This window comes from Indicator indicator, chromosome 7 (assembly GCF_027791375.1).
Source record: "Indicator indicator isolate 239-I01 chromosome 7, UM_Iind_1.1, whole genome shotgun sequence".
NCBI classification, from domain to species: Eukaryota; Metazoa; Chordata; class Aves; order Piciformes; family Indicatoridae; genus Indicator; species Indicator indicator.
The window spans coordinates 22,710,531-22,782,619 of record NC_072016.1 but is presented as its reverse complement, the minus strand read 5'-3'; positions in this window follow the sequence as shown (position 1 = coordinate 22,782,619).

The following is a 72,089-nucleotide window of genomic DNA, read 5'->3' as shown; positions in this document are numbered from 1 at the left end:
TAAAATCACACCATACCAAAAAGCTTTGACAGCATCATTTTAAGAAACTCAAATACAGAGATGGCATCAGAAGTAATAAACATATACACATGAACATCTACATATGTGTCCAATTTTCCTACACTAAGGAAAAAGATAGTTATCACAGAATAGAAAAGGGGAGTCATCTACATTTAAAGCAGCAATGGTGTCTAAAAACCAAGTAGCAAATCAGCCACATGCATGCATTTGCAAGAGAAGTTTGGTCTTGCATTGCAGTTTTCTTTCTAAACACAGCTTCCTGGTTTAGGGCTTCGAGGAAAGCAAGAACAGATGAGAGGTGAACAGATGGGTTTAAGACCACAGGAGTTAAAGACACACTGGAATTAAAATCTTCCCAGGAAATTTGCTCAGATTCTTGTGTACTTGGCCTGTAATCAAGGAAACAAACAACTTTATTTGCCAAATATCACTGCTTTCGTAAAGTAGTTAGAGAAAAAATAAGTTTAAAAAATCTTGTGCATGAGAGTGGAGAGGTTTTTTGTGGTCCATGACCACAGTCCATTTTGTACTATTGTGGAATGCTTAGCAGTGCAAATTCTCAGGACAAATTACGAGATCATTTGAGTCATTCAACCCACAACTCAGAGATGCACCAACTCCTGTCATTGCTCAGAATCTAATTCTCTGTTCACTCTGCCCAAATCTGCTGGCATGCCCAAACATTATTAAGTAGTCACTACCTACATGAACACAACTAAGCTACACTGGGCATCAGTGCATCAGCAGACATGTTATGTTGCCTTCTCTGCAGGTGTTCAGAACCAAAAACTCCTTTTGTACAATTGCAAGCAATCCCAAGGAGGCACAATGGGCCAAAGATTTTTTTCCCAAAATTTTCCCAGTTGACCACAGCTCAAAAAATCATCATAGCTAAAATGGCAGCAAATCCAGGAATGCGGATAAACCATTAGGCAACTCTGAACTACTCAAAAAGAGACGGGCTACACTGAACAAAAATTCCTCTTTAGGTCTAATACCCACCCATACAGAATCAGCCTATCCATTTTTTAAAGGGCATTTCTTTTAACTAAACTCCTGTAATATATTTCATGCAGGATTACATTACTAATAATTTCCGTGGGATTTCAGGCACGAGAAGTACTAGTTACATTCTCCCTGGAAGACCCTGTGGAGGTAGGACAAATGAGAAATAATTAGGATTTATAGGTTTATGTATAAAACATCTGCATGCTCACGTTTCTTTTCACATCAAAAATGCAAACAAAAAAAACCATTTTCTCCCGAAGTTTGCTGAGATAAAAATCCAACGTCTCTCTGCAAGAGGGCATGCACTCCCCTGCAACAGCACAGCTCAAAGTGCATACACTTGTCCTGCACTGCTAGCAAGGTGTTAAAACTGGGAAACTACTCCAGTCAACTCTGGCCGAGAGCCACGCAAAGCTATTGCTAATGTGACAAAAATCACAAACTTATCCCTATAATGGGCAAGGGCTTCCTTTGTGTTTCTGGAGACCTCATTTTGTTGGAAGAGTGTAAAGAGAAAAAAACTCACATTCCAGCTTATTGACCAGGCACATCAGTGTGGACCATCACAAAAGCTTATGTTCCTCGCAGCACAGAAGTGGATGGTGTTCAAATTCAAGTGTCCTTATCAGTATTTACTGTTATCAAACTAGTTTGTTTATTTTTCCTTCCTGTTGCAGGTATTTGTGCCACTTTCCAGCTGTTTATGTAATTCTGACCTAAATCAACATTGACAGGGATTTGCAACATACCCATTTGATATTTGAGTAACCACCCTAGGTCTACGAAGTCTTTCAAATGGGTTAATATAAAGATATGGAGAATTCCTGATTTACTATGCAGTTTAAAATGCAAACATAAAAAGCAGCATCAGGAGCACTGCAAAATCCAATGCCTTCCCAGTACAGGTTTTTAATTAGGATATTCAGCAACGGCCTTGCTGCTGTATTTGTGTGAGTTCCTTGATGTCTAATTCTGCTTCCAGTTTCCATCATAATTATTATAACGGATAATAAATCACAAGCTGTGTAACAGTCAATCACTGCATTACATTTCTGACGTGAAGCTACCAAACACAGAACAATGTATTTAAGAGTGAAATTAGCTCTTCTTTTAACCTCCGTGTCTATTAACTAAACATAAAAAGGTGCAGTTCTCATTTTAGCCACCACCAAAGACTGCAAGGAAGACCACATATGTAGTGAGCATAAGAGACAGCAGTGACAGAAATTGATAAAAACTTCATCACATGGCTGACACCCCATATATCAAAGCCCTAAATCTCATTCTCTGCTTGCCTCCAATTTCCATCAAAGCCTGCCAGCTGCACATTTATTGAGAAGTTTGTGATCTGACAGCCACTGTATTACCAACATTAATGATGCATCAGTCTCTAGAATTACCGGGGAAACAGTCCAATTGATTTTATTATTATACAGAGTTCCTCACATTTCATTTCAGGCAGCTTCCTATCACAAATTTTAGCAATAACTAAAACCAGTACACAGCTGACGCACAAAATTCTAGGGCAAAATATGGTTTACCACAGCTTCATGCCATTCTATTCTGCCTCCAGGAGAGCTCAAATTAATCAGACACCACTGTGTAACCCATGAGTTATCGGTCCATAACTAAAAAAGGCTTACATATTACGGTGCAATGAACACTGCACCACTAATACGCACTGATTTGTCCAAGAAAACTACAGACAGACATGCGATGTCTTCAGTTCCCCCCAAAAAGCAGTTTTCCCAAGGTCTTAAAAATCTCTGCTATTGACATCAGATAAGAATTGCCTGAGAATAAGGGACAAGGCAACTTTAAAATACATTTCCATACAGACTGAAATTTATTTCCACAAGTACCATAGAGTACATATTTTCTTTGCAGCAAATAGCCCACTTTCACAGGACGTTAGGGGCTGGACGGGACCTCAAGAGATCATCTAGTCCAAACCCCCTGCCAGAGCAGGATCACCTATACCAAATCACACAGGGACTCATCCAGGCAGGTCTTGAATATCTTCAGAGAGGGGGGACTCCACAACACCCCTCGGAAGCCCATTCCAGTGTTCTGTCACACTCACAGTGAAATAGTTCTCCCTCCTGTTTCCATGGAACTTCCTATGCCTCAACTTCCACCCATTGCCCCTTGTCCTGTCATTGGGCATCACCAAGAAGAGCCTCACTCCATCCCCTTGGCACTCAACCATTACATATTTATAAACATGCATGAGGTCACCCCTTAGTCTCCTCTTCTCCAAGCTGAAGAGCTCCAGCTCCCTCAGTCTCTCCTCAAAAGGAAGATGTTCCACTCCCTTAATCGTTTTTGTGGCTCTGCACTGGACTCCCTCAAGCAGCTCCCTCTCCTTCTTGAACTGAGGGGCGCAGAACTGGACACCATATTCCAGATGTGGCCTCACCAGGGCAGAGTAGAGAGGGAGAAGAACCTCTCTTGACCTACTGACCCTTTCTAATACAACCCAGGATACAATTGGCTTTATTGGCGACAAGAGCACATTGCTGGCTCATGGTCAACCTTCCATCCATCAGGACGCCCAGGTCCTTTCCCCTTCACTGCTCTCCAGCAGGTCAGTCCCCAACCTATACTGGTACATGGGGTTGCTCTTTCCCAGGTGCAAGACTCCACACTTGCCCTTGTTGAACTTCATTAAATTTCTCCCTGCCCAACTCTCCAGCCTGTCAAGTCCCGCTGAATGGCAGCACAACCCTCTGGTGTGTCAGCCACTCCACACAGTTTGGTGTCATAGTCAACTTGCTGACAGTGCACTCGGTGCCCTCATCCAGGTCATTGATGAATATATTGAACAGCACTGGTCCCAGTACTGACCCCTGGGGGACTCCACTAGATACAGGCCTCCAACTAGACTCTGTCCCATTGACCACAACTCTGACTTCTTTCCCTTCAACCAGTTCTCAATCCACCTCTCAATCCACTTCAGTCTATTCTTTTCACTATAGGCTTTAAGAAAAAACAAACAAACTACTATCACAGCTACTAAAAAGATGTAAAAATGCAATACAACAAATCAAGATTTTTGAATCATACATATGTATTTGAAATACTTGGTTAAGATGACATTTCTGGTATCAGCTTGGAAAAGATCCCCATGAAGTATCCAGCAACTATTCCCAGAAGTCCCCAAAGTTACTATGTCTTTTTGTTTTTCCTTTCAATGAGCCTGGTAATGACACCTAGCAGAGATTTAATTCTGTCAGTCTTGAGGTTTGAAAGTGAAAAAAATTAATGCTCCACATTTTCAGGTTCCATATCTCCCCCACAAAAAGCAGGAGAGAAATACAGTTCTTCTCTATCTTTCATCTCATAACTTCAACTTTTCCAAAGATTGTAAACAAAGTATTTTCACGCACTTGTATTATCCATGGTTTACACACTTATTTTGACACACAAGGTCGGCAACACAACGACAAGAGGAAAAATGGAAAAAACTAACTGCTGCAGACGTAGCATGAAATAATTTCCCATTTACTTTTTTTTTTACTTGACAACAGCAACTTAGTGATTTTTAGATTTCTAAGAAATTGAGTTACTAAACAGATTTTCAAACTTATCAGTATGACTGCTTTAAAGAAGAAAGTCCTGTATCTGCTTCTAAAGAAACTCCTCCCTATCTCCACAGCAAGATCTCAAATTACATGCACCAGAGAAAAAAACGCTGATCACTAGCACCGAGAGTAGCAGGCTGCTTCCAGATGTGCAATACAGCCCAGGTCTTACACAAATAAGTGGCAGGAAATGCTGTTCTGTTTTCCTTTCTTGTTTTCCTGTAGTTCACTATTCAGAGGCAACATATTCACTTTGAGGAACACACATGAAGTGGGCTTTAAATGCAAGTATCCTACTCCCAAGCTCTGCTCTCCAAGCAAATAGCAAACATATCTGGACAGAAGAAGTACGTATATTAATTACTGTACCATCTAAAATGGATCCCAGTCTGAAATGTGCTCTGATTTAGTTTAGAGGCAAAATCCTGCTCCAGACTGCCCACCTGCCACATGCCTGAGGGACAATTCGGCTCATATTAATCCCTTACAGATCACAGCCTGCAAACACAAAGGGCAAACAAAATGGGTCCTGGTTCACTTCATTATAGCAAACAGTTCAGCAGCTCCACAACAGGAGCAGAAATGGAGGAAGGGGCAGAGCAGACCAGCTCTTCTGAGCAGGAAATTCAGCAGAGAAGCCCAAAGCAGGATTTTTGTTGTTGTTGTGGGGGTTTTTGCTTTCAAACAAACCTAGTTATCCACCCTAACATGCATAGAACTTTCACCCATGCTTTTAACTGGCATCAAATGTAATAGGTACTTCATTAGCATTGCCTTTTGGGGTATCCAAAAGAACAAGCAAACCAAGCAGGAAAACAGAACAGTTTGAGGAAGCGTATTTTTCCAATTACCCTTCTGATGGCAATGAGCTTAAATTTAATATCCTCAGACTGTTCAGAGAACACTCACAACCACACCTTTTTTACTTTACTGGCACATTCATAACACATACATTAGAAAAACGCAAAACATCAAAATGATCATTTTGCAGTACACATAACAGACTGAAGGCAGGCAACTCCAATAGGGAATTAATTAACTTGGGAACAATTGGCTCCTATAAATAGTTACTAGAAAATATTCAACATGCATTTACAGGTTTATTCTTGAATCACCAAGTACAACTCTAGACTGAATACCTTGGGGGGGGGGGAAGGGGCAAAAGGGGAGAGGAGGCGAAAGGGGGAGAACAATATCAAAAAAAGCCAAACTATTTAAACTACCATCGGTTACTTCATTATTCCCTAGATCAAGAACCAAGTGAAACTTACACTGTTTATTTCCACATACAACCAATGCTGTTTGTTAGAAAGCTGTATTCCAACATGCAAATCAACAACTTCCATAAGTTGAACACTTATGGACTTGCATAAGCAAGCTGATAAAAATCATGTTAAACTGGGACTTTTATCTCTCTGATACAGTTGGTATAGATGCAGGCAGTCATACACCTATTAATGTTTCAGATTATTAAAAAGACTGCTTAAGTGGAAAGTACTTAATATTCATGAAGTCCCTCCAGCATCTGATTAGGTTCTTGCCTTTCCTCTGCCTCATGCTTCATTTATTACATTTTCACCTGGGCCAAAAATGCAGCTATGAAGCCACCTTAATTTTGCATTTAGCAGACACTAAACATTGTTAAAGAGAAAGGGATTTCTGTCCTTTTAGAAGCTGGAAAGGAACATTTATTTAGCAGAGAAGCATAGCCAGCTCTCAAACTAACAAACACACTGACTTATTGTAAAAGCAAGTTATACTAATGTAATCTGGTCTGATAAGCCATTATTACATATTATTATATTAGTAATTAGGCTCCTGGGAACAGCCAGGAAGTACATACTAATAGAAGATAGGCCCTGGGAGACCAAACGACCAAAAGCAGCCCTGGACCCCATGTCCTCAAAGCAAGGGTTCATGACTACCACATGCAGATTATGAGATGCCAAATAAATCATGCTTTACGTCAAATAAATCCTGGGGTGAGGGGGAGGGATGATGACAGGAAAAACCTCACAATGAAGGCCGTGATTTGACCAGCATGTAACAGCATCGTGAACTTTATTTCCATAGTTCATGTAGCTTTCTGAGAGCTTAGTAAAAGTATAAATGTCCTTAAAATATTAACTTCATTTCCTAAAAAATCTCGTTCCATCAAAACCGCTTCTTAAATCACGCCTCAAGTAGACTCCCGGATGAAAACCAACTCATCTGTGAAAACAGCGATGCTGAGCTGCATCCCCCTTAGCAAATCCCTCTGAAGACCCTCCAGGCCTTCCCCCCCATGCAGCTTAGAAGTTTCAATTCCTGCAGTGACACAGGGGTCATTTGCACGCGCAGGACTGAGGCACTCCAAGCCTCAAACACCCCACAAATGTTCACCACAGCCAGCTCTGTGCACGATCAAGGCCTTGGCCAGGACAGTGTGAAAACCCTGCTGCTGGCAGGAGGGCAAGTGGGTATAGCTCTCCTGCTCTGTTATGTTCATGGGACTAATTATTGACCTCTACACACAGCACCTGATTCTTCCACATGACTTTTTAAATTACCTCCATAGCTCTCACTCTGGAGGTGGCCATGCAGAGAACTTCACACCCTCAGCACCAAGGGTGGAGGGGTGTGAGGGGCCCTGAGTAGTCAGCAGCCTTGCCACAGATACTGCCACCCCTAAGCGATGGCTCATCTTCATCATCCCTCTGTTAAAATATAAGCAAACTTTAAATTTGTTTTTAAAAAGAGGTCTCAATTTTAAGAGTTGGGGGAAAAAAAAAAAAAAGGTGAAGTAGCCTTAAGTTCATCTCCACAGTGGTAATAAATAAGGCCTTAGCATGGTGCAAAGTTAACCACAATCCTGGGACTCAATCCAAGTCTCCCATGACAATAGGAAAACATTAGAACTGTAACATTCAAAATATTATTTAACTTTTAAAGTCTTAGCACAGTTCAAAGTCTCCTTTGTGTTACAGTGCTTTTGAAAATGTCGGTTGACTTCCAGAGACCATTTCCTCCTCATCAGGCCCAGCATTATTTAAATAGCAAGGAATACCAGCAAGAATAGGAATCGTTTGGCTGAGCCACGGAGGGTGAAAGTCCTTAAAATGACTGCCTAATTTTTAATGCCAGTAAAAGGCCTAATCCTATATAATCATTTACAAAGTAACAATGAAAATATATTTACTGTGACAATCTGAGAGACAAACATAAATAAATTTACTGCTCATATGGTCGCAGCCTCCCCACGACACTCTCAAGTGGCAGACAGCACCAACAACAGGAACCCTCCACCAACCTGCCTGATAATTTTTTCCACCTATTCAGGTTTCCCTCAAAGCCAACATTGAGGAAAACACAACCAAGCAAATCACTTGGTCCAAAGTGATTTCATCCAAGGCACCAGCTTACTGATTACAAAACAGCAATTCACACATAACACCTCTTCATATAGTAAGCTCAGAATTAAAAAAAAACAAAACAAAACAAAACAAAACACACCACCACACAAAACCTTATACCAAACAGTTTTGAACTTGGTTTTATTTATTAAGTTCCCAACTGCAGCACCACAGCTGCAGCACAGAGGCTGAACACAACGCCAAGTATTTGCAGACCAAGCACGCCAAGCATTTCTTTGGCCCTTAAGTGCAATGTGGATCAGGAAGGCCTAGTGCTACTTATTTATTGCTTTTTTGATACACAGAAGATGCACAGCTACATTTAACAGTTTCCTTGCTGCAGCAGCAGGGCAGCTGCCCTACGTCTCTCCGCCTCCCATCAGGACTCTTTGCTGAATTATGGTATGCACAGGGAAGTTACATGGGTGCTGGGGGTGAGCTCCAGTAAAACAAAGCCACTTAGCTTCCAGCTGTGCATCAGAAAGCACCCAGAGCACACTGGCAAGGGACCAGCTGCTCTTCCCTATCTCCACAGTGCCAAGCAGTTGTGTTGCCTTCACCACCATGCACAGACCCACCTGAAATCAGTTCACATCATGCCCCTCAGCCCCCCACCCCTCCCCTCTAGTTTTTGCATTGTGTGAACTGAACGGGAAGTCCCCCTTGAAATGGAAGCACTCTCTTCCTCCCAGATGCAAGGTCCCTTTGTACCATTTTGGTTGCTGCCTCCTTGCAGCCAGTGTCAAGCATCTCTTTCCATAATGCAAAATTACTGAATAAACATGACAAATGCCCTCTCCCCACCAAAGCCATGCCAAAGACTGTAAGCAGGTCATTAACTGCCAAGGTCATCTTGTTTGTGAAAAAGAAAGGAAAACATTACCATTAAGACTCTAATACAGTAAAACAGCAATGACAGCAACACAGAAACACAATCTTGATGTTTCCTTTAAGCCCTGCTTAAAAATACATTTGAAGTCACCTGATTCAACTATATGACCTTGAAAATTAACATTCATCATGAAGGTTTTGGGAAGATTCAGACCAATTTCACACCCACCTAACCCAACATTTTGTACAGGGTCTGTTCAGCCTTGTCTCTAAGCAGAAAGCAATGCATTAGTCTGGCATTTTGAAACTTCCTCAGATGAACCACCACTCCAACTGCCCATCAGCTTTTAGAGCACAATACTGCATCTCTGAATAGCCTTGTGGGACACATCTGGGTAAAGCAGCGACTCCTTTGCCTATCCCCAGCAGACTCTTCACCCCTCCCTTTCCTGCAGGGAGCATACAGATTTTCCTCCATCTGAACCTTAACTACTGTTTGTCCACAGACTTGTAAAATAGACTAAGAAATTCCTAATGAGACACTGATGTGGCATGCAAAAGTCCTCCCCATCCATTTCCCCAGCAGGCAGTTGCCTGAGCAGCACACGTGTGGAGGCTGTAATTTGTTTCCCAGCTCTCCAAGGAAGGAAGGAAGGAAAGTGGGAGGGTGGGTGAGAGCTGGAGTCGGCACAACATCAGCACATGGCTGGCTTGCACATTTCCAGTTGCTCACCACAAAGAAAATACATACCCATAGATGCACACAAAATACTCTGAAAGCCTGAACAAATACAGCAGGTTTCTAGGATAACATCCCTTGCTTCACATCAGGAGCTAATAAGTGAAAAACTCAGCTCCCAAGACAAAGACTGATACAAGCTGAGTTTTTGAGATCCTAAAAAATTGCAATTCTTCTGAATTGCAGGTAGCCTAACAGCCGTACTTCCAGGGACCTCACAAATTACTTATCTAACAGTAGCACCGTGAAACTAGCTTCAGCACAAAAACTGAGGAAGTTCAGGGCAAGAGATGAAGCTTGCATAATTAACCCGTTTTATTACTGGCACTCAGAATCTAAGTAATCTGTTCAGAGTTAGTTGAGAAGTCTGAAGGGGAAGAATTAGCTGAATCAGACAACCGCAGCCCCAAGTTCAGTGACCCAAAACCAAGCCTCCTGCCCTCCAACTGAATGCTTAACTCTTGCCAGGCAGAGCCTGAACATGTAGACAAAAGACTCCCATGAGTCAGTAAGCCAGCTGTTACCTTGCCTGCTACTGCCTGGAAGAGTTACCCATGTGGCCTATCTTGCATTCACTGAATGTGTCTTGTTGTGGCACAGGGCCTCACAGTATTTTTGAAATTACTTCAAATATTTTTAAAACCTGAAACAGGTTACACACTGCAAATATTTACACATGTGCTTCATCTCATGTGCAAGGTGTTCAACTAAGTTTAAAAGACTGTTTTTATGTCTAACCTTAACTGTGTACATAAATATTTACAGAATTGCAACTGACTTCCCTCCCTTGTACTCAGTGCAAGGGTCAATAAAGTGGCTGGGGTCAATAAAGCAAACTGCTTTCCCCATTTCATGCATTATCCCTGTCCTGCATTGCGTGGCTTGCAAACAGAGGAGGAGTAACGTGGAAAACAAAAACCTAAAATCCCAAGCTGCTTTTAAGTGTTTAACATTCTGCAAAAACACTGTCAAAAGAACTAGACAGAAACATAACTGCATATAATTTGAAATCTCATACAGATTAATTTGGGCAAACTACTAAATGGATACTGTAAACACATTTTACTCTTCCCACAAAAACTTGCATAGGAGTTAGCAACAAGGCAGCTCACGTGCCTCAGTAGTGATTTCCCTGGTGTGCACATGGATAAGCCCTTGACCTCTACAGGCAGGGGGTGGTTTAACTGAGTGTCAGGATTAAAAAAAAAAAAAAACAACAAAAAACAAAAAAACAACAAAACACAAAACCAAACCACAACATGAAAACAACAACAACCAAAAAAACAAAACTCAACCTAAAGCTTTCTAATAGTCTAATGTAAGTTTTATTCACAATGATTAAAACTTGGAAAGGTACAAAAGAGTTCTGGGAGCATGAGAAGCCTCATTCTCTTCCCAGATCCCAAGAATCAGGCACAGAACTTCTTCTAGGAAGCAGGGCTGAGCCTACTCTTTGCCTTCCCTACCAAGAGAATACAGAGGGGAAAAAAGAAAAAAGAAATTGCCATATGCAGCTCAGTTTTCCAGTGTTGAAAAAGGCTCCATCACTTTAAACACCATACTTTCTAGCTTCTTCATTCTTCAGCATCACTGATAACATTTAAAAATAGTAGTTAATGATGTTAATATGAACGTTACTTTCAGAGGTTTGTTTATGCATTTGATAGTACTTCTGCTTAGCTACTTTAACTATTTCCTCCCACAGATCAGCTCATCTGCCAGTTTCCTCTGTTTCTGTAGAGCCTTTGATAGTGAAATAGGACAGAAAAAAGTTAAATACTTTAAAGTGCGTGTATTCTGACTTTAAAAACCACAAAGCGTGGCAGTGACTCACCAACAGTCAAAATCCCCTAACCATTTTTCTATTTAAAAGAAAATTCAATATTTATTTTGTGCTTCAGTACAAATAATGTCTTCTATAACTTTTTATTGATTTGAAATACACTGAATTTTCACCATTAATTTCTGAAATCTGCAGTTTTTTGCACCTACCGGAGTATCACATCCCATCAAATTCTAGCCCAAATTTCCTTAACATGACATTAACAGATGCAAACCTTGGATAAGGAAAATCAAAGGTCTGTATACAAACTGATTTCAATTATGAGAGTTTAATATATTAATGAAAAGGATTTTAAACAAGACAGCATAATTAAATTCAATCAGTGCTGCTCAACAGATACAGTTACAAAATATCACAATGAATATTAATAGAAGAGGCTTACGCTATGTTACTCTTGATACAAAGATTTCTGTACAGTGATTTTTTCAGAATATAATTATAAGTAGAAATCACATAAGGAGGAAGGAAAAACCCTGCAAAAAGGTCTTCTAGAAACCTGAAAAACTTCAAGGAATTTTTAGATATTTGAATGCCTCACTTCATATTATTTGAAAATGCCAATTTTTCAGAAATAGCATGCATTACACTTAATACAGTAGGGGGCGGTTTCAGGCATTCTCAAGAATCAGTTGCTTTATAAAAATGAACATTTTTCAGGAATTCATTTTTTTAGATAAAAACAAGATTTTGACAGAAAATTACAAGAGGATACTTTCTGTTTTCAACTGTAATTAATTTTATTTTTTGCTGAGGTCAGAGAATTTTTTGTTTGTTTCCAAAAATGAAGCAAAAACCTAATTTGAGCTATTAAATCTATCTTACAATAAAGGCTGGCACCCCAATAAAGGCTTAGTACACCAATCTACCCAAAGTCTGCTCACAATACAGGGATAAAGCCTAGACCCAGGTATGTACTTGTTTTCTGAGATTTCTTAAAATGTCCACAGTTAAATGCACACAAATACTAGCTGCTGGGGACATTTTCTCCAAAAGCTAAAAATCACTGTTTTGCACATTTCTATTCAACAAGTCTGCAACACCTCATTCATGTAAAGTATAAAGGGAGAGCACATCCTTCAATAACTAACATGTGCCAAAAAAAACAGGGAAAATACTTCATTTTATAGGACCATAAGGTGGCTCACAGATATAACCCATCTACACCCACAAGCCAGCCAGAATGACTTACTCTACAATCCTCATGGCAATATGGCCACTCACAGGCTGATCTGTCAGCTCAAGCCCCCGTGCTCAGAGCAAGAGAACAGCACTAAAAACAGCAAAAAAAAAAAAACACAGCACACCATAGGTCTGCGGGAACATAAGGAAAAACACTTCAAAATCAGAACTGGCAGTGATACAACACACTTAGTTTCATAAAAAGGGTTATTTGTGCTATCGTGGTGCCCAGGAACTCCAGCCACCAACTGGGGCTCCTACTATGGCAGGCACCGCGAAACATGACAGACACCATTTCAGCACTTTCTTCTGCGGCCCTTCAGGCCCCAAACGAGGCTCTAAAGCTGCAAAAACTGTGCAGGGAGCAGGAGAGGCAGAGAGCCAGGGGCTGATGCCAGCTGGCCTCAGCGGAGGCCACAGCTCCCGGAAAGGAGCCGCCTGCACTGCTCTGCCTGCCCAGCACAGGCACCAAGAGGAGGTCACCTATCAGCCACTGGCTCCCTGCAGGAAGGGAGGAAGAGCAGATGCTAGCAGGAATACTTCTGCACTGCAGAAGGGTCCCTGGCTCCACCTTTCCAGGCTTTAGCCTTCGATCTTAACTGTACACTCGGTTACAATACATGGTGGCTTTTTTCCACCATGGATGGGTGTTATAGAGGTATCCACACCAACCATACAGGAGGATGGGTTTCAAGCTTAGTGCTATCTCCTACCAGATTGTACCGAGTAAAGTTCCCATGATCTGGTTTGACAGAATAGAAGATAATCATTTTAGTTGAAATACAGCTTGTTCAAAAGCAAAAAAAAACCCAAACAAAAATCTACATATCTCGCAAGACCCACAGTGGAGCTTTCATCTGTGGAAAGGAGAGTCACCTTCTGCAAACATTTCTAAGAGCTGCAGGGTGGATGGATTTTGTCTGAACTGGAAGAATTAACCAGCAGGATGCACCACGGGTGGTTTCATTGCCAGCTCACACATAGTACCTACCTCAAAGAAGGGAGTTTTAAAAAAGCTCAAGTTCTCCATGGGTCCCAAACTACCCATCCCAACCTCAAAAGAACACTGGGCAGCACTGAAACAAGGATGCTCCCACACAGCCCAGCTGAGCATAAAGAGGCACAAGGATACAGGGGGAATGCTCCGTAGTAAGCAGCACAGATCAATGATAAAGTTGAACACTGAGTGATTCCAGCATCACTTTTCCATGCTGCGTCACTGACGATGGCAGAGGCCTCCAGTTTCCCAACCTCATTCAATTGATAAAGGAATTTAGGCAGGAACAGTCCTGCACACCTAAGTACTCCTTGCTTCCTTCTTGTTTTTAGGACTCCTGACCAGTTCCATGGACTGTACTAACAGACAACAAGTGGTGTTCAAAGTTAGGAAAGTTACATGCAATTCATATTTTGCTTTAGTGAGATTCTACCTGCCCCCAGCAACAGATGTGCTGACAAAAAAACAAGTTTCTGCACATCAAAACATTGTTCTTTTAATCACCTGATCCAACATATTTACAAGCTGGGTTTATTATTTTCTACTAATTGTGAGGCTGTGGTATCTGACTTTCCTAGGCATAAGTGCCAGTTAAAGCGCTCCTTCCCATCTCCATGCCTGCCACAAAGCTCAGCTTCCCAGTACTCTGCTGCTGCCCATGCGGTGCTTGCCATGCAATTTGTGTGGCCACACAGGGAAGCAGATGGGGGAACTGATCCAGGGGGCTGGAGGCAAGAAGAACCTATACAGAAATACAAAAGGGGGGGTTGTTTTCATCTTTATCAGTTCACTAGTCTCATTCATTGTGCACCTGCACAAACATTATTCCTACTCTTACGCTGTGTTAGCATTAGAGAAACAAGGAACCAAAAGGCTGAAGTAGCCCTGACAGTGCAAAACCATAGCTTGAGGATGGAAACAGAGATTGCCCATTCTTCTCACAGACTAGCATGTTCATACTGGGCATTCCACAGCTCCCACAGTATTAATGGTATTGTTTATTCCTGGCCAGAGGAAGTGAATGAGGAAAACCATAAAAGATGCTACCCATAGTCAAGCCACCCACCCAGACATAGTGATGGCCCCTTGCTTCCAGCACCCATCAACCTTGGCGAGCATGGCCAGCCACCACCACCTCCAAGAAACAACTTATCATCTTGCAAAAGAAACAGGCAGCACAGATGGGACCCAGCACACCCATGCACCTTCCCTCTGCAGCTCCTATTGGCAGAGGGGATGAAGTAAAGGCAGGACTCTGGCCATGCTAGGGACAACACAGCCAGTGCCTTGTGTGCTAGCAGCAAAGCTTGAGCAGTTGCACATAACTCCAGCTTGTTTTCTAAAAGTCACCGTGCCACCAGCCGATGAATGGTATCCTTCAGCAATTTCAGTACTAAACCAAGTGAAGCTGGAAAGAGGTGTTCAGTTCAACTAGACTTGGACAAAAATGCACATGAATATGTGTTTCAATGCATTATTTATGTTACATAAATACCATAAAAATAACTTATCTCAGACACTTGTCAAGTCCAAAAGAATATTCCATAGAAGGGAAAAAAAAAAAACGTTCCTGGTAAACCAGGCTACTGTACTGTTCTGAGGTGGTGCAAACGCTCACTGTTATTTGTGAGAACTGCAAGGTGGCTGGAGACTCAGGGGAACATGTCACAGCCTGCAGCCTGCTGAGCTGAGCCCTAAGGGAGGTCCTGGCCCTCCTACCAGCCTGGCTGGTGTACTCTCAATGGTGTCTTTCCTTGATAAAGAGACAGAACAGTCATGCAGACAGTGGTATCAATCATAGTTAATTCAGCTGAAAATTAATCTTAACAAGAAAACAAACCCACTCATACAAAAGAAATCTATAAGTATCTCAAAAACCCTCAAAGCCTTTACTTAATCAGTCACCTGATTCTGCTGCCCAGTGAAGGGGAAGTGGGAAGGGGCAAAGGTTTTGTTAGTTGGGATCCAGAATTATCCTATGTTTAAAATCATTATTTTTACAGGACCATTTCTTAAGAATGTTATTTGTGTGATGTAAGTAAACAGTTTAAAGTACCAGAGAAAGACAACTGCAGCCTAACCATAAGCACAGTATAGCAAAACTGAAAAGCATCATCTCAACTCCTTGTAGATACTCAAATGCAGCTTTTACAGCAGGGACAGGACATCACTGCCAGGCACGCATCACTGCCACTGTATCTGCAACAGCAGAAGACGTGACAGTGTTTGTTACGGCTCCTGGTGTATACAAGACTGCTGCATTTAGAACCCGTGTGCTCCTCAAGGCAGAGAGATAGGTGGAGCCTCACGCCTCTACCACCCACCCAGCTGCTCATGGCTGGAGCTGCCCTGCCCACACTGCAATCACAACTTCACAAGCGTCAGCAACTTTTCTTCTTTCACAGATGAACAGAAAGTGTGTGAAATCAAATAGTCTTCCAAGAATATGTATTTAAGCCATGAATGTCTGCCAACTGCAGTACCTTTCTGGAGTCTGATATTGATCTCACACTCACTTGCCCAAGAAAAGTGGAAGTAACTTCTGGTCATCAAAACTTCTAAACCTTTAATTTATCAAGATTAAAGTCAATTAACCAGGAAAAAAAATATATTCAGTTTGAATTACATATTAAAAGGACTTCAGTATTTTAAAACATATTCTGTGATGTTATACTTTCAGCTATAATTACAATATGGGACATGTGTTTGATACTTATTTTTTAGTGTTCAAAAAATATTTCAGTTGCTAGCTCTTTGCCATTTGTTTTCTATCATTATTTCATGAAAATACTTCTCGTTTCTCTCAGAGCAGAAAAGTAAGACTGTCTTCTGGGTGACTAGATTGTTATCTACTTTAAACAACATCACTGCAGGTTTTTAAAAAACATGATTTTTCCAAGAGGCATGTGCACCTCCTCCCAACTCCCCCCAGCAAGGCTACCAAAGCAAACTAGTTTAAAAGCAGCCAACTATATCCCTTTCTCTCTGCCTGCCAAGAGAACACTTCTCCAAACTGTCTGAGGAAACTAAATAAAATAACGTGAGCTCCAAAAAGCATATGGATTTTCCTCCTAGGATGAGAAAAATCACATTCAATATACCTTGGATGTAAACCAAGGCCAAATGTACAGTATGTAGCTTACACCATGCAAAAACACTTATCATTTCCAGATAAAATACTAGAGCTCAATGGCTTACACCACAGTGACTACCCATGCAGGGGTGAAGTCGCCCACATACAAGGAAAAGGTGGTTTCTGAGCACTTATCAGGAGTGAGCACAATAATTCTTACCTTGAGAATGCTGTTTGCAGCTGCTCACTGATTTGTCAGCACACATGCTGCTCTTGCTTCATGATTTATGGTATTCTCTCCACCACTGAGACTTCTATTACTGTCCTCATTTATTGCCTGCAGCTGTCATTCTCACCAACAATTCTACAGTTGTTTGTAGGTGAGGTATCAAAGGTATTTAGTGTGCACCTAGAGATGTAATTTTAATCAAACCTACTCACAGGCAGTATTTAAATGTTAGATCAACTGAACAGAATGCAGCAATTAATGTGGACTTGACCAACCAAAATTATGACAGCCAGAAACGTTTACTCATAAATGCCTCAGAAGGCTGGATGTCCAACAAGCCTGTGAACACCTGCTGATTTGTAAATTAATATAAAAATAGTACCCATAGATCACAAAGGCTTCTGACAGGTATTTGAACGCACAATAAATATATTAACATGAATTCAGCAATTTCACTTTATATTGCCAAAATGTCAGTAAGGTAGTAAATCCAGCAACACTCTCTCAACACATTTTTCCCAGCCAGATATTTTTCCCTTAGACAGGCCAGGTTTTCCAGCATCTCCTGAAGACCTGCTGAAGCTGCCCATCTTAGAGTAACAGCAGTGGAAGAGGAAGCAGATTTTACATCCAACAGTTTAAAAGATCTCAATGTGTTTTCTAAGCATCAAAAAGTTGAAAATCAAAGTGTTCTGACCCACTGCAGTCCTTGCTTAACTTTCTGGAGGCCACAAGATGCTCAATGTTTTGAAAAACAGGTGAGCAGTATTATTAGGCACGATTATCAAGTGCATTACCCTGCTTTAAGAGAGGGTAACAGCCAGCCTCTGGGTGCAAACTGGACCAACCACTACCAAACACAATGTGCAAGTGCAACAGAAAGTAAAAAAAACGAGTCCTGGAGCAAAGCCTAATGCTACTTCCACGTGTATTCTAAAGCTCCAACTCCTTAAGTCAACCAACCATAACCACATCTCTGTTTATTTAATGAGCTTCTAGTGATTGTAATTCAGGATGAAACTGGAAAATATGAACCCTAAACAAACCCCCAAAAGGCAAAATTTGAAAAACAATGTGACTTTATATAGGCCTTCTTCGGGTGTCCGAATATATTAAGGCTAGCAATCTTAAATTAATCTAATCAGTACTCTAAGCACTAAAATCCACTTTCTGTATTTTAAGTTTTGTCTTCAACATCATCCACACTGCACAGCTTGAAAATGGCACTTAAGGCAAAAATAAGAATTGTGTATTTACAATCAAAAGGTAGCCTGAAGGCCATCACTGTCATAGTCAAGCTTACCAGTGAATAAATAGTGTCAAAATATAAACTACAAATTAAACACATAATTCTCTAGGTAGGAAAAAAATGATGATGCATTTTACCTTATTGTGATAAAGTACCAAAGAACCTCTGGTGCTTGGCGGTTGTTAGTAAGTGCAACGTATACAGATATTGATTAATCCTATTATTTCTCCATGTTCCAGTCCCTTCAAGCAAGGTAATGGGAAGTGCAAAGAAGTGATCAGTCACTAATTGTAAGCCCACATTAAAACATAAGTTGGTGTGCAACAACCTGCTTTCAGGTTAATAAAGAAAATCTGCTTTTAACTGCAAATATGATACTTGGAGCATATTTGCAGTTAAAGAACATACAACCTTCAAACTATTCTGAAGATGCATTTCAGTCATGGTGTATCACTCATCTTCCCCTAACATGCATTAGTAAAATTGGTCTGAATTGGTCACAGAAACTTCATTAGGAAAATAAATAAATAAAAATCCACCATGCAAAAGCTCAGCCTATCTATGTTTTTATACTTTCCAAAAAATTGTTTATTTCAGCTTCTACTCTACCCCCTGACTCCCCTCCTGTACTTAAGTGCAGGATGTGTGCATTTTGGTAGAAATATCTACAGAGAGTACATGGAATATGTGCTTTACATATGTTAGCTTTCATCACACAGAAACATTTTCAATTTAACAAAGTCATTCCACTCCTCGGCCATGAAAAGTCCATCCAAAAGCAAAACCTGGATCCAACTACATGTGCCTACCTGATGTGACTCTAACGCACAGATGTCTCTGAAAGTCAGAGACAAAGAATCCTTACGGTTGAAAGCATCCCTGAATTTCCTCACTCCAGTCACCCAGGAATTGGAGAATTAAAAAAAACCCACAACAAACAAACAACAAAGCAAACAAACAAAAAGTTGCAGAGCCACAACACACAAAAGCACCACATAACCAAAAACTTGAAATTTCCCCCATCAATCACTATCCCATTTTTCTTAACACTAGACAAAAAACATTTTACAGGCAACAGGGTAGGGAGAAGCCACTTTTTTCCCTCCAAAACTAACACAACTGAGAGGATGTTTACATTATAATTGTTCTTATATTAAAACACAGATACACATCTGTGAGAAGAAATTAAAGGCATAGCCTTAAAACCATCACAACATCCTACCCTGAGATGATGTATTTAGGATCTGATCAGTCATGCATATATGTATGGTTCTTCACTGACAAACAACCTGACGCCTCTGCTGGTGCAACTTGCATTGCTCATAGGAAATCCTTGGCAGACACAGGCCAACATATGTTAATTACTGGGTTGCATTATAATAGGTCTAAAATCTTGTTTCCCATTCAGAGTTTTAAAATAAATAGAAACAGCAGTCTCTTTGGATACAAAAGTATATATTTTTGTATCTCAGGCTAAAAATATTCTACATTAAAAACACAAACTACCACAGAATTTCTGCCTCTGCAGTATTTCTTTTGGGGATCTTATTAAATAAAGGGGTAAGGCAACCCTTAAAGAGAGGTTTGCATATGTGAATTCATCTTTTATTTGCTACAAATTATCCTTAAGCAGGGTATAATAGTGAAAAGGGGAGCTTGGATGCCCATTCTTTTGTTTCTTTTCTTAACAGTTTATCAGGTGAAGTTTACCACTGTTTTCTACAGCAAAATAAAGCATAAGGTCATGAACACCAAGGAGCATGAACAGAGCAAAGATACACATTAAAATATGTTTTTCATATGGCAGGAGATATGTACTATGTTTCTTCATTTTATGATTTAATACGCTGGGATATTGCTAGGGCAGGATGCTGGCAGCACTACAAGTACTTTTGATTTACATTTCTCTTTATTGAGAAAGAGGCATTGAGGGTCATAGCTGCAATTTCAGACAAAGGCTTAAGACTCTACACTCACATGCTATTTCTTTTTGAGTGACCAAATTCAAAGTTTTTAACCTGAATTTCAAATCATATGATATCATAAACTGCCAGAACCATTACAATTTTAATTGGATTTTTCAAAACACAAATATCCTAAAAAGTACAAGACTTTCTCTCACAAAAGGTTATGCAAGAAGTTCATGTGTTGAACAAATTATTTATACATGCATTTAGGATGCAAAACCTTTTAGGATACAGTGAAAATGCTGTCTCAGAAAATTTTTTAAGTGATTAGATAAACCTAGTGACAGGACTACCATGCAGCTGTAACCAGAAACCTACTGGGCATCATCCTCTTACCTTTCCCAACTCAAGACTGCCTGTGTTGCAGAGGTGGTGCTGGTTCCCACTCCTGAAGGCTGAGCGCCAGCCAAGAGGCACCAGCCAGTGGCCAATAAGGAAAGTATCATGCTGTCTTAGTCACTATGGTGGAGCCTGGGCACCACACAATAGTAACCTGAGTATTGTCTACTTTACTCCTCATTTTTGCTTGTTAATAAGTCTACCCACAGGGCAAAAAGATCCAAGAACTGTCTTAGGTGTACCAGTTCAGTGTCACTTGTGAGAACCCACTACAGCTAAGAGCAGCATTGAAGCCAGATATCCGAAGTTTACCAACCAGCACGCTAAATCAGTGTACTAATCACCACTCAAAGTATTTATGCTCTGGGTTAGCTATGAGGAACGTGACAAACTCTTCAAAATGGATGTTCAATATATAAATCAGTTAACAAAAGAAGCTTCAACAAATGAATCCTAAATTTCACATCTTTTTTTTTTTCCAACCTCGACCTTTTGACTAAGACAAGCACAGTTCTGAATTTAAGGTGTCCATCTGCTTCCCCACAGACCCAAGTCCTCAAAGCCAGGCTGTGAACCCTTCCAGCAGCCAGTCCTCCCGCTCTGCTCCTCTGCAGACCTCACACATCCCAGACACCCATCAACAAATTATTTTACAAGGAACAAACTGCCAAGAACACAGGTAGAATAAAAATTATTGCAAATAATTTTCAGGGTCTGAACTGCTAATTATCTACAGCACTGCCCTTTGCAAAGCCATTGCAGAAACAACCACCACGTCATCCAAGCCTGTGCAGCACTGAGCACTACCTGGTCTGCTCTTCAGGGTGGAGGTCCTTTCTGCTCTCTGAAGTTGCACTGCTCCAGTCAATGCCACCAGCAGCAGTTCCCATCATTCCCTACCACACAGACACTGGAAAACAGAACAATTTCATGCGAATGTTCTGAAACACTTCGTCTCCTGTCCTGTTGCCAATTCCTTCTGAATTACAAACAAGGTCCGAATGGCCTTCCCTTTATTTACAGTTCCTACCTGAGGATCACTCAGCATGCAACACTTGGTCTTGAAGGGAAGCATGTATACCACGCAGCAGTGCTATCTTCATGCATAACCTGTATCCTTGTTAAACACCAGGATTAAGTATTTGTTATCAACAAACATTTCAGAGGTTCCCCTGGATTTATTCTGCACTCTGCCTCTTGCTGGTCCCCAACAGCTGCAGTCCTTTAGTAAAGGATAACAAGGGCAACAGACTCTTAAGTTACACATAAACACGCAGGTGCCTGCTGCCTAGGTAGGACTTTGTTTATCTGGATTTTGAAGCCCTTCTGGGTATCTACCTTCCCACACAACTCCAGTTCCTACACTGTCACAGGAGTTGCTGCTGAGCCCAGAGCAGCTGGGTCAGAGCCCCCACCCAGCTTCTCCCTCCAGTCCCTCCCCAAAGCAGCTGTAGGAGGTTAAAGCCAATGCCAAGCCTTTCCTGATAAGGGGTCCCCACAGCAGCGTAAACTCCTGCAGGTGAAGCAGGTTCAGAGCCAGTGCAATAGCCTGAGCAAAATAAAGGGCAGATGGATAGGAACACACCACTCACTGTTGAAAAGCTGCAGGAAGAGGACATGAGATCAAGTGTTTTTAGTTGCAAAGGCTGCTTTAACTGAGTCTTAGAAGGCTCCACTAGTGACCCAAAATAACTTCTCCTTACATAATACTGTTATGATTTTAACATGCGAGATGTCAAGAGTTTTACAGTGCCAAAAGCCAAAGTTATGCATTCAGTTGGAAATCTAGTAGACTCCCATGTCTAATGGTATCAAACTCCAGATGGACTGACTTTTTTAAACAGTGATATAAATTTTGGGAAAAATCTCATAATTAAGAGGACAGGAAAAGACTTAAGTATAGTTCCTGAAACAAATTTTTTAAAGCACTGATAGTTCCTTTAAGTCTTGCCAGGCGAGATATAGCAGAGGAGATCTCTCAGAAGCAGTAAAGAAGAAACTTGTGAAGGGAATTAAGTGGACCACTAGTTGGTAGAAAAACAGCCTTGTTACCACAATGTAAGTTCACATTTTCAGTCACAGAACTGCTACCTACATTTGGACATATGTGTCCAATGCAACTCAGTGTCTTGATTTTCTGTAAAATAGAGAGAATACCTGTATCACAGTGGTAAGGTGGCACTTCATGGTTTTGTAAAGCACCCAAAGGACAGGAAACCCAAGATGCAGATAGTCAGGATCCTAAAACTGTGTCCAAGACAACTGTTCCCTGGCCTGGAGTCTTCATGGAACGAGCATTCCAGCATTTTTTAAAAAATTATTTAATCAAATGTAAAGTACATCAATCTGTCCTGAGTGGAGCAGGGATGAAAAGCTTTCTTTGAGAAGGTTTGAGGGAAGCACTAGGTTGGTCTAAGGGAGTCCGACATAAGCTGTATACCAGCTGTAAGCAAGTTAACTTCTGTGATCCCACTGCTGGGAAACACTAAACAAGCACTAAACAAGCACAAAATTTACAAAAAGGACACTAAGAGATTGGGTAGACTGCCTGACAACCATATCACTCTTCTTCCACTCTGCAAACCTGGAGGATAAAAAATCCTTCTCTCGTATACAGATAGGTAGGATAGATAAACTGCTCTTCTGAGAATACAATGTCAACAAAGTCTCTAAAAACATTTTTTAAAGCTTTTCTCTTCTTTTTTTGGGGGGGAGTAGGGAGATAACTAAATGGGTTTTCCATTGACTTATGAATACGTTACTGTTTTAAAAGAAAAACCTGACACTGCTTGTTGTCAAACTACTCAAGCTGCAGGAACTTATTTTTTTGCAGTGTATTTTAAGCAAAAACACTAAGAAAATTTTCCTGTTTATAAGACTTTTCCATCATTTACAGCCAAAATCTTAGAGATATAATGCTAAGGAAGACTAAGATTAATGTTAAAGCAATGATATGTAAGGTATTTCTTATTTTCAAACTATCTCTGGGGGCACCCCACCTTCTGGCTGCACAAACAGAAGTATTGCACAAACTGGGCATGAGGACAGCAGGATGGCAAGTTTCTCTTGCTTCCTTGACAAAGCAGCTGTAGTTGGATGGGTGAAGGTCCTTCAGCCAAATCACGAACCTTTCTTCACTGTCACTCAACTCTTTTGTGGTGCCATTTTTTTCCCCCTCACACTCTCACACCTCTAACACAACCAAAAGCAGATGGTAACCTTTGAGCTGAAGGATACCTGGTGGATGCTGGACGACAACCATGCCCAGGAGAACAGCATAGGGGAACCGTCTAAACTTCAGTGATACCAAAAAAAAGTTGTAAAAATGCCTTACAAGCTTAAGACGATTTCTACCTCTGATGAGGCAGAAATCATGATCACACTAGGGAAATTCCCCTTGTCAGCATCAGCATGAGACCAGTCAATTTCCAGGAAAGTCCAATTTCAAACATTTTCAGGAGGGGCTGCCCAGCACTAGGTCATCCTTAGCTTTGCCTTGCCCTGCTCCTCCTCTATCCCACAATGCTCTTATTTACACACTAAGTCTGTATTTGATCAGTTAAGCTGTTTTTGGAATGAATGTTGAAAAACAAGAGAGGAAGAGAAACCTGCACTTCAGAATTTACTGATGGAGATACAGGAGGTGTCTATTTCAGCCTAAAAGGCTCTGCTGTTCTCTGGGAATAAAGAATACAGCCAAGAAACAAGGAGATATTCATCAAAAGAACAGTTTTTGCTAGTAAATGGACAATTGAAGCTCCTACTACTTTGTCATGCATTTCTGTCACTGCAGCCCCCAAAAAATAAACCCTTCTGACTAGTTATGAGACTATCTAGAACTGAGAGATGGATGTCATTTGCTTTGCCAGCCAGGTATTGTAGCTCTGAAGTATCAAAAGGAATTAAAAACCAAATAAAATCCAAAAGATAACACAACTTATCGTCCATATATTGCCTTTACTCTTACTTCCCAAACATGTATATTCTTACCTAATCAGTGAAGATAGCAAATGATATTTCACAGGATACAGAGAGTTGCAGTGGGGCAGTTTATCCACCTTTGTGCATAACATCAACCAGTCACTATTCTCTGGTTGATGCTATCCTGACCAAGCTGACTACTAAAATAAGTCACCAGAAGAGTTTACCAGTCACCAGAGAACATCAGAACAAGAAAGATTGGAAAATATCAAATAAAGACAACAAACAATTCCCACAGTGGTTTTGCATGATGCTATCAGAGACACAAAATCTGTGGCTTTCCTTCTCGTGCTATCTTTGATGACATATATGTATTATCTATAGGTTAGAGTTGTTTTCCCCTTAAAAGAGCACTCAGCAGTGCTCCTTTTCTCCAGAAAAAAACCCAAACACTTAGAGCACCCACAGCCCCTCTGTGCTCCCAGCCAGTATTGACTACCAAAAGGACATTACTGCCTACCAATAAGGCAACCAGGAGATCACCTGGGGAGGTTTCACACGTCTGAAAAAGAATGTCTTAGCATGAAGACACTGGGTTTATAAATCAGGTCTCCACCATCCACAGACATATAAAGTCAGGGAAAAAAATAAATAACAAACTCCTTATAAAGACAAATAATGAGCAGTAGTGGAAATCCAAAGTTCTATGAATTTCCACAGGTTTGTAGCATTGTGCATACTACTGGGTTTTGAGTGATTTCTTTTCCTCCCCCCTGCCCTGTGTTGAGCCAATAGCCTTCCTGCTTCACTTTGGGAATCAATTCAAAGCTGCTTTGTAGAGTCAAAACAAATGCTGGATTAGCGACCAAGGGATACGCTTCCCACATTTACATAACAGAATGTTAACATGATAGCTTGTGTGTGACCACCTCAATATTAATACAGTAGACAAAATACAAACCAGCTAGATTTGCTGAATTATCTGCAGCAAGGGCCAAAGTGTCCTTTTGAGTTTAGGTATTTCATTGGATCCCAAATCTTATTTTAAACAGCACCAACCATCACCCCTTTCCCACTGGAATGGATTGTGTTTGCCTGCTCCAGGCCTCAATGCAAGAGTACAAATTACTTCTACCCTCTGCTACAAGTCTAAAAAGTATAAGCAACTGAAGCAAAGTATAGGTGGCCTGGATCACATGATCACCTATGTGGGCCTCCAGAAGGACAGGTTCTTTTATTAATGATTCCTCTTCTGCGAATTAACTTAATTTCTGCTGATGCTTGAAGGAGTAATTAGATGTGATTTTGCCTGCCTAAGAACACTTTATCTTTTCTACCAGATGCATCATGCCTATACAAAGATTTCTCCTCCTCCATAATGGGAAGGGTAGAGGCACTGTTCTGAAGCGGCACACTTCACCTTTGCAGGCAATGTAAACTTCACTGTATCTTTTAAACTATTAGAACCAAATATAACACATAATAAGTGTAAGACCATCTCCTACTCTCATAATACACTACTGCCTCCAACAGTCAAGCTGTAGAGATCCATTACAACCCACAGCCTGGACATTGCTCTTGCAGCCTGTATCACCTTTAATATACTCTAACATCAACCAAGCCAAATGCTAATGATCACATGGAGCCCAGTGAGAAAAGAAAAATAGAATTGTTACATAAGAAGTTTTTGCTTTTAGAAGACTAGACTAAGTGGATGGGAGAAAAAAATCGATATGACAAAGCAATATTCCAATTTAAAAATCTTTTCTTTTTAAGCCAAAACTACCATTTTAAAGTAGAAACTATTTCTAATACCCCTGACAGCCTCAACTTACCGTCAGCTGGATAATGTACATATACATAAATTCAGTGAAAAGAAAACTTACAGTATGTGAGCAGGAGGTGTATTAGTGCCCATCTGTGGTGGTCTGTATTGATGCACTGTTTATCATGCTTTCCCATAAAAAACACTTATATGGATATAGAGGGCTTGTGTTCCTTGTTCCAGAACACACAAGAACAAGCATCAACCAACACTGAATTCTTCAGCAGTATTTGTGCTCCTTTGCTGTAATACAGGATAGGATTTCACAAAAATTGGTCTAACTAGGAGCAAACAAATCAGCCAACTGCATAGTGGTCACATTTGTTACCACAGGTAGTAACTGCAGTCCTACTTATTTATGAGGAACAGGTTTCCCAGGTAAAGCTAAAAAAATCCCAGCTCACTCCCTCCACAGCATTTGATCACCCACGTTATTACAGCAGCACATCAAGCACTATGAGCTCCTGGCCAGCCACCACATTAATTTCTCACAGTCACATTACCTTCTGTGTGACTGGAAAAAGGCTGGGTGCCCGTTGTACTGAAGCCTATCAACAACACTGTGGAAGGCAAAAGGAATTCCAACTTTGTTTCCTTTATGGGGTCTATTTTTCTTCCTTTTCAGGAGAGAAACCAGACTTTCCAGGCTGCTACTACAAACGTCAAGTTGCTAAAAAACAGCCAACATTATCTTCCACTATAGTATCATTGCTCTAACTGTCATCCATGAGTAAAGTTTTGGCCTTCTTTCTACTGAGCTTGTTGGGTTTGACACAAACCCTTTGAGGCCATCAGAAGTGGCAAATGTTTGAGGCAAAGGGTAAGCAATTCCCAAGAAAACTTACGAAGGGAAACGTGTTACAACACCTCTCATTTCCACCTCTTGTAACTGCTGCTCATTAAGACAAATCTTTCGGGTGCTGCAGAAACCCATCTATTGCCTTTTGTGGGTTTCCTTAAACATTCTAAAAACAGAATTTCATGCCTCATTAAGATGGCAGTTTTACTTCATCTCAGACAGCACAGAACACTCACTGTGTATGTACAATAACTCACTTTCCTGAAACAAAGTTTTCATTGATCCTTTGCCACAGACTCAATTATTGTTTCTAATCATGATCAACGTTTATTTAAGGTACTATGGACCATAAACAATAGAAACATCTGTCTGTGTTGACATGAGTGTCACTAGCAGGTTAGATACCTATATGGACTGGTCCTGAGAGTGTTCTTTTTAACTTCTGAAACCCCAAAGTAAATTTAAATTACAATTTACAGAATAATCTTCAAATCAGACACCATTTGAGGTAGTGTTATCTTGAGCAGATAAAAATTGCAGTCTGTCGATTAAATCCCAGAACATTTTTCCACTGTTTTAAGACAATCCTGAAGACTCTTTTTAAATGTCATAGATTCTGCAAAATTCCTGGTCTTCCTTGCACCCATGGGGAAAAATAACACTCTTCTTATTTGGCAATTACAGATACATGTGTGAAAAAAAGCAGAAATCAAAACATTTTAATATGTCATTTAAAAAAGTAAAAATAAAAAGAAAAGCCATCGACTGTGGGATATTTAGAGGATTTCAAGTCATGTTTTCTATAGCTTCATTTTAAAAATAAGCAGCTTTTTCTTTCTCCTCCCCCTGTCCCAAACTCCAAGAAAACCAGTCAGACAATGCACTCATCTAGCCTCAAAGTCACAGGTGGTCCATTGCAGATCTTGCTTTCAATGTCTTTTGTTTGATGGCTGGTGTTTCAGCATCCTCAACTTGAACAGGAAACATCAGTGAGTCTTCTGGCATTCAGGGACCTGCACCGAGCCCCACCAAGAGAAGAGTGATGCCATAGTACATTTCCCCCAGTCAAGAGAAAGAAGTGCAGGTCTGAATCTGAGACCAGCTGCTTGTTAGAAGTATCCTTCTCCCATCAGTGGTGTTTAGTTTTGCTATAGTCCTTTGTGAAACTTTTCTGCTGGTGCTGATAATACCTTTGAATTAAGAGTTTTGCTACCATGCTGCATTACCACTCCAGTACCCCAGTATCACATTAAAAGGTTCCCACCAGTAAGAGGTTTTAGCTGTACATCTCATTTTTTTTTCCCCCTTTTTTTTTTCTTTCCTGCTCTCCTGGTTTTGCTTCACCTCTCAGTTACCCCTGGTGCCTTTACACCTGCCGCCCTTGCCTTTGCTCCACTGCCTGGAGAGGAGAGGCTGCACCATTAACCTCCCAGTGCGCAAGGCCAAGGTCCATATTGCAGATAGACAGAAGCTGTTGATAAAGATTCCTTAAAAGCTTTGGCACTTCAAGGCAGTTGGAACTACTCAGTCAGAGCTGGGAGCCAAAGCTTTGCCACAGCATTAATGGGCTTTCGCCCTTTTAAATTTTATAAGCCTTTCGCCTTTCTGATGCACACAGTTTTATTCAGAGTCCTAAATGGCCATTTCATATTTAAAAGAAAGCTTGCATAGGTAGCACCCTAAAACTACCCCAGGTCATTCATCTCCCCCGGTCTCCTACTGTCTCTTAGGAAACCTTTGATAGAGCATTTGTTCAGGCTGCCAAGTTAAATCCTCTTCTCTCATGTCAATGCATTGAAAAAAAGCATCAGAACACCAGCTTCACTCAGGCCTGCTGAAGTAAATGGAGAAAACCAACTCCTCTGGCACTACAGAGCCATTAAGCCGTTTGCAGATGATTAACTGAAGAACAAAAATATACACCGATGCACAATCGGATGGCAATGCAAAGCTACTCCTTAAGTTAGCTTCAGTCTCAATGAACTGCCTGTATGGCTGCAATTTGTAATCATTTGTGCAGCTGCCGTAACTGTTAGCGGGACCCCGACAAACCCAGACAAAAGCCGTTTCGCAGCGATGCGGGGGTCACGCTTCCACCGCCGGCCACATTTCACCTTTAGTAAATAAGGTAATGGGGGCTGCGCTTAGAGAAGAAAACCAGAGACACCTCCCCTCTCCGGTGCCTCTCATCGCAGCCTCCAAGGGAACACCGAAATTAAAGTTTACACGTGCAAAACAAAGTTTACAATCTAAAAATCCGATTATAGTACCAACTTCATCCCCCTGCCTTACTCCTTCCCCGCTAACGAGCCGGCCCGGAGAACTACCCTGCGCGGCACAGGGAATAAAAGCGCGGCTGGACGGCTCCTATTTTTATGTTTACATTCCTGAAGTGTCTTTTAACTGACTGCCATTCCCCCTCTCCCCGTGAGCAGCTCAGCCAGCCGCCCCTGCAAGCGCTTCCACGTACCCCTCGCACAAAGACAGGCAGGCGGGTGGCGAGCGGCGGCCGGCCCCGGCCCCCCCCCCCGGCCCTCTGCCCCCGCGCACCCGCTCCTCCGCCTCGGCGGCTTCCTGGACAGATGCACCGGGGGGGAGGGAGGGGAGGGGAGAGGAGAGGAGAGGAGAGGAGAGGAGAGGAGAGGAGAGGAGAGGAGAGGGTGCTGCTCCTTCCTCCTGCCTAGCGAGAGAGGCCCCGGTCCCAACTGGCTCTGGAAACCAAGACAAGGAATTTTCACCCAGGCAAGCTTCCCGTAACCCGCAGAACAGGCACAAGCTCCCCCACACGTCTCCCAATCCCAACACGCACGGCCGGGCACGCACAGGCAACCGGCCGGCCGGGCACGCACGCCCCGAGCCGCAGCCCTTGCCCCAGCCCCGCCGTGGGGCTGCAGCCCGCCCGCCCCGACGACGTTCGCGCCGGCCGGGGGCAGCCGCTGCCTCGGTCCCCGTAGTCTCCTTTTGGATTTTTCATGTGTGTTTGTTTTTTTGTGTTTGGGTTTGGTTTGGGTGTTTTTTTTTTTTGCGAAGGCTCCGACGCCCGCCCGCCTCGCGGCTCCTACAAGTTAGACCCGGGCCACGTACACCCGCGGCCCCGGTGCTGGCCCAGGAAGGGCATTTCCCGGGCAGAGCTGCCTCCCCGCCGCCGGGCCCAGCTCCGCGGCTCCCCGCCCGCCCTCGCTCCGCTCCTCCGGCGGAGACAGCACTGCCTCTTTAAGAAGTCTCCGCACAATTTCTCCACTCGCAGAATAAATAGGTTTTGTTTTGTTTTTTAGCCCGCACACCTATTTCCCCAGCGTGGCCGCTCCATTGTTTCTGCTCTGCCGAGACACAACCCCTGCCCGGCCGCGAACGGGGAGGTGCGAGCAGGGAGCGCAAATAGACGCGAAACTTACCTACAGATGGCAAAGCAGCCTTGCAGCAGCAAAATAAGGAAGAAGGCAGGCAAAATCCTCTCTCCTCAACTGATTTGCAGCTCTACTCGGGTATTTTTAAATATGTATTTTGTTTATTTCCCCTCTTTCTTCCGTCTCCTCCTCGCTTTCTTTTTTCTTTCTCCCCCCCCCCCCTCTTTTTTTTCTCTTGCCCACAGACAGTGAAAAGGAGCTCAATGTTAGTGGGTGAGTAAGTGAATCAACTAGCAGAGAGCACAGCAAGTTGAAGTGTCAAATTACATTGGCTATTCTATTACCAAAGGGCCATGCTTTGTGGCTGCTGGCAAAATCTGTCCCAGATTCCTATCTGAAAGGGAGCTGCCTCCTACAGGGATGTTCTTTCCTTCGCCCTCTCCCTTTCCCTCTGCCTCCGCAAAACCCCCTCCCCAAATCACACAAAGTTAAACATCTTAGATATGAGTTAAAATATGAATATCGTCTTACAATGTATTTTAAGGCGGGGATTCTCGGTTTAGTCTTCCCGAATACCAGGCACTCAGAAGCCCTTCCAGTCTGGAAACTGAAAGCAACAGAGGATCTGTCCTTCCGTCTGTTTTTGTATTATTAAATAGAGGGGAACCACCCTGGACCAAACACACTCTGAAGCATACGGTGCCTCCGACTATATCTTCTTCACGGGAGAATTTTTACAGGGATGGGAAGAACTACCGGGCAGGCAGGGGGATTACACAAGAACGCCGAGACATCCAGCTGGTCCCTATATTTCACTTTATGCGTGCGTGTCATCCATCCTCCCTTCCCCCATTTATTGCCGCCAGCACGCCCTTCGGGGCCGCTGTTATTTTCGGAAGCCGGAGCTCCCGCCACCCAGGTAGGCGCGAGGCTCTCCTGGGGGTCCCCGCCCGCCAGTGGGGCTCTGCTGGGGAAGCCGAGCGGGCGGGCGGCGGTACCCGGCGGGGCGGTCCGCGGAGGCGGCCCCGCCGGCGGGGGGGCAGGGCCGGAGCGACAGAAGCCGCCCCCCCGCTTCCTCCCTGAAGCACGGCCCGCGGCGCTAACAATAGGGCGTACTGGTTTGGGGTTCCCTCCCCCTCCCCCCGCCAGGAAATCCACCCCGATTTCCAGGGAGAAAATAACAAGAAACCGTCCTTGTCTAACGAGCACAAATCTGCTAAAAAACATCTCTCTCGACTTCTCTTCCCCTTGATAAAACACTTCCAGGACAATCAATATTTTATGATGAGTTGTTAATAAGCCTAATATATTCATCCCTGCTCCAACGGGGCTTGTTAGATTATGCAATTAAGATAAGCAATTTAAACAGCACTATGCAGCTCCTCACTAGTCACATTCGCCTTGTTGTTGGAGGAAGAGAACGATCTGGACTTTAAAGGGATGTCGGGCAAGATTTTTTATTTTTTTTTTTAAATGCGCGCAGACGGGATTGCGTGTTAACGCCGCTCTCCTTCCCGGTCACCCCGGGGGTGCTTCGGCTTCCGCCTTCTTCCTAGTCCCCGTCCCCCCCACTCCTCCCCGCCGATTTACGTGCTGATTTGCATGGGGCGGTTCAAGCGCGAGGACGGCGGCGCGCGGGAGGCCGTACCGTTCGCTACTGCGCCCCCCTACCCCGCGAGAGCAGCGCCTTCATCCCCGCTCATTTGCCCCTTCGTGGCTTCCCCAAAGCGGAAAAAACCCCAAACCAAAACACCACAAAAAAAACCCCAAAGAAAAAAACCCCACTCGTCCAGCCGCTCCGCCTTCTGCTGCTAGCCGCCCTCCGCTTGCCTCTAGAGGTGCAGGGGGTACCCTGCAGGCGCGGCGCCCCACAGGCTGCGACCCGCACGCAGTCGTCCCAGCCGACGAGGCGAATCTCCCACCCTCCTCCCGCTTGCAGGGACAGCCTGGAGGGCTGCGGCCCCCGCATCCCACCCCTCGAGGGCGGCCAGCCGGTGGCGGCCGGCGGGTCTCGCCGCTCCGGCGCGGCTCCAGCTCCGCGTTTTGTGTGCGGCCTCAGTGTCAGCCGGGGAGCGCCGAATAACAAAGACAAGTTTGAGAGCAGCCGCCGCCGCACAGGCTGCCAGTGACGTCAGGGAACAATGCTGCTGCCAGCCAGCCCGCCCCGCGCCGCCCGCCGCCCCTTAAAGGCGCACGGCTGGCTCTCGGGGCCCTGCTCTCTGGAAAGGGAGGGAGTGTTGGTATACGGGGCGCCTTCCCGGCCCCCTTCGGCGGCAGGTCCGTGCGGCACACTGCTCGCCCGAGTGGGGAGCGGCTCCGGTTCCCTGTGTCACGGTTCCCTCCCGCGCCGCGCAGTGCGCGGCCCGGCACGGCCTGGTGTCCGCCGACCCTAATCACTGCCCTGAGTTACCCGAAGGACGTAGTGGCCGCCTGAGGAGCCCTCAGCCTCCCCGCCGTCTCCCGCAGGGGTGGCAGGCCGCGGCGTAAGAGGAGAGTAGGCCGGCAGCAGTCGTTAGGGGCGCGGGGAGCAGGATGGGCAGAAGCTGTGGCGGCGCGGCCTAAGGCTCAAGAACAGGTGCGGGACCCGCAGGCTCCGCTTCCAGGTGCTGCACGTACGAGCTGTTACCCAGTGAAGGAGTATTAAGAGATTTGGGCCCTCAGGGCTGCATAATTACCTAGCAGCACTGCCCCAGGGGCGAGGACATGAGCACTTCAGCGCATTTGGCAAATTGCTACCTCAACTACTCTGACAGTAACACCCCCCCACACACATACACCCCCTCTTCGTTTTTCCTGTGTGCTGCCCTCCTTTGAGAGCCATACCAACCTCAGTGATTTTAACCCGCAGTGCACAGATTAAAACAGTGGATACTGTTCAGTCGATGCAGTCCATAAGTCATTCCACTCCTGTACAGCATTTGATGTCTGTTATTAAAACAGGCACTGAAAAACCCTAGTCTTTTAAGAAATAACAACACTGTGGCAATATAGTAATTTCCCAATAATCACACAGATGTCATTGCATCATAACTTAATAGTAAATTAATTTGCAAATAGTGTGTTTTATTAAAGGCATCAGCTTGGTAAGGTGTCTTGGACACAGGCAAAGTCAAGCAGTAGGTCTGACGTTTCATTGCTTCAAAGCATCTTACAGAAATAGAAAATTAGAAAATTAAACATATCTCTATGCAGAAAAGCAATTACAAGGGCATAGCCTGTCACTGTATTTAAGCACAACTTCCACTGATGTCATCCAGGCAGAAAACAGATTGGAAATAACACGTTTACTTTTTCAAGCTTTTTGTAGTTTTGCTTCGGAATATTTTCCCCATCACCACATCCTGCAGGATTTACTAGCTGCATCATCCTGCCATCTTTCAAAAACTAGGTTATTTCATCAGTACATGGCTAAGAAAATAAAGGTCTTGCAGAAACTAAGTTTGGTGATACAGCAGGTTCAATTGTGCCTTCTGAGCCCATCTCTACTAAATGGGCAGTGCCACACCCTGTTCAGGGCACCAAAGGGGCTGAAGGCAACAGGTGTCCACAGGAGATGCACAACTGCAACAGCCTTGGCCACTCGCAGTCATTAGAGATCAGACAGCATTTAGAGTGACAACAAAGGTTCACTGGTGTAGTAGTCAGATCCCAACTGCTATTACAGCCCTTCATGTTCTCAGTTGCAGGAGACATTCCTTATTTCCTCCATAGGTTGAATGAGTCACCTACAAAGTTTTGGTCCCAAAATGGTTGCAGCAGTCAGTTTACCTAGTATATTTATCCATTTATTTGTAAATTAAATTTAATGCCCTAAAAATTATGAGGGCCTTAGTTTTCTCTGACCTGTGCTGATATGATTCATAAAATCAGAAAGTTGCCTCTAACCTATATTTAGTGTGCTTTCAGCCAGGGACTTGGCTAATGCACAACAAAGAGTAAAGCACTTGCACAGCTGCTCCAGTTCACTGCCAGTTGCCTGCTGGGGCATAAAAGGTGAACTGTCCACTTGGGCTGTAAAAAGGGGTTAAGAGTTTAGATGTATGGTTATGCTTACTTATGTTATTCATTGTTGTCCCAAGAACACCTCTGCAAAGAAAGTGCTCAATTAGGCTCATCAGCCTAACTTTCCAACTCTGTTGCAATGCCAGAGCAAAGCAAAAAGCACTATTTGCAATATGGTCAAGGATTAGGCCCTTTTTGTTTAAGAGCCCAGGCTGCCTTTTGCAAATGAACACCCCCCACAATTTTGAGGTGGATAGTTGTAACAAAGCCTTAAACAGAAGCTGTGCAAGCTTCAGCACTTGATCTCAGCTCCTGGCTAAGCAGTGCTCTACTGCTGCAGTAGTGAAGCCATCAGTGAGCAGGCAGACAGACAGTTATCCACATTATTCCACACTCTGTGGTGGGCCTGTCCACAAGGGATTAGACCAAATCTGCTAACCTCATTTCTGTTATATAACCTAAGACAGATCTGAACTTTTTTCTCCAGAGGATTGTATGTTAAACCGGAATATCACCTCCCCTTAACCCTCTTCAGCTGTAGTTCAAACTAGGTTTTGCTTCTAGTGTAACTCATACTGGACTGTAATGAAAATGGGATTGATTGAGATGGCATGTAGACACACTGTATACAAGTGACCTGAGCGCATCTAGACAAGTTTTATCAGGTAACTGCTATCACTGCAGCTTTTTTGCTGTGTGGAGTTTAGCACAGATCATGGAGACCAAAAGAAATAAGTGCTTAGATCCCAAGTCCACAATGAGCTATTGGCTGCTACAGCCATTAGTAACTAACTCAGGTAAGCTCAACATGGACTGCAGGTGTACAATATGCACAAAAGACTGCCTATGATCAGTGTCAGTTTCCTAATAGGGTCTGACATCTGCGTTCCTTTTGTTCTGACTTTGCAATAGTCATGTAACAGTCACACGCATGGCACTACCACACCTGGTGCTTCCCAGATACACACATTTTGAAGTGTTCTGACCCCTCATAGAACTGTTCATCCATCGACATAAGTCTCTGATCTACTCTTGTGTCATAACCCTTGACCTTATCTCATGCAGATGCTTACTCAGGTCAATCATTATGCTATGAGGTTTAGCTAATATTGCCTCGAAGTGAGAGAGAACAAGTCTTTTTCTAACTTAGCCACAGCATAGGATGCCAGGAGTAATACTACTGGATGCAGTTAAATTGCACCAGTGTGAAAGTGAGATTAAGTTTAAGAGAGGTGCAGTCAGACTGTGCACATTTCACTCTGCACAGTGAGAAACTGGTATGGTTTCTTAGGACTATGTACATTTTATCTCTTCCTTAATAGTATGGGAAAGAAAACAGGATTTATTTGGATTCTTAAATTAGAGATGAAATTGCAATGTAAAGACATTAAGGAAATTTGCAGTTATGCAACTGGAGTCCTAGAGGAAAAAGTAAACAATTTTACTGAGACAAACAAATTGGAAACAATTATGAGGCATTAAGAAGGAAGTGGCTGGAGATTTTAGCTTTTTCTCCTTCTTTCTTTTGAGGCCTGAAAACATTTGCATACTGTCTTAAATTTGATCCTTCTTCAGTCCTCCTCAATTTATACTGCCTTAGTCATTTGTGACTAAAGTGAGGTACTAGATCCCTCTGAATGAGCTTCAGTGCAGCAGGGAAGGAAAGGAGCAACAAGGCATTTTTTACTCACTAAAGCATCACATCTCGTCACATCTACTTATGCTGGCCTTCTGCAAATTGTTCCACATACTCAGAAGTCTAAAACACAGAAATCCAGGATGTATGCCTTCAAGAGTGAAAGATACAGATTAAAAACAAAGGAGAGCTGAATGCATTGGAAGAGAAGGCGTGTGATGTGCTTATACTGACAAGGAACTTAATATATGCCAGCTGAGGAAATGCAATGTTGTAAACATGGTATATATATATAGCACCAGAAGTATACTTTTATGAGGATATAAACAATAGTAACCACAACCAATCTTTCGAAAACAATAAAGACATTGCCCTGTCAGAGCCAAATCAAAGTCCAAATTTAAGAACAAAGCATGGCTCAACTTTGAGGAATCTCAAATCAAAATGCAGTCTGGGGTGAAGCCACTTGACTTGTGCTAACCTTGCCCATAAAGCAAATAACTTCCAAACATTGCAAGTGAGGTTTGTAAACAGGGACTTTAGTCACTTCTGTTGTTATTAAACTCTTTTCTAGCTACCATACGGTTTCAGGAGGAAAAAGTGAAAAAGAAAACAAAACCTCATCCAAGTTTAAACGCAGGGGAATATATTCAGGCAGAATATAATTAGCAAAGCTGGAAGATGACCAGAGCATTATGTGCAACATCATGCTCTAACAGGAAAAATATCCAAGGATTTTGAATGACCACAAATGTCAGGAACCTATTTTAATCTGTTCAAAATAATGCAACTGGGTAACCTTGTGTAAAACCAGACATGCATGTAACTGCCTTGAAAGCATTTCACTTGGTATGTTAGCAGAGATCTCCATGGTGTGGATTCCCATTTCATAGATGGTAGAGGAAATACTACTCCATCTTTCTATCATTTGACTACCTACTGCCAGATATTGATAATAAGCAGGGCTTCTTTTAGCCTCATTGAGTTTTAATGGAGAAAGATAATGAGATTTAAAGAACAACAAATGCAGCCATGTGTGGAGCATGAATGTTGAAGTCTGAGTCTGTTTCTTCCCTGTTTTCATCTCTTATCTGATGCAGTCAGGAGACAGAGATGACAAATAACACCAGCACCAAGTGGAGAACTCTTAGATTGAACTCTGGTCTGAGTTTCTGTAACAGATTTTAGTCTAAAGTAGCCAACCTGGCAATGTGAAGGGAGAGCAAATAACAGTAAGATGTTATTGTAAGGACAATGAGGGATGCTTTGTGTCAGACAGAACTTGCCAGAACAGCTAATTGTGCTAAATAAAATGTAGCCTTAAACATGTGTAGGACTAGATTCTCAATGGGTCCTCCCATTTAGCACACAACATGATTTATTTATTTTCTTCTCTAACCTATTCTATTTTGTACCACAAGAGGTGGTTAATAACATTTTTGAAAAAGAAAAAATAAATTCATAAAATGTGAATAACAAACCATAAGTTATTTACACAAATAAACATTCTGGGACATGGGATTTTATTCACTAATTGCCAGAGTGGTCATAAAACATGCCTGAGAGCCCAAAGTATTAATTTATTGCATTTAGTAGCAACAATTAGGCTAGTTTAAGTCCGCCTTAATGAACAGTATGGTTTTCTACTCTCCAAGAAAAGGTAAAACACCAAACCAAAATCCAGGCTCTTCCACGCAGCTGTGTGCTCCACAGGCATATGTGCAAGTGGCACAAAAGTCCATCAAGTCCATCAGCTGTGGATCTGTGAGATGTAGGAAACAAAACAAACAAACAAAACCAGCAGACAATTTTCCTTCCTTTTCTGGGGGACTATGCAGGGCAGAAGGAGCAGTGAAGAATTTCACAGTAAGGTGCACTCACAAAAGTACCATAGACAACAAATTCCTTACAGCTGAATGGGAGAATAAATGCAAAACTGAAGACAACAGGAAGAGGTATGGTCCCTAATGCATCATTTGCTGTATTTTATTGTCTGTGAAGCAAGAGAAGTAGAGGCCACTGAGAGAACAGAAGAGCCCCAGAGAACTTCTGAATAGCAGGCTTCCTAATGCTTGGGATTTTTACATTAAATTCTTTCTATAAGAAAAGAAACATATATTTTACAAGAGAGAGTTTTCACAGGCTGAAACTATACATGTGCACACACCCCAGCCCCAGTCTTAAATCAAAGAGTAATTAAATAATATAATTAAGTAATTTGAAAACATTTTGTTTTCCCCCTGTAGTAGACATTCAGCTAAACATGGCAGCCAAGGGGCACATCATGGGAACTCCAGTTGCACAGATATTTGAAACTAGGGGAAGAGTTCAGATGTGACAGAAATTTGGGAATTCTATTCTCAAATAGAGGATAGAGGATGCAGATACTGATGCAGTACTGTTACCTCACAGTTCGGATGATTAACCCATGGGTAATCAAGAACTCACAGTACTGAACTAACTGTGTAACTGCGCCCTGGAAACATTGCTAGGAATATCTGTCTTGTATTTTCCTCACACTAGATGTCTAATTTGGACAGCTTATTGACCTACTTTTAGTATGTCACTGCTTTCAGCATGTTAACTCCCCCTCTCAAACACTCACAGTTATTTCAAATAAGTGATAGAAGAAGAAAGACAAAACTACAGATGATGCTTGTGCATACAATCAATGCATCCTTCCCCTGCTAAAGTTTAATAAGGATTGTTAGTACATCATTGTAGCTGGTAATTGTGTAGGTACACATGGTAATTGCATGTATTTGCACTAATTATGTAAATGCACAATAATTAAAGCTCCAGGGTTTTCATGGTAAATTTTTAAGACACTCATGGATTTGTCATGGCAAAAGTGTCGTTCATGTAACCTAGTGGGGAAGGAGAGGAGGAGGAAGTTCAGGAAAACATGCTTCTTAAATAAAATACAAAGATTTTTATATGAGTGGATAGAGGACACTGCTTCATAATCAAACACAGCTCCCATGCCTGGACACATTTTTATTCAGAGTCTCTTTTCAGAATTAAAACAAACAAACAAAACTCTTTAAAAATCCCCCAAAACACAGTGAGTTCTTCACGGTAGGTTAAAACTAAAGATCAAGTATTCCCTGACTTTGTCTAATCAGTGTCCCAACATTCCTATTTAGCCAGTGAGAGGCAAGCGGAAAAATGAATTTGTGCTCTCTTTTTGCCTTTGTGGTAATCACTTGTTAATATTACCAGTTTGCTCCCTCTCCCAGAGGCCTTATCACACTCCACTGAATATGTCAGTGGAAATATCCTGGCACTATGCTTGAATTTGCATAGATCTCCCAGGACCATGTGCTGCCTTAGCACAGGAGGTGTATGCTGAGGTTCAAGTTGATTTTATCTTGGGGGTTTTACCCCTTTTTTATTCTCCCCTAAGACTTCAGCCATTCTTTCTACCTTCAACTTTTCAGAGGAAGACTTGCAGGTTTCCTCTGGGGAGCACCCAGACCTTCCTTCAAGCACTTCCCCAGCTCACCAGGCAGGATCCACCTATTCCATCCAATGCTGCAGCCCAAGGCTGACTGTGCCACAGCACAGATGCTCACTGGAGCCTTTGCTGCTGTGCTCCATGGACCTTTAAGGTCTTGTGTAATTAACTGTTTCTTAACAACTTCAGTCACACAAATCTTTAGAAACACACAGTGTTTATCCCCTCATATGAAAACAACAAATAGGAATATGCACTGTCCAGCTGTTAGCTGTTTTTAATGGCCTCCAGCAGCATACCTGAGCAGCTCCATAGAACAATCCCATTATCCTTATGCCAGGAGCACAAGGGGCTGTTCAGGAGGCACAGCAACATAGCATAAGGTGCTATGAATTCAGAGCACTACTAAACATCATGCTGAAAAGCTTTCTGTTTCAAAACATATTGTTTGAGATCTTAACAACTTAAGTGCTGTTTTTTCAGTCACTGGACGTTATCTGCATTTGTAAACCATTTCAAAAACACTATTTTTAATGCAAAAATACTCTACGCCATCACCCCACCCTCCCATTTGATTCTGAGTATGCTTGTTAGTCCCCACAGCACAGCTGCAGTCTCACTTGTTTGTACACAGCTACCCATCTTCACTCATGGACATCTCAACAAATAGTCAATGAAAGAGTTTTAAGCTACCAAGACTTAATAGTTTAAGCCAAGATGCAAATGAGAGCTTCCTCAGGATTTGCAACAAAGCTTTGGGAAGGTTTATAGGACTCATAAACACACATGTTACTTGTTTAAACCTAACTCTGTATACATGGGTCAAAAAGCTGTGTTGATATCATCTACATTTACTACAACTCAGCACGCTAGCCATGCTCCATACCAGTAGGACTGAAGACAATTGGCTACTCAGCCACAGCTGGGCTGTGTCAAAAGAAGTGTGACCAGCAGATTGAGAGAGGTGATTCTGCCACTTTGCTCTGGTGAGACCTCACCTGTAGTACTGTGTCCCACTCTGGAGCCCTCAACACAGGAAGGACATGGACCTGATGGAGTGGGTGCAGAGGAGCACCACAAAGATGTCTGGGGGGCTGGAACATCTCTCCTACAAAGACTTGCTGAGGGATCTGGGGTTGTTCAGCCTGGAGAAGAGAAGGCTCCAGGGAGACCTAATAGCCCCCTTACAGTATCTAAAGGGTGCCTACAAGAAGCCTAGAGAGGAACTGTTTACAAAGGCCCACAGTGATGGGACAAGGGACAATGGTATGAAATTAGAGAAGATTTAGATTGGATGTTAGGAACAAGTTCTTTACCACAAGGGTGGTGGAACACTGGAACAGGTTGCCCAGGGAGGTAGTTGAGGCCCATCCCTGGAGATATTCAAGGTCAGGCTCGATAAGGCTCTGAGCAACCTAATCTAGTGAAGGATGGCCCTTTAGGGGTGTTGGACTACAAGACCTTTGGAGGTCCCTTCTAATCCAAACCATTTTATGATTCCATGAATAATTAGTTCTCTCTTTAGGACTTTCTGAGCTGGAGGAGTTGTCAGGAACTCAATGACCTTTTTTGTTTTTCTTCTTGTTTTTTAAACTTATTTTTGAGTGTGTAGCGTGCCAATTGTTTTCTGTCTTCAAAACAAAACAAAGTCATCCTAAACCAAACAATTCCTTCAGCCCACAATGTCCCAACCCCTGCGTTTCAGAATAGAACTAATAAAAGTTTGTTTACTTAATTAAAAATTAAGGAAAAGAAGTTACTAACACTACAGTCGAATTGAAATATCATATTTTTCCTGATGCTTTAAACAATTTTCATATGATACATTTTTTTTTTAAAAGGAAGGATGGTTTTGAAGATACTCTTTCAATTTTAAAGCTAAAATTAAAGCAAAAATGTAGCCATGTGATAAAGTGGATTAAATCTAGTAAAAAAAATATTTCAAAAGAGGCTTTTAATTGGTAGGGTTCAATCAAACATGAGATGCTGTCTAGAACAGAAAATATTTTCTACTTTGTTTCTAACAAAAATATTTTGAAGATTTTATTTCATGCGTCAATAAGAATGCCTATACTCGTGCTTGATAGGTAAGTTGTCATCTAAAATTTTTTTCATTTCCAGATTAATTGATAATCTTGTAGGCATACAGAGAATTTCACACAAATGCAGTCTTTCTGAGAAAACAGAAATATTGCTAAATCAGTATTCTGTTGTATTAATCTCCTTTAATTTTTCAGTAAATTAATCTATTCTTTGAATAACAGACAGGGGATATCTAAAACCATAGACTATGGGGTGCATGGGCATGAACAGAAAGCAGATGAGTTGCTTACATCTGGAGCACATTTTCCATTCCTCTGTAGAGAATTTCAGCTTGTCTTTGTTGCGCAGCAACATTGTGAGGCTAAGTTAGAGATTTAACTTGTATTAATGCAGGACCAAAGGTCTTTCAGATGCTTATGTCTAGCAGCAACTTTTATGATAAACATTTGCTTCTATCGTCAGGGCTACCCCAACGCAATAAGCTTGCAATAAAGCAAGGTCCTTTGGTCCTGATGTGCTTCCACATGCTGCACAAATATATTTGCATTGGCAGGAAAATCTTAGTATCTCCATCTGAGAACGATTTACAGGTAACAAGAAGACAAATGAATTTGTTTAAGCCTTAGGGTTTTTTTTAAAGGACTAGCAAATTGGAGGCATTTATGATACCAGCTAATATTATCAATATATGTTGTTTTAGTATCTCATAATCTAGCTATGAGCCACAATGCTAGTGATGCCAGCCTAGGTGCAAACACAGAGCTGTTCTCTTCATATTGTCTCCATGTCACTGTATGATTCAAAAGTTGTTTTACCAGCAAGGTCAGTACCAACATCTCAGTTTCACAGATAGGAAATGGTATGATCAAACGGTGAAATGACCACAGTCACCTAGAAGACCAATAGAACGTGGCAGTGTAAATATTTTAGTACTAGTCCTGCTCTTTCTTTACTGCTCTAGTGCAAGCACCTTCGTTTGTGAAGCATCTCACTGGAAGGTGCCTAATTTATGAAAACAATTTTTGTTAATCAGATTGGCTAAAGCAGTTTTCTGGTACAGCCGACATTTGCGTTCCTTACCAAGAAGAGTTGCACTGTTAACTTGCCCAGAAATCATGTTCACCATGTCTGAAATTGATAGCTTGGGCATGTAAATAACTGCAGTTGGCAAACAGTTTATTTAGAAATTAAACATCTGTGCAATTCTTTTGGCCTGCATGAAAAGCATGACTGAATGTTGTTAAAAACAAGTAGATCTAAGTAAATACAAATATATGCATATCAATTTGTGTAACAGGTGGTAGTTATGAAATGAACTGGTTGCTCAGAGACCCTCACACAAGAAATGCTGACACAGCAGGTTATTCGGCAGGGTCTATTGGAGTATATGAACTGTGTCTGTTTCAAGCCTGTCCACAGTGAAGGTGTCCTTTTCTGAATATTTGCAATCAAAACATTTGGCAACAGAAGATATTCTTCAAATCTAGGCATCAGGATTTACTCAAAAATCAGTGGCAGATGCATGACCAGATCCTGTACTTCAACCTGTTCCTGACAGGGAAACTGCATTGTCAGGTGCCTTGTTCCAACAAGTCAGCAACAGAGTCTGCATATTTTAAATCCCTGTGTTGAATCATCATCAGTTAAGTGGAACTTAAACCACCTGAATGTGTCATCCTTACTGACCTGCTACAAACTGTCTATGGTGGTCTCCCTTTGCAAAGCAGGCACAGCCCTGTAAATCCATCCCTACTGTGACACAAAGCCAGGCAGTTATTTCCTACTTGCAGTGTCACAACATATGGCTACAAAGGGAAGCATACTAACAGTTGTTTGTTTGCTGTGTATGTTCTTTTAAAGAAGAATAATAATTCTATTGTTCCAACTAGAATTACACTTGTTCCACTTTCTCTTGCCCTCAGAATTTTAAAAGCAGAAAAGTGATCATTTAAGCCATTTCTTTAGCTGTGGGGTTTTATTTTATTTAATCTCTATACATATACATTTTCACAGTGTACATGCTGAAACAGCAGCCCTTTGATTTCCTGTTATTGTTAATGATTCTACAGTTTTTGTGAGTGTTTTGTTTTAAATGATGGCTCATGCAGCAAGTTTGACTTGAATTAATGGCTTCCTGACTTTCGATGAAATTCTTTTTACAAATGCTACTTTTCCATATTTCCTTTATGGCATTTTTTCTTTTCTTTTGGCAGCTGGCATGCAGCAGTTAGACCCTATCGGATGGACAGGGGCCAAAATAATCCCAATATGTAAAAGTGGCTTTAAGACCACTTATTACTAAATATACTTCACCTTCCAAAGCTTGGAAAATCCCCCAACTCACCTGGAAGCACAAATAGCATACCTATGCCTAATGACTGTTGGCTTTTGTTTAAATGTTGAAAAAAACTTGCAGATGGAAACTAGCCACTAAAATTACTTCTGTTCAGAGTCCATAATCGCATAGTTGCCCAGAGAAGTTGTGGATGCATCATCCCTGAAAGTGTTTAAGACTAAGCTGGATGAGGCTTTGAACAGCCTGGTCTAGTGGGAGGTATTCCTGCCCATGGCAAGGGAGTTGGAACTAGATGATCTTTAAGGTTATTTCCAGCTCAAGCCATTCTATGATTCTATGTGATGGGGAGTGCAGAGGTTACCAATGACATCTCAAACATGATGTCCTACACTGGCTTAGTAGGACTCAAAAGTTAGATAAGGTATCCTTATCAAAGTCCTGAAACTACAAGGCACCCTTACTAAAGCAAATCTTAGTCAGGAGAAAATACAAATTCTCATACTGCCTATAGTGCCCTATCATTTTCACAAGTGAGGAAAATTCCAGTTATGGGCAATGTGCACTAACACAGCCTATCCTCTTCACAGTGCTGCCTTCTTGTATGGTAGTTTAGCATCAGTCCTCAGGGACTGAAGGCAGTCTTCGGCCCTACAGAGTGGGGAAGACACAAGCAGAAAAAAACAGCTTCTCAGATGATGGAAGTGGAAAAAAGTAATAAAAAGATTCCCTTAGCCTGACATTAAATGTCCCTTTTGTCTTGTTTTAAATTTATGTGGAGGAAAGAGTAGAGAGAAGTGATTGATCTTTCCAAATATATGTACCATCTTTTTGCTATTTTATAGGTATATGGAAGACACCTAGCCTGAGCTGAATTCGTGTAATTCATGTAATATTTAGACACTTGCAGTGAAGCTATTTTTCCTATTTTAATTTGAAGAGCCTGCATTTCTCAGTCTTTTTGTGTTGAAACTACTGAAGAATTTACCTGTTTCTCTGGGGAAAATGTGTGCCAAAAAAAGCTGGCAGTCTGGCCCAACAGTACTTATGTTCCAAATGTTATAAAACATATGTAACAAGAAGACTGTTGCTTTCTTCTCAGGGAAGCTGAACAATAAATCCCACAGGACATCAATGGGAGCAGATAAAACCTCCCTCCACTTCAGTGTTTTTTTTCTCTGCTTTTGTGACATGAAGTTAAGGCCCAAATTTGACAAACTGCTCAACAGGGAAATTTGTGCAGCCCAGTGGCTTCCCTGAGGCATCATTTACATACAATTTGTTTTGACCTCCATGTATTTACTTCTTTGTTTGTTGGGTTTTTTTTTTTCATTGTTTTGACTAAAGTCTAGTAAAAATACTTGGTTCATTTCAAATCAATGTGTGCTCTGCTAATTGTTGGGCTGCCAAAGATGAACCATGGAGAGCCTGCCTTCAGAGCAAGCAAGATACCTAAGGACCTAGTCTGCAAGACTGAATCAAGCCCTAAATAGTTAGACCGAGAGTACAGCAAAACCACAAAACATTCACAGTGAAAATATCTCATCCAGCTTCAGCCATCCTCCTTCTGCAGAGGTTGGAGTCTTTATGAATATCAGTTAAAAGGAGTAAGATTTGCCCCTTTTAAATGGTCTATTACTATCCAGAAGTGCTTGATAACACAGAGGGCATAATTCTGCTCTCCTGGAGCAATGTTGAAAGCTAAAGCTACTCCTCTGAAGTCAGCAGAATTGCTGTCAGTCTGACTGCCACGTGATGTATGTTAGTTGGATGGTAAATTTCTACTTCAGAATTTGTTTTCATTCAGAATCTGGAGAAAAATAAGTTGGCATGTTGAATATTTATTGTGAAAAAATTAAAAACAAGCTTGTCATCAAAATATTAAACAGTAATATCAATATTGTAATATTTAGTATACTGCAACATTGGAAACAAAAGTAATTGAAATGAGTCAGCGTGAAAAGTAATTGAAATGAGTCAGTGTGAAAAGTTCTCCTCTTATGAAAATAAACAAGAGTGTTGAAATACTGCATTTCTGGTCTCTGCCTTTGAAAGTATCATTGAAATCAACACATTCTCACAAGAGATTTAAATTTCACTTGAAGTGCATTTTCCAGCTGAAAAGTGTATGGTCTCCATCAACCTAAATGGCTGCAGGAGGTAGAAGGAAATAATTTGGGCCCTCTGCATTTACACTGGAGTAAGTGAGAGCAGAAGGTGCTAACCAGTGTATGTTAGTGGGTGTTAATTCACATGTACCTGGTTATGGAGATCTGTGAGCAGCTCTGAGTACTGCAGTTTGACCCTTTTTTTTTTTTTTTTTTTTTTTACTACAAAGAACATGAATACTTGAAAAGACGAAGCCTGCTCTGGAGCAGAAAAGCAGAAAAGCCAGCCTTACTACAAAGAAATTCTTGTGCCTCTTTAATTACCCTTCTTCACCTATAGGTGGAATTTCCACTCCAATAGCTATAGCAAGGAGCCTGATAGCCTGGGAGAAGATTGCTGTTTGGCCTTGCACAGCAAACACTGGCTGTGTTGTGCAGTGCCAGTTTCTGATTCTAATGATTTCCTGAATTCATTCTCTTTTGTACCTCAGGGAAGGAAGAGGTGATCCTCTTGAAAATTCAGATAATTGCTTTTATTTGATTTTTATTAAACCTCATTCAAGAATAATACAATGGCTTTTTTTATTACATTGTTCATCACTGTGGCATTTTAAAATTTGCTTTGCTAAAAGAAACAGTTTACTAAGCCAAAAATTTAATTCCAGGATTTTTGCAGAGGGAAAACTGGGAATGTTTTTTGATGTTTGATTTCAAAGACTTCCGTAATTTAATTGACATCTATCTGTTATTGTCTCCACTTTCTTTCTTTAGTAGCCTAGGTTTCTTCTCCAGCCCCAGCAACCAAAGCTTGCTGCAATTTTTTGTGTGTGCAGCTAGAACTGGCAAGGCCAGCTTTGCCCTGACTGTGCCAGGCTGCCTCTGAGACAAGGCAGTGCCTGGGATGTTCTTTCTCCTCTACCCTGCCTGTCTCATCGTCTGGATGAAGATGATATCTGCTGCCATGAAAAGACGGCCATGGGGAAACAGCATGCTGCTGCTCTGTCTGGAGATAAGCACAGGGTTAGGCATGGATCTTCCACGCATTTTATCCACCATGCAGCTGGGGAGAAGCCACTGCCTCGTTTTGTGTGAGTCATGGGCTCTGAGTTACCAGTTGGTCTTCCCACTGGAACCAGGAAAGTGTAGTGAGGCCCAGATTGATCAGTCCATGCATGCATCCATCCTTCCCTCCCTCCCTCCAAAACTCTTCTGTGGCTGATATTACAGGTATTCCCATTGTACACATGGAGTGACTGATGTGGAGAAGCAAAATGCATAATCTGCACTCATCAGAAATACAAGTAGCCAAGCAATTAAAATTCAGGACCAACCACTTCATTTTGCAAACACTAAGAATATAGTGTGGGAAATCTAATCTATTTACCTCTCTGTTGCCAAGGTGATGTCATCTACTGTCCATTAATAAGCCACACACAAGGCTACTTGATATGTGGATTTATGAGAGATATTATTCTAAGAATTGGTCATTTAAAGGTAAGAATTTAAGAATGTGAGATTCTCATATACTTTTAGAGTAAGTTTTCCCCTTTTTCCATTTTATCACAGGAAATAGTGTCTCAAAACAGCATGAAGAATTTGTAAAAGGCTCTTTTTTTATGCTAAGAAGTTTTTAACAAGAATCCAGTCATCTTAGTTAATCCCTTTAAACTATGTCAATATTTACTTCTAAGTGGAATTTCAAATACTTTTTCTGTTGCACTGCCAATTTAATTGGGACAATTCTCATTGACTGAGAATCATGGCTGAATACTGTAGGGTTTACCTTGAGTCCTTGCAGTTACAACTTGTGATGGTAGTAAGGATGATGGGATGCCTGTCGTTAGCTTATGCATCTGTCCAGAATTGGACCCGCAGGACTGTTTTCAGCCAGATGCTGGGCTCCTGCCACATCTGTGACATTCAGTGCCACCACCCCTCCCAAAAAAAAAGGTTTCCAAAAAGGCCTTCAGTCATTAAAATAATCAGTGTGGGATTTATAAAACAGCATGATCACCCTTGTGTGTTCATCCATAGCTTTGGGAAGAAATGTGGCAATTTGACAACAGCTTGTCCCCTGCTCAGAAGAGTGACAGAGAGGGCCAGTCACAAGCCCTACCACCCTGTAGAGGGTTACGTGCCATGAATGAGCAGCTCCACCACACAGCTGATCCCCCATTGCAGTACACAGGTTTGTACATGTAGATATGAACAGCTCTTCAACAGCTCTTATTAGATAATGGGCAGCTGTAGCTGGTTGAACATAGGTGTCACTGACAAAGCTGAAGACCTTTAGTAGGCACTGCAGACAATTCCCATGGTTATCTGCAACCTATAATTTGTGAAAGAAGCATGTTTTTAATGCTATTGGCATCTAGACCTTTGTTTTCTAATTTTGATGGAATAATGGCAAGAGACCTTGCACTGCAAGCCAGAAGGCAGGCAGATGGAGCACCATTCACTATATAGTTACCCTATTTCACCCTCTCTTTCTTGAGGCAAGAGACAGGTTACTACATACCACATGGATAGCTTGCCCTTGCCCCTCTTTTATAGCGAATGTTTGAATCGGAAGGGAAGTTGGTTGGTCTAAGACGTGGCTGGCATTATGTTTTTTAAGGTATCTGACCAATGTGCATCACATCCTCAGAATTCAACTGATCACCAGTTTTCTGTGCAATAAGAAAAATTTCTGCCATTTAAAAATGGCTTTTCCTTTGCTTTTTCTATGACAAGGAAAACATTTGCTGTGTATAACGGTTGGGAAGTTTTATTTGGTAAGTCCTACTGTGGTGACACAAAGTATTCATGGGACTTCTGATCCGCATTTTGTCTCTCTGTGATAACTCAAACTGGCTTTTTTGTTTGGTTTAGTTTGTTTGTTTGTTTTTTAAATAGAGGTCCTTGCAAAAATTACAATCCATTTCAGTGTACTATGGATCCCCAGCCATGTTAACATTGAGAACATTATGAAGGATTTCTTTGGCTGAGCATGGGGAGTCATCATTCTGAAGATATCATTGGATATCTCTCACAGTATTGCAGTGATCACTTTGGATTAATTGGGTATCCCCTTCCCATCCTATGTCCCCAGATAGGGGAGATGTTTCCTATCTGGTAATGTGGTAACAGGGAAAGGCCTCAGCTCACTCTCAGGGTGGGGCACCATAAAGACACAGAGAAAATAATGACCCAAAATAATTTAAATCTTCCCTGCCTTCTCAGGGTAACTCTTGGTCTAGGACACCATGTTCCTTGTAATTTTCCTGACCATGTCTTATTTGATTGTATGTTCTTTGCATTTCATGTAGTGAAGCGAATGGGAAATTACAAAGCTATGGCAAAGATCAGAAGGCAGAAAAAGGTGAGTAAATATAAACAGTGAAGTGAAAGAATGTGACTAGAGAGCAGTGAGTGCTAAATGGCATATTTCACAAGAACTTGAGCTTGCACTTCCCTAAGAACCACACAAATCTCTCATTTTAGGACACCTCAGCTTTGGCTTCTGTTAAACTATTTTTTGAGAGACTGACTTTCACATCACATAGGAAATTGCAGGGATATATGGTGCATGCAGAGATCTGATGGGTGCATTTTGACTAAAAACCAGACTGGAACAATCTCTCTGCATAGGCATATTTCTTTTTCTGGGGAAAAAAAAAAAAAACCCTGAAGAGGAAAAAAGAGCTGTAGATGAGTTTGCTGGGTTTTTTCCCTCACAACAATAACTTCATAGAAAGGAAAACAAAACTGGTAACACCCTCTATTCGTTTTTCATTTCCTACCTGTTAGAAGTTTGCTAAAATTAAACATTTTTACAGTTATTTTAAGTTTAAAATAATACTAAAGTAGAGCTGGATCTGTGATTTGACTCAATCAGAAGTGAAAAAAAACCCGAAAACCTCCTTTTCTCATTGCTTCTTCCTAATGCTAAGATATTTCATATTACTGTGATGCAATGTTTTAGGTTTGTGAGGTACCCTGTAAAGTGGTTCTGAAGCCCCAAATCTGCTGTCACAGCTGTGACAGCTCCTGCAGTACTGAGAACTCCCCCATGTCCTAACTGCTTTGCAGTATAAAATGTTTCTTTGCTTGGTCTCTCTGGAATAATTAAAAAATAAACCAGCACATATCAAATAAACTCTCAGATTCTTTGTCATCTGGAGCAGTTTCCTTAAGGCTCAAGAGTTATTTTCCTGAAGACCGCACCCCCACCAGACTACTGAAAGCATGCATGTCTTTTCCTCTCTCCTCCCCAAAAACTTCCTTTTGAACATTATGAGTCAGTTATACATTTCCTTATTATTGTCTAGTCTCATTGTTGGTCAGAAAATAGTCCCCTGTTAAGGTCTGTTGTCCCTTAACAGTCCTTGAAAAAGTGACAATCCATTTTGGTGTACTGTGGATCTGTGGCCATGTTAATGTTCAGAACATTAGAGCAGGTTTGCAGCAAATCTCTTCATCATCCCCATTTGACCTTCACTAGTTGGATTTCCTGTTTTGATGCATATAAATCATATTTGTTTTGGAGGAAACCAACCCAAAAGTTCTGCTTCAGGTAGCATGCCAGTGGTGCTTCAACCCCTTGCAGGGCCAAAAGAGATCTGTAGGATGCATTTCAACCATAGTCCAGTAAATCAAACTAAATATAAGCTAAAGTAAAATGCCAGATCACATGTACTATAGATGTAGAGCCCTCACAGCCAGTTGCACTGTCCTACTGATCTGCTCTTACTATGCCTAGTGGCTTGCTAATGTAGATGAAGTGAGAGGTGCATAAAGGGTACAGGAGTTTCATATCATCAGCTTCCTAAAATCAATGAGTTCACAAGTTTCTGAGATCATTTTAGCTCCTGACTTACGTCTCTAGGTAGCTAGCAATATACAGATGGCAGAGTCAATAGCACCTGCAGAGCTGAATTTGGCAGATGCCTTAATTTGGTGTTAAAATAATTAATGGATTTATGTGTGATAAAAAGATGGGGTAATCAGAGAGATCAGCTATCAATATTTCACCTATTGGGAGCTATGATTAAGTCCTTGAAGCTCTGAGATGTGGTCAGGCTGTAGAGCAGTTTAGGGTAACAAGTGAAGACTGTTATCAGGTCCAATTACTCTCAAAAGGAAATTAATAAAGGCAGAATATAATTACTTGAACTGGAATGTAGCCAGGGTGTTGCGGTGATCATTTGCTATATAGTCATTAAGGGCTGTGATAGAGAACTATGGATTTAATGCCACAAGGTAAATATTCACTCTCACCAAAAAGTATGCTTATTAAGAACAATGTGGATGCAGTCATAAAAGAATGTTAATTGGATCCGGTGTATAGGTGAGCATTCATCTTCTGAAACCAAGGATTAGCACTAACATCACTCAAAATATGTAGCAGTGCTGCTTAACATTTAATGGGGATAAGGAATCAAAGGAGCTCTCAATCATTTTTGGGTTCTGATAACAAGGCAAAAAATGACATTTCCATAGCTAGTGCAGACAGGCCTCTTGTATACTAAAGAAGCAAAACATATGGGGATGCAAGCAAAACTGCTAAACAGCATGGATTTAAGGAAGGGTTTACCTGAAACTCTAGATACAGAAAGGAGCTTTTGAGGTTTCATGGAAACCAAAGCATTGAACAGATCATGTACATTCTTGTCTTTTAACCTTCTTCTGTTCTGAAAGTGATAGCAAGATTTTGTATGTCAGTAGTGTCTTTCATGCATTTAGATTACCCTTCAATTGAGCTTTGTAGTACTCCAGACCAGAAGGATAAACAATATATGATAATTGCTTTACCTTTTACTGCAGTGTAGCAGATACATAACCACATTATCAATAGAAGCATGGGAAAAAAAATCAGTGCTTGACAATGCCTAAGGAATTTGAGAAGGTAAGAACTCAGTTTATACTTTTAAGGTTTGATAATAAAGTTTTATCCTATGACTATTTCTCTGGAATACTGAGGGCATGAGCTACCAAACACATTTTTGTATCTAACCTACCAGTTCTTACTCAACTCTCATTAGGATGCTGGGCACTACAGCAGTTGTTAGACTTTGAGGACTTCTAAAATATTTTGTTAGTGAGAGAGGGCTTTTTTTTTTTTTTTTTTTTACTTAGTTACCACAATGGCCAGTGGCTCTGCTTCACACTCACATGAAGAAGGGCGTATCTAGCTGCGCTGTGTCTCTCCCTTCACAGAATGCACAGGGTCAATGAGAGAGGTCCCTCTACTGAAACCTGAGAGCTACGTCCACAGATGTTCCTAGGAGAAATAGATTAGAATTGGCATCTCTGAGTCTTTACCAACTAGAGGAGCACTTTTTAAATTAAATAGCTACTAATGGAAATCCTGAAATTTTGTAGTTCAGTTCAAAACCAAAACCTAATACACACTCACGTTTATTGCAAGTCTCTTTCCTTTAGCAGAGTTGAAGTTCCTTAAGAGGGTTCTGTGCTTGACAGTGTTTTACAAGGAAGTCTTGATAGACTGGGAGAAACTTTAAATACAGCTTGTGAAGCTTGTTGGTAAAGAAATGGCCACTTAAAATGCATGAGGCTTGATCTGGAACTTGCTCAAGTCTGTAGGATAGTCTCTGTTACATCTGTAGGTAGGTGAGGCTTTCTTTCAAACTGAAGAGCTTTCAGAAAAGTTCATCCAAATGCACAGAAAATGGTGAAGACATTTGTGAATGAGATCAGAAGAGAAAGAGAAATAGCAGCCTCTGCTCTTACTACTTTCCTGGAAGTTCCACAAGCCTTTTTGTGCTTCTGGAAGAGTGAGAGGTAAGAGACCTGCTTGATTTGAATTAAAAAAAAAAAAAAATCTGGTTAAAAATATTCAAGCCTCTGAGAGAGCTGCTTACATTAGCATGATTATTTAGTCTGGAAAAAAAGGACTTCATTGCTGTCATCTTTGGGAGGCCCAGAGTGCCAGCTGCAACTCCTGAAAAAGGAAATTCCAGCCAGCACAGAAAACGCTCCTGTTCCCATCTCCCAGAAGTCGCCTGCACATGGCCAAGGCTTCTTGAGGCTTTGAGACCCTCTCACTGTTTTTTTTTTTTAGAGAGTAAGAAGGCAGCTGTCATAAACAAGTGTCCTTTCTGAAAGAGAAGACCAGACCTGCCTTCTGAGGCACCACTGGCAACTTTAATAACCTATCGGTCAGAAGACAACCAGAAGAAATCAGATTTGCAACTGGCAAAGAGCCCTATTTGAGTACACTGCATTTAATGAAGGAACAGGAACAATAAATCCTATCATGTCTTTAACAGTTCAATAATTTGCATGCTGAAAGGGGAGAAAGTCTGTGGTGTATTGCATCACGTTTGATATAATTCTGTTACTTCTGAGCTTTTAAAGGCAGCTAAAAGCACTTAACCTAACACTGCTGCTACTGAGAAACAGGAAAACATAAGTCTGAGGAGAAAACTCTTAATTCATCAAACCAAGTCCATCAAAGGAGGAATTTTTCTAACATCACTATGTGAAGGGTAATTTTTTTTTCCTTTTTAACTGAAATTATGACAAGTCAGTCCCTCAGGCACCATGTTTGGTGAAGGATTTTATTGACCGCTAGGCATTTCATACTGCTGCTTGGAATGAAGAGGAATTTTATTCTACCAGAAACATACATGATACAGTGAGCAAATGTGGGAACAGGAACATACTGCCTTTTGCAAAACAGAAAAATCTCTGTGAATCCACTGCAGTAAGGTAACTACTCTATGGACCATCTCTGATATTTTGTGGCATCAGATGCTGTGCATGCACAGCTGAAATGCAGGCGTGTTCCAGTGTTATAATATGAGTTTATGAGAAGTAGATGGTGAAGTAAGACCTGGATAGGTGGGTTGGTTAGATGGATGAATTTGGAATGTCATTGTAGTTCCCAGATTTCCTGCTCAGAGCAGCAAAGATGGTTAAAAAGAGAGAAGGAAGCATCTGACTTTGCTTACAGGTATGAGCTTATAGAAAATGTTTTCTTCCACATCTTTCTCCTCAGAGCTTCCAGAGGTGCTCTGTTTTACTTCTACTCATTTGCAGCCAAGTACTCACACTGAGGCCTTGGAGCAAAGTCACAGTCTAGCCTTTATTTCTGGATCCATAAATAAAGTGAATCCCCTTATGGCAGAGTAATCTTCAAGAATGCCTCGGCTTGAATAACTCTTATAGCAAATCTATAACGCTTCCTTGCAAGTCAAACAAAGTTCATTTGATTTATATCTTTTGTTATTATCATTATGGACCACACTGAGACTGACCAGGTTCCCCTTATATCCTGGCAGATAAAACACCATGTGTGCAAGAGATAGAGGCAATTCAGTGGAAGTGACAGTATGCTGGCCAAAGCCCTCCAGGCAAAGGCAAAAGCTTTGACCACCCATTCAAGGTATGGTAATGGCAGCTTGGGATTTCTCTGCTGCCTGCTGAAGACCATGGCAAAACAAAGGGAAAAATCAAACAGAAGGTAAAATTTAAGTTTAGCTATAAAATTAAGATGTAGATATGCTACACAAATATCTTACAGCAGGCAAGTCCAAAGGGAGTGTGTTTCATTTTGGATCAGCTTAGACATCTTTATCTTCACTAACATTTGTGTTGTACTGGTTAATTTACCTATATCTGCTTTACCATGATCACACTGAGCATAGATAAAATTCTCCACACAAAGATTTACACTAACATGGCAAATCTTACACTGTAACAACAATGCTTCTGTATCAGACTTGCCCTGTGTGTCAGCAGCAACCACCATTGTCCACAGGTCTTTGCTCTCAGTGGAACATTTGTGTCATGAGCAGACTGTGAGGAAAGCAACAATAACCCTTTTGCCAAGGAGGGTGCAGAGTGGACTTGAACAGCTGAGGGGAGGGATAGAGGCAGTAACCACCTTGCTGGTAATTTTTAGCTGCCATTGCTGTCTGCTTTTCCCCATAAAGTATGTTTATAATATTTTTCAGAAATACGTGTATTAAAAATATAGAAGGATTTCAATGCCCTTTGAAACTCTTAATGATTTTAGAAGGATAAGATTAGCATAGAAATTTAATCTAAAATGTCTGGGTCTTGAGTCCACCACCTCAGCCTCCCCCAATTATCCTTTCTTAATCAGGAAGAAGCAAAAATGAGTTTTGTAGGGTAGTTAGAGGAAGGTGTCAATTCTCACTCTTCTTTTACCAATCCTCCTACACACCAAACAATGCCTTTACTGGGAGAGTTATATAGCTCATTTACTAAAACCCAGAAGTTTTAGAGTGTCGATTTACGATACACTCTTTCACCCACAGTAACACAGTTCCTGTCAGTTTTTATGACTGCTTCTGCCTTTCACAACAGATATATAGATAAAAATCAGCATGTTCAATTTTCCCTTACCAAGCTATCAAAAATACACTTAAACAGAACAATAACATCAAACAGCTTAGCCATTTTTCCCTCCCACTGTAATGATCAAGAGCCTGTTGGGAAGCAGCAATCACCAGCTCCTCATGTCAATGACTGAGCATGGTCTCCAAAGAAGGACAAGGGTTCGTGTCCCACCTTTAGGGACAGAGGAGTGGAAATGAAGAAGTCCTGCTCACTTATGGGCAGGAGGGAGGGCAGCTTTCTCTGTTCCAAAGTTAACTGCCATTTCATGTTCTCTGTGAATACTTCCAAGTACATCTACTACAAAGCTTTCAGAGCCAGTGTTATTTACAAAGTACGAAAGTGCAAACATTGCAGATTAAAAGAGCTTTTTTTCTAAGAAGAAAGCAAGAGGTTTGCACTCTCCCAGCATCTTACCGGGGTTAAAATTATGGTGATTACACTTGTAGGCCACCAAATAGTCATGTAGTATGCTACTTTGCAGTCATGGAGTCTGCAGTGATTAATGGGTGGGTTCATTTTTTAGATTTCATTTTAAAGCTTGGGGGCTAGAGAGAACTTTTGAATGACTGAAAGTTTAACCATTTTCAGCTACCTAACAGGTACCAAAGCCTCTTTCATAAAAATAAATAAAAAACAGCCTTTCTGGTTAGTCCTTCGTATATTATGCCATGTGCCAAGCCATCCCGATATATACTGCCCCCTGGCACTATACCATATTCAGTTTTCCAACTTTGACCAAATGGAACAAAAGGAAATGTACACCAGAAAAAATATGCATCATCTTGGTCTTCTTGAAAATTTTCTCCTTCCTAGTCATTTTCATAGGTGTTTACATTGCCATCAATTTACCTTTCTACTGCTGAGTGGATTGAGTTGCTGCTATTGTTCATAATGACTTCTCTCAGCCTTCTTCCAACAGTTATAATGTTAAGTTTTCTGAAAACACTTGCTATCAAAGTCCTTAATTTTTACTATTTAAAAGTAATTGGGTCACATTTGGGAAGGAAACGAATAGATAGGAATCTGACCTATTGTCTACAATTTAACCTCAAATAATACAGGAATAAGATACATATATGTGAACAATGAACATGTAAGTCTGAGAGGTGATGCTTGGCCACATTCTGATAAAATATTAATGAAATCAGTTGGAAATCAATGTAAATTTGACTCCTCACATGAATGTTAGAATTAAGCTAATGCCAAACACTTCTGAAAGCTTTACTTAGGTGTGGGGGAGAGCCACATAAAAACAAACTGTCCTGAACATAACTGTTGCTGAGGTTGCTGTACTCTTTGACAACAGCATCCTTTCCACAGGCTAATTCTCATCCCTCTTTATGGCCATTTCTAGCAGTTGTTTTCCTTCTACTCCCTGTACAACCACAGTATAGCAGTTTCCTTTGCTCCACATCCCTGCTATCTTTCTGCCATTCCAAAAACTGTGCAAACTGGTGTGTTAAAAGGATGCATCTCAGCATGATCGTGTGGGACCCAGAGCAGTTCCCCACCACCGGTCCTCATGCAGCAGCCCACACTCGGATCACACTACATGCAGAAGCTAAAGTCTGGATGGTCAGGCAAGGATGGAGGTGTGCCACAACATTCAAGTCCTACTGAAAACTAAAGGAACTATGGTTAAAAAGATCAAACAGTTTGCTGTAAGTCATCTTCCTTTCCAAATTTTCTCTGTTAAACATAAGGCAATGTATGTTTTTGATTGTTTGTTTGTTAGTTTTTTCTGAACAGGATGTAGTGTTCTCTATTCAATGGTATGGTCTGGAAAGTAGGTTTACAAACTTTCACTGTCATCTTAGAAAAATATAACAGTATATTTACATTTCCTCAGTATGGGTTGTAACTTTGCACTTGGACAGGTGAGTTCTGGAAATTTTAGACAGAAGTAGTAAGGACTGCTAGAATCCATTTTAACACCTAATGTGTTGGACTTCTAAGTAAGCGAGATTGTGCCGGTAAATCTTTTCAAAAGCTTGAACTATTTTTTATTACATTGAAGATTTTTTCTTTATCAGAATGAAGAACTGAAGAGGTTTAATAAATGCTCTTCTCCCCAGAATCCTTTTCCTTTGAAAGCTTTACCTGTACTAACATCTAAAGTTCCAATTCACAGGCCATGGACTTGGTAAAAATGTTTTTGTTTAATACAAGGAGAGGTCTGACCCAGGCCCTGGGGAGAAGACCCAAAGCCATCATTACATGCAGTGCTCATCAGCCTTATGTGCCATGTAGCAGACCATTTTAACAGGTTTTGTGTGGGGTTTTTTTTGTTCAGCATTTCTGGGGTGAGTGACTGGATTTGAATAGACCTGTGATCAGACTGCTGTGGCTGCGGCATGTACAAGGGGTAAAGAGAAGGGGGCTGTTTGAAACATAATTTTCCTCACTGTATTTTCTGTCTATTGAACTGTTAACATTTTAATATCTATATCTATATTTAGAGGCAGAACTGCTGTCTCTTGGGCTGCAGCACTTCACAGGGCACAGCCATACTCTGCCAGCTCTGGTGCACTGGTTTTGTCCTCTGCTTTTTTTCCCCTCAGATAACTTTTGCGTGTAGATATATTTTGAGGTAAAACTGAAGAACTGCAAGCTACTCAAAATGGGGGAAATAGGCTGCCAATAATAAGTGGATTTTTCAGAAACATAATTTAAGGAGTCTTGACTGGAAATCAATTGAAGTCCATCATGACATATTTGAACTTCAAGACATTTTAGTATGAAGCTGAGGCACAAGAAAACACCATCTTTACAAGGGAACGATCCAGTGCTTTTACAAACAAATAAAACCAGACCTTCCAAGGACAAAACAGCACTCCCTCAGACCTTTCCACAGGATTCAGACTAAGCAACCTGAAATTAATCAAGATTTTTCTTCCTGTTTTTCATTCTGCTTTTCATTAAAACCAGTAGCCATGCCCTGTAAGATCTGTGTGATTTGTGTAAACAGCAAAATCAAAGTCCTTTCTTACATTTCTAGTAGTTTTAACCTCTGCTCTGCATATGTCCAAAGACTGGGGACATCAACAGTACTGTAATTTGCTTGTCCCATCTATATTATCTTTCTGTATGCAACTGCACATGTGATGTTTGATAAAAATGCAGTCTGTTAAGCTAAAAAGGCTTACACCGAAGAATGTGTCATGTCCATTACATTTTGGCCTCCTGGCTCATCCTTATCCTGCCCATTCACAGCGTGAGGCTGCTCTGGAAGTATGGCCTGCTGTACATTTTAATACAGTCATCAAGTACAGTACACAATCATGATTAAGAGACAAAGAAACAGGGGCCGTGTTGTGAGTCACCACATGACTATACAATGGTTATTTGAAGTCCTTTGTTGTATAATTGCTTGAAACTCTTTTGGAGATTTTGGAAGCGTTTCAGAAGTGTTTTAAGAGGATTGCTTTAAAACATTACTGATTAGAATTTAATAAATGCAGTGATTTAAGGCCTCTTTTTCCATTTTATTAACAAAAATCTGGAGCAATTTATTTTTAACATTTAAGCATTTTAACATCTAATAATTTCCTTTTCTTTTTTTTCTTTTTTTCTTTTTTAAAACAAGGGCGATAATACGTTTTACGTAGGTGTAGAAACACAGTACCTATGTCAGATTTTCTCCCATTAGCCACTCATGAACAGACACAGTGAAAAATAATTCTTCCATTCTAGGGCTTGCTCTTCCATGCTGTACAGCCAAATATCTTTTCCCTGTGGCTTAATATCCTAATTCACTTACTTAATGTGGACTCATCCTTTAGATCCAACTCTTTCAAGTGCTTTATAGGATATTATTTAGTGATGAATATAGAATATAGGTAACAGCATATCACATCCACTGACAAAGAATACAAAGCACACACAAGAGTAGTAGGGTTTGCAAGAGAGAGATAACAGTCTACACTACAAAGCAAGAAGCAACTCATGGCACATCCTAACAGTGAAACTTGAAATGATCAATGTTTATACTATAGATCAAAAAAAAAAAAAGGCTGGTTGGGGAAACAAATGTCTGGTGGAAGAAAAGTGTGAAAATGGGAAAGAGATGTTTAGAAGGTATCAGACTGTACCTAGAGAGCATAGAAGCCAATTTTAACCAGCAAAAAGTTTGCCACAATACAGCTTAACAGTGTGGTTAAGCAACACTGAAGAAAAACCACAAACCCCACTGAAATCAGCCAGAGATTCAGGTATTTAACACCTCATGTCCCAGGAACTGATTCAACAATAGCACAGTAATATTTCAGCATACATTTTACAACCTATTTCCCTTGCCAATGTGCTTAGGACAATCTATATTTAGATATAACAATTAAGAGTATGGTAATATATTATTTGAGTGTCTTGCACACACTTCTTGCTTGTTGGATGTTCCTTAAGCACAGTGGATCTTTCTTAGAGATTGCCAGATCATGTACTTTGATCAGTGCTTTTTTTCAGCTTTCATGAAGTGGAATGATTAGTTTGTCTGGACTATTCCCTGCTCTATCCAACTGTCAAGTTGCCTACACTTCTGCAAGAGCTAGTCCTTAGACAAACTAGACACAGAGAATGAGAGCTTGAAATTTCAGCTAGTGTAGTCCCCTTAAGTTATGTTTATTAAGTATGCTGGGTTTTGCTTTGTTGGTTTTTTTGTTTGGTTGGTTTTGTTAGTTTGTTTTGAGGTTGCAGCTTTAAGAAAGTGAAGTCAGATCTTTGTGCAAGAGCTATTAAGTAAGGGTCAGCAGAAATTGTTCTCTTGACATGTTTAGTAGAGGCCACATCATCTCCAAATCTGTTATTGTCTGACTGCACCATCATCAATTATAGCAGAACTGCATATGGATACAAACAGTCCTGCTGTGAAGTTTGGGTCCTGCTGCCTCCTGTAAAGCCCTTTGGAGGGAAGATGGCAGGAGATCTGGTTTTGTTTACCAGAAGGTGGCCAGAGCATTAGCAGTTTTAATCTAGAATTCTGGCCATCATGGTTAGGACTTGAAGGTTTTCCAAACAGACACACACACGAACATTTAGCAGGAGAAAAAAACAACACAGAAATCTTGGAGAAGTAGGAGTATTCAGGGGGCAAAGTTTAATCCTCAATAAGTGGTGTAATCTTGAACATGATTTGTTGTACTGCAGCTTCGGTAGTTAGTTAATTTTACAGTTGTGCTCACATGCAGTTCACATTTTATGTAAGAAATCTCAATTCCTTGTGGTGTAGCTGTGGCTTGAAAAAAATAACTGCACTAAAACATAGTTTCTTAATATGGCACTTATACTGTGATAGTTGTTTTTCTTTTATGGATCTTTTGAACGCTTGATACCAAAACTAGAAGCAAGCTGAATCACCCATTCCAGATCCTTAAGGCAGGATTGGACAGTCCAAAGTCTAAACTGAAATCTGAGTATTGAAAGATTGCCTTTAATCTACAATGAGCTCAAACAAACCCTTCATTTCCTCCCCATCTTCCTGAACTTTGGAGTGGTGTGATCTTGTCTACACAGACTGTGAAAGAGAACATCTGAACTGTGATGCCAAACATTGGCTACAACTTGCTGCCTCTTATGGACAAGAGCTCTCTCTCCTATACATCACAATGCCTCTGCTTTTACAGAAAAAATATGAAAATCAAGCAGTAGAATGTAAATACACAAATACTCTATATCACTTCATCTCCTGCACTGAGTGTGGTTCTGGTGACAGTGGCACTGTCCTATCAGGATAACAAAGATGGCTTTGCTCTGAATGCAGCTGTTCAGCCATGAGAGGCTTCTGCTTTCTCAGCCTGGCTAAGATGTGCCACGTGATTAAATTAGATCTCTTACATTATTTGCTAACTTCTGGTAAATTACACCTTTGATTTCTGGCCCAATGAAAAGGTGCTAATTACCTTTTTAAGTGCTCATTTAGTGTTCTGCAGTGACATGAAGCATGAGTGCAGCCGCCTTCATGCCCAAACCTTCCAGAGCCTTCTCCCTGGTTGCTCCCTCCCACTAATCTTTTTCTCTGCTCCTTTCCTCTGTCCCTCAAAGGCACCTGCTGTGTGCCAGTTCTTCTACAGCATTGTTTCCTTCAGCTGGCTTCATTTCAACTGATTAAAACTCAATAAATAAATCAACATCCTTCTGCAGTCTTATTGCCCAGATTGCATTATGGTTCTTCCCTCAGAGTTTAGAAGATCTCAGTTTGCAAATGGCTTTCCCTACTCTTCCCTTGAGAAAGAGGTTTGTCTGAGGAAACATTTTATCCAGACTTTATGCAGCCTGCACCTCCCTGTTTTGTAAATGTTAACTGCTGTAGCCCAGGCTTATGGGGCTAGAGGCACTCCAGAGGTCTCCAGGTGCCCAAACACACCCACTAGAACTTACGGCAGGCTTCTGCTCCCCTTGCGAGCAACACACAGCATGGGCTCCACATCTCCAAAGCAGTGGGACCCTGGTGCAGCCCATGGCTATCCCTAGCTCTTGGATGGCTTAGGATGCAAGTCCTGCCTTCAAAACATCTTCTCACAGATGCCTTAGATCTTGACCCAGTATCTCAGATGAGCCATGTCAAAGCTGTGGCTTCTTCTTGGCCTCTTGCCAGCTCAGATGGGTACACTAGAATAGTCCTGCAGAGGGGTTTTGACAGCTGGTCTGTGGCAGCCCTCATCTCCTCTTCAGATGTGGCTTACTGCCACAGAAGCTGAGGCTTAAAATGCAGTTGTAACTTAAATGCATATAACTACATTCTGTAAAAACCCCTGCCAGATTCTACCAGCTTTTATTTAGGGGAGGAAGCCAAACACTACTTCTTCTTTGCTAGCTGCCAACCTTGATGACTCTGGGCACTTCCCTGTGACCAGGTATGGTCCTAAGCAGCTGCGCACTGTACCTCACAAGGCAGGTGCACCCAGACCACTGCTGCCCCTGAGCCCAGAGCCATAAGCTGGGCAGGGCCTGCTTGAGGCTCAGGATGGCCCTGTCCCTGGCAGGTCCCAGGATTGTGCAAAGCCAATAGCCAAAAATGATTTCATTTTTCTTTAGCGCCATAAATGAGAAAAAATCCAGCACGGAGTGGTGATGGCACCCAGTGCCCTGCCACTGTGCTTCAGGTCTGCTGATGAACTCACACTTGTGCTAGGTGTGGACCAGGCTGAGGCTGTTTTACAGAAGATTTTTCCCTTCCCAGCCCTTTCCAGGTTAGCTTTGCTTGCTGCAACCTGTCGGTTCATGGTCTGGCAGGGGTTCTGCTCACAAGCGACTTGCACAGCCCTGCTCCCAGCAGCTCTCCCAGAACAAAAGCACATTCATGGGCCACAGCCATGGCTGGGGTTTGACAGGTCTCATCTACTTCTATCAGATTTCTCTTCAAAAGCACAGCAGCTTATTTTTTGTTGTGACTTCTAAAGATTAAATATACGCTAATTTGACCTTGAAGAATTACTTTGCTTTCACTTGAACATCTAGCCATGCTTGTCTGAAACCCAGGCTTGTGAGGCTCTTTGTTGCATGAGAACTGGACTGCTCCTACCTCCCTCCTGCAAAATCCTACTGCCAGAGGTTTTATTCCCTAATCATTACCAGGACACATTTTTTTATGGTGAAGCTCAGTTATTAAAAAAAGAAAAAGAAAGAAAGAAAAAGAAGCCACAAATCAGAGATTTCAAATGGCAGTTAACTTGCTTAACCATTGCTTAACCCATCTCCTTCATGGGGATGAAGTCCATAGAGAGTGGACAGAATGCATCATTCCCAGGCACCACAGAGACAAAAGAACTTGGATTATATCAAAGTTGGTTCCCTAACCTGAAGCTGGGTAAAGACTACCTCAGCAGGGTTTGTGCACTCAAACACCTCCATGTCTCTACATGCCACACACTATACCTCAATGGAATGAAGCTTTAGTTCGTCCCACATGGTCAAGTGCAGCTTCTCATTACTGTGGACACTTTGAACTGAAATGCACCTTCTGTGTATTCATGCTGAAATCACTGATGTTGCCACTGGACAGTCCCATGTGGCCCACAACTATGTATTTTGGCATGGCCAGTCCACTCCAAAGGACTGAAGCACAGAGCACTGTGGATACAATTCTGTGCAATCCTGCTGACCTGTGGTCCTGGATTCTCCCCCTGGTGTGGTCATGTGAGTTGGGGCATGAGTGTTTTCCTGCTCATTGTTATTGTTTCTTCCAACTTAGACCTAGATGTGTTTGCATTGAACAGTAAACCACTGTTGACCCAGTCATGGTAGCATTCAGGATTTACTCTATCAGAACTTCATTCAGTCCTTCATTGCTTGCATATCTCCTTACGTTTTTGAAATATGCAAGATTGAGCAGAATAAGACTAGAAAGGAATTATAAATAAGTCAAGAGTGGAGAGTCATGACATTTGTGATCTATTTGCGTCCAACTTGTGAAGTGTTTTGTTTGGGGTTTTGTTTGTTTGTTTGTTTTTAAAAGAAAGAAAATCTTAATGCATTAAAATTTAGGAGAGTAGTAGAAATTGTCTCTCACTAAAAATGTATTCTAATATTTCTACTGATGTAATTTGGTTTAAAGAAAGGCGAGTCATTCTTTCAGAATAGTAACTATTTTCATCTTGAGAAGCTGTAAGGGTTAAATTGTTATCATGCAAGTTTTTTTAAATATGCATGTGATATCTTAATGACCCAACCCATTCCCCCAAGGAGCCACTTAGTTTTTAGCTTTTTAACTCCTTCCTTTTTAAAAAAAAAAAAAAACACATATATGACACAATCAGACTCTCATAGACTCTCATCTGGGACTTTTTTTTCATTGACATCATACTGATTGCTTTGGGCTTTTATAAAGGAGAATTAATTAAGAATGCTGATTCATAATTGAATCAGAATTCAAGTTTGGTGGCTAAAGAGTTTACAGGTAAGGTGATAATCTGAGCTCTATTGAATCTAACAGGAGTCATGAATCAGAGATTCCTGCTGCAGCCAAGCATGTTAACATAAATTGAAATCAATGGCTTTTGGAGTTAATATATGGTGCTGTGAACTGGGATAGCCCAAGAGCAGAGAAACTCTCTTCTGCTACCCCTGCTCCAGTAAGTTCTGCCAGAGGGGGAGGATGGCCATCAGGAAGCAATAGCATTTCCAGGGGTCCAGAGCATGCAAATCTCTTTCTGTGTCATACCATCTAGCTACAATATGAAAATATCAGATCAACTCAGATTTTTGTTAGACTTCTGCATCTGCTAGGCTTGGCTAGCACAACTGGTCTGTTTGATTTCTGGAGGAATTTTGTGGAGGTTTATGGGTTTGCAAAGCAGTAAGCTAAATCCGTATGATTTTTCCTCTGAAATAAGCCAGGCAAAAGATATTCTTCCCAGCTCACATCACCATTCCCTGCACAGTAAGTATTTTATGCATGATGTTAACTTAGAGGTGGGAAAAGAGCCAAGAATGAGTTCCCAAGGTATACAAAACCTTACTAAATTGGAGCGTAATACTAGGAAAAAAGTGCACATGCAGATGTGAATTCAACTGATCTTTAAGGGGATGTTTGCTTTTGCAATGCTATTCTCATTTCTACAGCTGCTGGTGATTAAAGCCTGGACCATTGTAGCTACTGCCAGTAAAAGAAAAGTCTGAATTCAAGTAGTGTCTCCAAGAGAGGCAAAATTGAAAACAAGTTGCTAGTATCTGGTTGTTAACACCTTAGATAAAGACCAGAAATACAGCTGGAGATTTTTTTCAAGTGAAGAAGCAACTTTCATCATAGAGGAACATTTTTTAAAGTGCAGTTCAATGGCAGTCAAAGTTACATGTGAATTTGTGCAAAGTTCAGTAAAGTAGGTTCTGCAAATTTGCTTGGAAGAAAACAATGTGATTACATTCTTCAAATCTTTCTGGTTTTGTTTAAAACTCAAGCTAAATATCTTTATAATGAAGCAGAAAAGAGACATCCAAAATAAAATAGATGGTTAAGGTAATTTTGAAGGAGAGCAGACAGAGATAGGGACCTGTTTTCAACTGCTTTTGGTTTTAGACCCTAACTTGTACACAAGTACCAAATCGCTGCAGTTTATTCCCCTTTGCCATTCCTCTCAATTTTTGAGACCTTTATATGATACATACATACCTATTTAATATCCTAGCTGCATCTGGCCTAGAAACCTCTACAGATTTCACCTGGTATCAGTAGACTGCATTTAATCTCTTATCTGCCATGCAGTCATTTCAATAAGAATATGTGACAACAAAACGTACAACATTCTTATAACTAGGCATCATAAAACATGTGCAAACGTTACCAAGTTGTAACTTAGGGACCATATTACAAAGAAGCAAAAGACTTACCCAGAGAAAGTCATCCTCCATCCCTCTTCCCAGCTCATGCTAACTTCTCTCAGGGATTCAGATCAGGTGTGGGACTGATTTGCTGTTATCTTATTGTTAACTGCAGCCCCACTTCTCATTATCACTGTGAAGAATGAAGTAGATGAGGCACAAGCTAGTTCTAATTCATGAATCACCAAACCACTGCAAGTCTTTCTGTTTATGACAGCTTTCTCGAGGCTGTGGTTAAGAACGACTCCCTGGGTAGTCTTGTATGACTTGCCAAACTTAGCACCACTCAGGCCATGGGATTCATTTTAATTTAAGGAATCTTCTACTGTTTACAGAGGACTGCACCCACAGCAATCATGTTTATATCTGCAGTGAGTGATGGTGCAATTCTTATTGCTTTCCTACCAAATGAGGAGAGGTACAAGGAGTGGCACTTCATTAGTTATTTTGACTATGACTCATCAGCTTTTACCTTAAAATCTAAATGAGGTCTCCCCATTTAAAAAAAAAAAAAAAAAAAAAGGCAGCCCTATTTGGGAAAGGAAAGTAGTTGAGCCTGGAGAGAAGGCTCAGATTGGTAAGTTATGAGAGGTTTAAGTCAGTCCCATGTTAATGACCAGATGATACTTCCCTTCTGTACAGCAAGTGCCAAACTGTTGACAAAAGCAGGGATTTTAGTGGCTTAGAAAGGCCATCAGGACCAGGAAACTCTGTGGGATCTCATAGGATCAGGAAACTTCTTCTAAGTATTTTTTTCTGAAAAATAAAGACTTCTATTTCTCTCCCTCAACACCTAAATTGCAGACCATTATAGCAGTTATTTCTAGAGCTGCAAATTCTCATGCTTCTGGAAATAAGCTACCACTATTCTGAAGCAGAAAATCTACTTCTTTGCTAGACAAAAGCCCTGCAGAGCTACAGACCAGAGCCCAGCTCTTCCACAGTGCAAGCCTACACTGAGCTTGTGAGACAGGCAGGAAGGAACACTGATTTATACCATCCGAAGAGCTGACCCAGAAGCTGGGGTAAATGGGCTTCATCTAGCAATTCCCACTATCCTCACACTTCAGCAGTATTAAGGATCAATTAGGAGGCACTTTGTTTCTGTACAGTAGCAATACCTTTAGCCCTCCCTTGAAAGGGCACAAAAGGGCACAGGGCAATGGCAGAGCAGGGAGATGACAAAATGAAGTGGGAAGAAACCAGGGAGTTTTAGGAACCTAACTGCAAGTTTTGTAACAAAATGCAATTGGACAGAAGGGACTTGGTTTCAGAAGTAAGCTAAATAGGTGAAAGAGTTCTCTTTAAGCTGTCATCATTAATTTAAGCCAAACTTAATTAAAAAAATAAACTGAAACAGCTGGGTGTAGGAAGTGGTTGGCTGACCTCAGTGCTGAGGCCGTTTTCCTTTTCTCCTTTTAAACCATTGTTCATCAACTTCCACTTAAAGCAAACCAGAACCATCAGACTAACCGCAATCAAAACCATAGGGCTTGCTTGCATCTAATATTTCTGTCTGTGTTATGACATCCATTAAGGGAAAGAAAGGAGCAGCATTGGAAAACCCTACCACACATTCATGTGATGCTATCTTATGTTACCTGAATGAGAGGAGCAGTGAAATATTTAAAGTTTTGAAAGCATCTTCTATTCCAAACGAATGTACTTATGTGTTCATGACGTTTGGAACCTCTAATTTCTTCTCCTTTTACATAAACTACCCCCCCCCCCAAAAAAAAGGCAAAAAAATACTGCTTCATCACTGCCTCTTACCCTAGCTCTCAAAGGAGTCAAGTTGAAATCAACAGTAAGCATTTTGGGGGAGGAGTCAGCTTATGTTGTGCATTTTCAGAGCCTCTCCCCCTACTTTTCTAGATCCATAAAAAAATGCAGTGCAAATACATGCTGACAGCTGAAAGGCAGCCTACTTCACCTCCAGATGGAAAACAGTACACAGTTCCTCTGGAGGGTAATTATAGAGCATCATAATTTACCTGATTCCGAAATAGTGGGAATTTGATAAGCCTGCCATGGAAACTTCCTGGTTTTAATGTCACCCTGCTTAGAACTTCCCACTGATGAGGTCATTCCTGTACAGTTAACATAGTGGAGCCCTCTCAGAAGGAAGATCTACTTATGGCTCACCTACTATTGATTTTCTGTTGTAGGATGTCCAACAGAACATCTGTTTCTATTTGAAAATACTACAGTGTTATTGAAACTCATCAGTTCTGCAGTAGGAGATTGCTAGCATTAAGCTCACTCTTATACACTTCAAATACAGATCAAACGATAGTTTCTGAAGGAATTTATTCTACAAGCAATCAATTACTCTTGTGAAGGAAACAAGTTTCTCAGCTTTTATCGTAGTTGATAGTCACGTCAGTGCCCTGAAGCACATCCTTTCTACCTCAGTGGTACATAGTAGTATGTCTGAAGTTAATAATATGCTGAAGACCCATATTTCTAGAGTCTGAAAGACTTACACAATGCAAATAATCATCCTACTCTTGCAGCGCTTCGCTTAGTTGGAGCAGGTATCAGTAAGCCAGTCAGGAGCAGTTATGCTTTATCACACAGAGAGTACAATTTAAAGAACATGTAACACTGCAGACAAAAAGCAGGATGGACCAAGGTAAATTTTTCTGGTAGACTGAAACCTTAGACTTACTTATCACAGTAACAAAATCGTGGTTACATCACGACTCCCCATGCAGAGGGGAACACAGACAACAAATGATAACATTTTGTGCTGTCTTAGTGACATACTGCCACACTTTGGAATTTCTGAAGACAATTCAGACCAAGTAATCCCAACATGAAAAGTTTTTATTTTTATTTCAAAGTCTTTTTTTCCTTTCCTTTCTTCAAAGTCTTTTTTTCCTTTCCTTTCTTTTTTTTTTTTTTTTTAATATGCCTACATTCCCATGCATACCTTGCATGCCTGCATTCCCAGTACCACTGCAGTAAAGCAGGCATTTTTTGGTGAGTTCTCTCTCTCTTTTGAATTAGTCTAGCTGATGCATTTTTATCTCAGTGACACTTGTCCTCCCAGCCCACTTTCATGAGCTACCAGAGTTGTCTAATGGCTTTGAAAAATGTACTGTCATATCTGGATCATGTCACACATTTAAAAGGACCATCTATCAAATCGTTGTCAAAAAATTCACATCAAACACAAACCCATAATTGTTCTGTCTGTAGAAAGAAAATGGTGAACTGCCCATCCACAGGATTAGAGTTACCCTACTTCTTTCTGTTCTGGGTAACTCCTAAAAGCTGCAATAATTGTGGATGTACTCAGAAATGTGCACACCACCAGAGTGGTGGAAACTGGAGTTTGTGCTGTAAAGTGCTGCTCACCACAGTGCCTGGGAACATCTCATTAGGCTGAAGGAGGATTTACCTCGTGGAGCTGCTTGTTGGATCACAATTGAACAAGTCCTACAGCTTCTGTCCCCTCAATAACAGGGGGCAGGAGTGGGCATTCAAGCTACCTGAAAATGTTGGTCTTGCTCAACTATTACTGCAGGGGAGCCTAGGAACCATGAGATGAATGGCATGAGCTGCCTTCTCAGGCTCTGCAGCACATAGTGTAGTTGGAGCAGAAAAAACAGCCAGGGGATTTTTCTCAGTCTCTTTCAAATCTACATTCCAGTACATTATCAGGTTCTGAAGAATAAACAGATTGTCCTAGGAAGAAATGATTCATTTGTTTTACTCTTTGACCTGTTAAAAATGCAAAAATTACTTTGAAATTTACTCTGTGGTAACACTTTCCAGCAATGGAGCAGTCTCCATCAGTGCTAGTGTTTTTCTGATTACAGCTATAAATAAAAGTTAACCTCCACCCTGATTCAAAATGGATTCCAAGGACTGTCAGGTGCATAGGTGATGCAATGCAGCAGCATTTGCATCATGATATTGACTTACAACTTGGAGGTATTGATTGCATTCTTTTGCCATGTATTAGGGCAGCCATTTTTAGTCATTTCCAAAATGCTAAAATGAAACTTGATGGCTTCTCATTAGATTATAATAGACAAGCTGCTTGAATCAACAATGAAATTTTATTAGGGATGCTCAAGTATAAAAACAAGAGGTTTTCGTTTCACTGTTGTATACTTTACACTGCATTGATTTGCCTTTATTGGTTTTTAATAAAAAAAGGTAAGTGTTGTTCCAAATGATGTAAATTAATAGTTATTGAGCCACAGAAAGCAGGAGACTGCACCACAGTAATTAACATTTCCTGGCAAGGAAGCAAAGCAAGCTTGCTGCTGAAATGGGCTTTGAAGCATATTTTGACAGTAGCACGACTACTAGCATATGTCTGTGAGGTGGTGAGGTGGCAGGCATGGCAATCGCTCTAACGACTCACACAGAAGCAGATGCCCTCCTGAGTACACAGACACCTATGTCTGTGAGCTCAGCTAGGGGATGAACAGGTACCACCCCTCTTCAGATGATCTTTCCACAGCTGTCTGAGGGCAGCTGTGCAGATGAAAGAGAGAGCATACCATTCATGTACCACTTACTTTAGGAGACTCCTTTCATCACACTACAGAGGTACAGCCACTATACCTTTCTGTTGCTTTCAGTTCTTGGCATCCACCCATTCTCTTTTGTCACATCTGAGTTGGCTTCTTTAGGTAAAGACAGCTTCTTGGTGGCTTGGCAAATACAGATGTCCTCATGCCTGGCTAGAAGTGCTATAATGGACTAAAGACTTCCCAAACAAGGGGATATTAAAAAGCCTGTACAGCAGGTATATCCAATGCTAGTGGAAACACGGAAACCAAAGAGAAGTGCTCTGCTTCTCTATGAGGCACCTTTAGAGGACTTGAACTTTGGTAGAAAGATGTCAATACAGTCAACTCCTAAAAGATTACAGCTTAAGTAAGAAGGAAAAGAAACCCCAACAAACACAAAGAAACCAAACCAAATGGCACCTTCTTTCTATGCAATCAGTAAAGAAACCTGAACAGATTAATTAGCAGCTGGGAGATGAATACTATCATCTTAGCTCCTGTGACTTAAACACAACACAATCCCTTCCTTTGAGACTAAGTTACATAATATTTATAAGCTATGTGTTACAAGAAAATAAGCTCTCCTTAAATAATTAAAACAAATCAAATGACAGTGATAAATCAATTAATAAAAAGAGAAGCTTTATATACCATTTTTTTGCATGTAACCAAGATTTTGTCCCTTGCACTAAGTTAATAGAAAAAAAAATCATAATTAAATATAATTTTATCTTAGCAAAATGGATCCATATTAGTATATCAGTGAAAAAGCAGGAGTTGGTCTGCATATACCTTCAGAAAGAGTGTAAAAATTACTGCTGAAGGCTAACGCTGCAGCAGGAAGTAGCAGGGCACATCTTAATTCAAAGGAAACAATATAAATAGAGAATCTTTGCAGTAAGGGAGAGCCCAAAACAACACTGAGTGTTGTAATAATTTAGATTGGCTAAGGAAATAGCTAAACCCCACCCTCCAACTCAGGAATCATCATCCTTTTGCATCTCAGGCAGCTGGTTTGTATTTCTTGTCATAATCTTTGTGAAGGCAGTTTATTATTAATTCCTTGTTTGCTAGTTATTAGATGAAGGTCCTGTATCTAGGCAGAAGCCGAAAGATATTTTGTAATCAGGCAGATGATTGCCATAATTGTGTTTTCACCGGAAGTGATATAAAAGTCCAAATTGGTAGAGCTTTATGTTTTGTTCAGAGAGGCAGGGTTAACATGAACAAGCAAACTTCTCTCTCACCTACTTTTCCCAAATGTGTCAATAAATCTCAGGTTACTTCTGTATACTCCACCCCACAGAGAGCTTTCCCTTTTGCGCAGATCTCCACAAGGGTCTTGCTGTGACATGCAGGTCAGACTGAAAAAGATTGTCCTTATGTTACTTATGCTTTGGTACATTCAATCCAAGCAGTACCAATCTTTTAAACACTACCCAGAGCAGAATTCAGTTCTGGGATGTGCTAGAGGTTCCTTTCTGAAATATCTATTAAATGTTTCAACAATTTGGAGCAATTGTACTAGATACTTTTATAAAACAAAAATCCCTGGCAAGGTAGTGTCTTGCTGTATGATCTTTCTACCATCAAATATTAATGTTTGCATATAAAGAGCATTTACTATTCCCCAGTTTGCATATTCCCAAGTAGTTCAGACATCCTGCTTGTTGATTGTTTAGAGATGATCTCAAATCAAAGACTCAGATTCTCAAACCTTGAAATTTTGGATGGATGTAGAAATAAAATAAAAATTCCATTAAACTAGTCTTTATTTTAATAAGATTAGTTATAATTAAAAAACTATTCTTTATGAGTACCATTTTCTTCTCTCAGTGAATTTCCCAAAAGCCCTGATTCTGGGTGAATGACTCAGAAAGGTTTAACCTGAAAGGCATGGATATATTAGCAGCTGGTACATATTAAAGGAGTTGTGCTGTATTATATCAGCTGAGAATACGACATTCAGATTGTTGTCTGTTTTTATATAGCTTT